The sequence below is a fragment of the Theropithecus gelada genome, chromosome 13 (assembly GCF_003255815.1).
Source record: "Theropithecus gelada isolate Dixy chromosome 13, Tgel_1.0, whole genome shotgun sequence".
Lineage (NCBI taxonomy): Eukaryota > Metazoa > Chordata > Mammalia > Primates > Cercopithecidae > Theropithecus > Theropithecus gelada.
Genome location: NC_037681.1, coordinates 14,004,262 through 14,076,350, shown reverse-complemented (window position 1 = coordinate 14,076,350; position 72,089 = coordinate 14,004,262). Strand labels below are relative to the sequence as shown.

Genomic DNA, 72,089 nt, shown 5'->3' with positions numbered 1-72,089 from the left:
AGTCTACTGGTCAGGCTCACCACTCATTTCACACCAGCAAAACAGACTCAGGGCTCCCGCAGGTCCAGAGCAGTCCAACATATAAGCAGGTGACTCGAACTCTCAATTTAGTACCAAGCTGTTACAGAAGCCAGGCATCCTTCGTGAATCACTCTGGGTTTTCCACTTGCTGGTTGTTATCTTAGGAATAAAATATTCCTGGGGTCTATTTCTAATTTAATGCCAAGATGCAAATTGTGCCTCACCTGTTTCACCTGAGGTGTTATTTATGCCCAAATAACACCTCCTAGATGAGGACTTATTGTGCCTGTTTCCTCCTTTGAAAATTAAGGATAATAATAGTAATCAGCTGCACACAAAACAATTGTTGGGGGCGGGGGTGGGAAAGGCTCAGTGATTGTAACAGCTCACAGAAAAACCAAGATCAGGGAGAAGTGCTGTAGAAATGCTAAATGCAGTAGGAAGAATTATGACATCTCTTTAAATTCATCACTAGAGGCCAGGATAATACAAATGCTTGGCAAATGGTAACTTCATTCAACAAATATATATTGGCTGCATGTCACGTTGGAATCCAAAGGTAGAAGGGGTTTTAGATAACAATAATCATGACTCGATTTTTAAAATTGACATTTTTTACAGTAGTTTTAGGTTCACAGCAATATTGAGTAGAAAGTATAGAAATTTCTCATGTGCTCCCTGTCCACACACAGGCACAGCCTCCTGTGTTACCATCATCCTCCACCACAATGGTGCACTTGTTAATATTTATGAGCCTTCATAACACATCATAACCACCCAAGGTCCATAGTTTACTTAGGGTTTACTCTTGGTGCTGTACAGTCTCGGTGTTGGGTTTAGACAAATGTATCCACCATTATAGTACAAATAGAATTGTTTCACTGCCCTAAAAATCCTCTGTGTTTCATCTCTTTATCTCACCCAACCCCTGAAAACCACAGATCTTTTACTGTTTTCATGGCTTTGTGCCTTTCAGAATTTTCTATAGTTGGAATCGTACAGTATGTAGTCCATTCAGATTGGGTAATTTCACTTGGCAGTATGCATCGAAGGTTCCTCCATTCCTTGTCATGGCCTGATAGCTCACGTCTTTTTAGCACTGAATAATATTCCATCGTTTGGATGTACCACAGTTCTATTTGCCTAGTGAAGGATATCTTGGCTGTTTCTAAGTTTTTGGCAATTATAAGTAAAGCTGCAATAGACATCCATATGCAGATTTTTGTGGGGACACAAATTTTTAACTTCTTTGGGTAAATACAAAGAGCATAATTGCTGGATCATATGATAAGAATATGTTTAGGTTTATAGGAAACCTCCAAATGGCCTTCCAAAGTAGCTGCACAATTTTGCATTCCCACCAGTAATAAATGAGAATGCCTGTTGTTCCACATCCTCACCAGCATTTAATGCTGTTTGTTTTTTGGATATTGACCATTCTAATAGGTAGATAATGGTATCTCATTTTGCTGAAGCGTTTTAAGTGCCAGATGCTGGACTAAGCACTTCAAGCAGTGATCTCATTGAATCCTTACAAGAATGCTATGAGGTGAGTGCTATGCTTTTGTCTTCCCAGTTTCCAGATTAGTAAAGGGAGGTTTAAAGAGGCTGCATAACTTGCCCAAGGTTCCATGAACAGCAGGCACAAAGCCAAGTGTTCAGAGGTGTTCTCAGTGCTGGTTTGCTTGTCCACTCCCTGCTTTTACAAAGGAGGGCCTTGATTCTAGACCGGTTAAAGGACTCACTCAGAGTGCCACACAGAGCACGACACAGGAAGAGAACTTAGTCTCTGTCGGCCGTGCTGCCCACAGACAACTTCTCAGCCTTCAGTCATGGCAGGGTTGGCCAAAGCGTTCAGTCCTTGGCCTTATACTAGGAATCCCGATGGCTCTTCCAAGCTTCTCCAATCCATTGCTTATTTCTGAATGCATTTAATGCTCTGATGAGAGACAGGACCTCTCTTGAGTGCAACACATAAAACTTAGCATCGCCTCACGACGGGTTGAAATATGTTGCCCGCTCTGTGCCTGAACACCAGCTGCAGATGAGAGCTCTGTGTTATTACGGTACCTCCCTCCAACCTTAATTGTTTTCTTAGGTAGTTTCCATTCCCAGTTCTCTGATACCCTGTGGTGTTTCTAATTTTTTCATATGTCATAGATAATTCTTAGAACATTAGTTCCAACCCAATTCTATTTGAAAAACAAATGTTAGACATAAGAAGGTGAAGTTTGTGGGGTTTTTTTTTTGTTTTTCCAATTTAGGGGGCTGTAATCCCTAAAAAGTCAAGAATTATAAAGTTGTTCATTAAGATAAATAAGAAAAACGTTATTTGTTTTTAACGTAAACTAGAGAGAAGAAAAGCACGAACAGCAAAGCATTGACTAGATTCTACTGATGTCCTGAAGAATGATTTGCTGTTGTTAATAGGGTGGAGATTCTGTTAAAAATTAAAGATGGAAACTCTTGAAACTGATGGCAGAATTGAGGGTGTAGGAGGCCAGTGTGGGCCTTGTAGGATCTTAGTGTGTGTCGATGCTGTGGGGGGCTCAGAGGGTTTGGGGGCTGTTGTGGTGTCACCTTGATGGTGCTAAGGCTCCTGTGTGAAATGTGGTTAATAAAACAATGGTGGATATCAGAGCAGAAGAGCAAAAGGAGCTGCTGCAGGATCACTTGGTTCATTTCACATTGACCACGTAGAGCAGAATGGGGCTGATGGGCCCTGAGTGCCTCAAGTGGCTTTGGGTCAGGCTGCACTCTCTTGCTTTCCCCAGACCCAACCAACCACGCAGGCTGGTTTTGTTCTCTCTCTGCTCTGGGCAGGAGACTTCCAGAGAAGTTACCTGTTGAGGGAGGCAGAAGTGGCTTCTGAGAGTTCCTCACCTTTAGGGCTAGCTACATCATTCATGGGGCTTAGGGCAAAATGTAAACATAGGGCCCCTTGTTGAAAAATTACTGAGAATTTTAAGATGGTGGCAGCAAAGCACTAAACAAAGTGCAGAGCCCTTGTAAGCGCCAGGTCCTGTGTGACTGCCCGAGTCAACCCTACCCCAGAAGCTGGCCCTGCCCCGGCATCAGTGGATGACTGCTTACAAATTCATGAAGTCTTACTCCCTTTTACTTGATAAACCTAATTCTCTAATGCTGCACGGAAGTAGGTTTTGCAAGTCTTTGATTTCAAAACAGGAAACTGTGAAGCTCCATTATTACTTTTGAGGGATAGCTGTAGTGTTAACTTAAAGTCTAACTTAGTTGATTCTAGAAGTTGTGATTTTGGTTTTCCTAGCTTCACTGCTTGGTGCAGTAGACTACTGAGATGGCTACATATTGTTCCTCCTCTTGAGGGCTTCTATTCTCACAATGTGTGAAGCACATAACTAAATGAGTGTAATGCAATGTGGTGTGTATAGAATGCATGCATAAAATGGTAGTGGTGTGAAGAGAGGGAAGGGCTGAAAATTCAGCTGTAGGTGGTCAGGGAAGGCTCTTCAGAGGGCTCCAGGATGGAAGGACCTAGGCACTGCCTGCATCTGTCCTCTCTGCCTCTTGGTAATTCACAGTGTGCATTGGCTATTTTCCTAATGGGGTGCCCCTTTCCTTTGTCAGTAGTAACAACCTGAAGAATCAAAATCCTGAAAACACTTGGGGCAAATGTTGAAGTGGACAACAGGGGCTGGACGACCATTTGAAAAGTAGAAATCAGTTCAGACGTGTGTTCTGGGGCTCTGTGGGGAATTGGTGGAAAGACCTGTGGTGAAATTAATGTAGAAAGTTTGAGTCCATAAAGTTTCACAGATGCTTAGGCGGAGAGACCATGCGACCTCAAGCAAGCCATTGGCAGAGGAAGGGTGGCAAGAGAATGAATCTGAGATACACTGACGCTGTGAAAAATAAAGGAATGAGAGAGAAGTCAAGGACGGTTCAAGAACTGCCATCTTTGCCAAGGTTGTACAGAATCCTGTATTTCATCTGAGTGAATAGCATGCATTCATGATTAGTAATACGCCATATAGCATCAAATCACTAGTAGTAATTGTGCTTGTGTGTTTATGTTTCTGATAAAGAAGTTCTCAATTGATTTTTATCTGTTTGTCTTGCTGCCTCCTGCATGAGCACTAGGTGACCAGGATTCTTCTTTTTGCCTTTGTAATTATCTTTGTTTCACATGGCATAAACAGTGGGTGCTAAATACATGCCATTTTTTCTGACAGAGACATCAAAGCTGTCTAAGTGGCCACTTGGATTTCCTCTGTTGATTGAAATGCTTGGAAAAGAAGGAGATAGAATAATTTGCACATCTGGATTAGCACTGATTTCCTATTGCTTTTGGTGGCTTCACATCTTACCTATTGTGAAGGTCTAAACCATTTATTTTTAACTGACAAATAATAATTATATATATTCATGGGGTACATTGTGATGTTTTGCTATATATATGTATACACAAAATAATTCCTCTATTTATAGTGGAATTATTGAATCAAGATGCTAAAAGAGTAGATTTTAAACATCTGGACTTTAGATCCCAGCACCTATCCTAAATTTTCAAAATTGGTCTTTTTTATTTGTTTGGAGCATAAAAACAAGAGTGTAGGTATTACATATGACCAACATGATGGATGATACGACTTTTTAGGTAAAAATTGAAACACCACAAAACTCAAATGCAACGTAGCTCTAGTTCCTAGCCACACTGTGAAACTAGTCCTCTGTGAGAAGAGTGCACAAATACGTGTTTGTTATCCACCTGATGAATTGCCAAGGTGGTGCTTTCACTCTCATCGTACGACTTCTGAAGTCAGAAGCCCAGCAATCCTACAAGGGAAGCGCAGAAGGTTGGAGGATCCCTGTTTGATTTTCTGGCAGCCAATACAGGAGAATGAATCATAAGGTTATAATCGGCAAAAGACATAGTCACAGGGATGCTGCAAACTTTGGGAAAGAGTGTAGAATTGTTTTGAGAAAAAGCAGCAACAAAGCATGGGATTTGCATCTGTTCTTAGTGAGAAGCAGCTCTGAGTGCCTCACGGGGAGAAGGAACCAACATCCCCCAACTCCTAAAAATAGAGACTGCAACTTTTACTTCTGCCACTGGAGGGCGCATTTCGTCTATAAAGAAAGCTTTCCATTGAAAACCCAGGAACTTCCCAAAAGACTTTTGAGCACATCTCAAAGGATGGAGGCCTTGGGGAGGGGTGAGGCAGTGGGAGGTGGAGGGGCAAAAGGGAACATGAGATAGAGAGTGATTGACGTGCTTAACTCTGGGGAAAGGTGTGTGCCTAAGTGCGAAATTGCCATATATTGTGGAGGCTGCATTTTCCTTATTGTAACCTGGGTAGCTGCAGCACATATTCCAGGAAAAAAGTAGACTACCTCTTCCCATATAACTCTTCTACAGAGGAATCTAGACTTAGTGAATGCACCATTGTTCTCCAAAGGGCCCCTCCACTTAAAAGGGGGCAGGAACCAATGTAAACACCCGCGTTGGTGGGTCAGGTAAGGGATCCTGAGGCATAGCGGGTGGAGGGAGCGTGAGTTAGCATCAGGCTCATATAGAGGCTACAATAAAGAGCCAACGAAGTAAAACAAAAATGAGGAAGGCCGATTAAAAAAGAACATTTGACAGACAATGTATAACTCCAGCTCTTTTCACAGAAAGCAAAATATTCCCAGAAAGCAGAGAATTCCCTGAGATAGGGGGAGTTAGAACTCGAATAAGAGTTCTGATTTTAGGCATTCTCTGTTGGTAATCCTTCAGTTTTTATAACGTTTTCTAGATCTGCCACTGCATGAACTACATAACTGACAAATCTTCAATTCACATTATATTTAAGTGGTTTCCCCCATCACTTCTCACAGTTAAAAATACATTACATAAATTACTATCCTGCCTAGTGAAATATGCAACGACTCTGTTGTCTGCCGTTTATTTCTAAAACATTTTGGCACTTTCCGCGGAAGTCGTCTTCTTCTCAGTGATGCCAGGGGACCTGTTTTTTCAATGTTACTTTGTTACTAAGTGCAGGATCACAGAGATCCATGGGGAAACAAATAGTGGCAACAAGAGTGGCCTGGGGTGGAGGAACTAACAGCTGCAGGCGGGGGCGGATGGGGAGCTGGAGTGGAAACAGGGCAACTGAGGTGACGTCTGTGTCCCCTGCACGTGACAGCCCCACGGAGCTCTTCTGATCCGGGGCCAGGCTGGGACTCCGGCCCAGCTCCGAGGGGCACCAGGGTCTGGGTATTCATCGCGTGGCAGATCTCCAGTCTCCATGTGATACACCAACCGTGCAGAAGCGTCCCCTGCAGAAGCACAGGGGACAGCCAATGATCTATGGTCCTGCAGACCCTCAGCATGGCCCTGTGAGTCTCCTGCAGAGGACCCGGACCTGAGCAGTTCTTTCTTCCCAGCAGGTGTCACTGTGGAGTCATTCAAACAGCGAGAAGAAAAGAACTGTGCTTTAGCAAGCTGAAACCCAGTAAAGGATCTTGAACCAAAATTGCACACAGGCCCCGCAGCAATGATACACAGCAGCTTTAAAAACTCCCTCCGCCGCTGAGTCCAACGCTGTGAGCGTGCGGTGTCTGTTATCTTTGAACTAAGTTCACCAGATCTTCCAGGTTTTAAAATGGGAGCTAAAGCAGAACAATTATCCATATGGACGTTAAAAAGATAGCTATTGCCATAGCTATATCCATTTTTGTCCTGTTTTCTGACTGTTTGGACAGGTAGTTTTCTTTGTTTTTTAATTGTGGTAGGTGACTTGATGACATGGAAAGAATGCAGAATCTAAAAATCCGGATTCAGATTCTCGCTTTGACATCCCTATGTATATGTTACTTTGGACAATTTACATAATTTAGAGCTCTGAGACTCCGTTCCATGACAGGGTAATTGCGAAGGTTAAATGAAATGTATTCAGGCAAGTATCTAGTATGGTTAGTTACAGCTGAATCCAGATGCATCACCGAAATCCTGTTTAGATTTCATTATCGTTCTATTATTTTAATTTCATTTTGAATAAGTTCTGTTCTTATAGTATTACCCATATATAAAGTATAACCTCTAGGAGGATAATTCACTTGTCTCCTTTGGGCTAAGTCTTGTACTCCCTTCTCCCACTCCCCCTCCCCGCAATGACTACTCGCAGTGTCCTGCTAGAACTCAAATGCAGAATTATTATCTGTATGCTCCCACCTCCCTCTCTGCATTATTTATTCCAGTTGATGGTGCTGTCCCCTTTTCCCGAACCTTGAATTGCTGGGATCACCTCAATTTCTCCTTCATCACTGTCTTCCCTATCTAAACAGATCCTTGAACTCGCAGTGCTGTTTCCAGTGTTGCCCTGCCTCCTGTGTCTGTCTACTGCCCTCACATAGCTCCTTGTCAGGATTACTAGTTCAGTTTCCTACCTCATTGGCTTCTGGGGAACTTTCCCCAGATCCCAATTCCAGGGCTCCACCTAGATCCACAGGGTCAGAATTGTAGAGGGGCCCAGGATGGCATGGCACTACCATATGCTTGGGATTTTGTTGGGAACCCCTGTCACATACTTCTCTGACCTCAAGTTAGATTGACCTTCCAAACCAGAGGGCATGTCACTCTCAGAAAGCTCCTCTCGAAGCCACCTTTTAATTTTGTTCCTTCCTTGCTGCACATCTTTGCAATTTCCCACTTCCTGGAGGATGGACTTAACTTCAGAGTAAGATGAGGTCACTCCATTCTCGGTGCCGTGAAGGAAGGGACGCTGTGCACCTTGCTCATCATAGAGCCAAGTGCCTGGCCCGTCATAGACCCGACAGTAGCTCCCTTTAGGTGGTTGCCTGGATCACAGCCATTGCCCCTTCCAGGGATGGTCCTGACATCCATGGAGGGGCCCCTGGCACCGCCCCTTGGCCATAGCTGTTGACACAGAGGCCAGGCTTTTGATACAATGTATACAAACAGATACTCTTTACAGAAAATGGAGAGACCCTGAGATCAGATGTCATGGACACGTAGTCACATGAACACGAATGGCAGGTCCTGTGCTAAGGTCTCCTGTTGCCATGGCTCCCCAATGTGTGGCAGGGTTTGTGTGTCCTGAGTCTTGGCTGCTCAGGTCCACCCTGTCAGGAGATACCATGACACCTCCACTAAGTTGTCTGTTTTTCTCCCTTTTTATCCAAGTCACTTAGAGTCAGTCCCTCTTACCAGCAAATGACAGCGCATAATCTGACACACTGTTGGGGATTTCGTCTGCTCTTGATACAGTTCCAATCTACCTAATTCATGTTATCCTCCATAATTCTCGGTCATAATTTCTTCTCTAAAACCAGGTGACTCTCCTAATAAATTTCACTCTTTTCTAGATGGAATTTCTTCTCTCTGTTACCCAAGCTTCTTAAAGTCCTTATTGTCCCAGCCTCTGCGTGAAACTTCTTCAGCCGTCAATGATATCTCACCCCTTCAAGCCCTTATGCCACGGCTGGGATGGACCAGTCACTGGACCTGCATTCCAGTGGGTTTATATTGCTCTTTACCTCTACGCTTGTAGATAACTCATTTTCCCATTTAGTTGCAAGTCACTTGGAAGCACAGACCAAGATTGACATTTGTTTTTTCATGTTTTTCTCGTAAATGCTTAATGCCTAAATGTGTCCGTACTACTCCTCTTTCTAAATCCTTACTGTTTAAAAGTCTCTCTCCTACTATACCCATGCCTTATAAATATTGATTGAATGAATGGATGAAATGCATACTTGCTTATATTTCTAATTAAAGGCAATTTGGGATTCTAGTATTTGTTTTTGCAAAAATGTTTCCAATTACCCATTCCCTTGTCAGTTCCCATGTAGCATGGAAATGCAACATTCCGTTTGTAGAATGTCCGCTTTGTAATTACCCCTGTCAGGGTGATTAATGGATAGCAGTTTATGACCAGGAACCTCCATGGTGACCTGGTGGTCAGCAGAGGCCACCTTGTCTCAGATATTTCTGCCCCTGCATAAGGTTTTAAAAAAAAATTTTGGCTTTGGGAAAGAACTAAGGTTGCAATATGGGCACATTTGCCCGCAGATTCCCAGAGCCTGTTGATAGCTAATTGCATCCAGGCGGGAGGACTGATTTGCTCGGCAGTCCCTCCTGACTGGGAGGTGGGATGGTCACTCCAGGCTGGAGCAGGGCCAGTGCCTTGGGCTAAATGTGTTTTCTTCCTCTTGGCTGGCTGTCTTCTGCCTGGGCCTGTTTTGCCCTCTGCTGACATCTCAGACTGAGGATCTCTTTGCTGGCCTTGCAGGGCCAAAGGTTTCTGGAGGGTCAGGAGGCAATAGGAAGTAGGGGTTCCCCACCTCTTCTGCACTGGCTCCCTGCCCAGTCACTGAGGTTAAAGGGATGTCTACCCTAACCATTCCATTCTTCACGTTGCTGTTGTGAGTGTCCTTGTTTCTCTTTTTCTGAGACTCCTGGGTTACGCCTGGCTATAACTGCTCTGCTCACCTGGTGGAAAACAGTGTTTCCTTCTTGAGGAGAAAATCAGCAATGGCTGGAGCCACAGGTGCAAAGAAAGTCCATGTACGGGGAGCAAGGAAATGAGGCTTTGAATGTGCTCTTGAAAGACTGCCCCTGGGAAGGCCAGAGGGCTGCCTTCCATTATTGTTTCTGTTCTCCCCTTCCAGGCAACAGGCCGGGTCATCGGGAGCTACCAGCATACTAGCATTAGTGCAGAAGTATTAGTGTACCAGGGCACATGAGCCGGATGAGGCCTGGGCAGTGTTGCACATATTTAATGGATTTTCTCACTTAACCCTCACAGCAACAGCATGAGGCAGCTACTTCTATTAATCCCACTGTAAAGAGGCAGAAACTGAGGTACAGAGAAGTTAAATAACTTGTCGAAAGCCACATCACTCCTATTCTCATATAAGAGTAATGAGCACTCCTGTAAATGCTCTTGCTTATCAACTGCTCATTGCAGCTATATTTCAGGATATATATACACAGGTAAACTATATGCTTAGCAGGAGGTTAAGTAAGAGCCTTCTGCTTGATCACTCAGCAACCATTTTGGACCACCTATTAACATGTAGACCTGTTCTACAGGCTAAAAGAAATGCCAGAAAAGCAGGTGCTTGCATTAGAGGTTAGAAGAAAAGATCCTTTCTCTGCGTATCTCTCTTTATCTCTCTAGGTGTGGATGTTTTGTGGGTGTCCCTGCAGCTGTAGACGGAGCTGGGATGTATGCAGCGTTCTGGGGGTTTTGTAAGCAGCACAGCCTAGTGATTAGAACAGTCTGCAGAGAGCCCATGTATGTTTCTAAATGGCTCCATTGGCCAGGCGCGGTGGCTCAGGACTGTAATCCCGGCACTTTGGGAGGCTGAGATGGGCAGATCACCTGAGGTCAGGAGTTCAAGACCAGCCTGGCCAACCTGGTGAAACCCCATTTCTACTAAAAATACAAAAATTAGCCGGACGTGTTAGCACATGCCTGTAATCGCAGCTACTCGGGAGGCGGAGGCAGGAGAATCATTTGAACCTGGGAGGCGGAGGTTGCAGTGAGCCAGGATCATGCCACTGCACTCCAGCCTGGGCAACAGAGCAAGACTCCATCTCAAAATAAATAAATAAATAAATAAATAAATAAATAAATAAATAAATAAATAAATAAAAACTCCATTGCTCACTAGCACCAGACATTGGATATCCATTTAATTTTCCTCTATCCCAGTTTTTTCACCTGGACAGTGGGTATTATTACAGTTCCTAACTCTTCGGGGCTACTGTAAGGATTAGAAAAAATGATACATGTTCACTCCACTGTTTACAATAGTGCTGGGCACGTTGTAAGCGATCAGTAAATTGCAGTGATGATTGCCCTTACCTTTTTGCATCTCTCCATGTGTCTACAATTGCCTGCCCATTTGGAGAAAGGCACTTCCTCCTGGAAGCCTCCTATGACACCTGACCCCCTCCCAGTACCTTCCCATGGGGCAGGTTGGCTGTCCCTCCTGTCGCTTTCTGTAAAGCTGTGTATGTTCTCTATAGAGTGCACGCTCCTGTCACATATATCTAGTCAGGACCTCCTATGTGCCAAGCACATGGGGCATAGCAGTGGAAATGACAGGCACCCCGGCCCTACTGGAACTCACCATCCAATGAGAGTGGTGGTTAGTTATTCAACAACTACTTTTGTTCAACAATACATATTGAAAACCCAGGAATTGTAAGGAGATTTTTGGGGCACTTCACCTTCTTAGAAGTAGGGTTACCGAGCAGCTAACAGTGAAGCTGAGACCCGAAGAATAAGCAGGAGCCGGCCAACTGCATTGAGGGCGTGGTTTCTAGGGAGAGGGACTAGAAGATGCTGAAGTCCTGAATGAGAAAGGCATGGGCAGGGAGGAAGTCATAATCTTGCCTGTGTTTCTTCCCCCTGGGCAGAGACTGGTCCCATCTGGGGTGTAAGTGTGAAGGCAGGCAGTAGGGTGAGAGCTGGGTGGGCCCTGCCTGTTGGCTGGGCTTTGCTGCTCTCACAGGCTTACTTTTCTCTGGGCACTTTGAGGGAATGGAGTCACCTGGATCCTCACAACCTTGGTATGATTCATGCCTATTTTAAAATGGGGAAAACTGAGAGAAAAATTACTCTGGTAACCAAGTTAGTAATGTAATGAGAGGCCAGTGCAAGTCTCTCTGCATGAGTGTATGATCAGAGATGAGGACTTCCCTGAAATCCGTGAAGCAAAACCAGCTCTCCTCTTTTGGGTAAGAGAAATGGTAATTAGGGGAAAATTGAAAAGTATCCGATGATTTTTCAGCACCTTTTAATCACCTGAAGTGATCTTCTCGATTCAGAAACAAAATGCATGATTAACAAGGAGGTTTACCACTGCCCTGAACATATTTGGTATGTTTATTTACGTTCCACCCCATCCACCCCCAAGCAAAAAAAAAAAAAAAAAAAGAAAAAAAAGAACATCAAAAACTAATACAAATCTTTGGAGAAAATGTCGCGAAGTTTTTGTAAATGAATGTTTACATTATGGTCAGAGTTGTCACCCTTGAAATTCAAGCCGAAAAATCAAAGCAGATTGGTGCCCAATTTTATGAGAATGTTCTGATTTTCTTCATTTCCTGGGCCTATAAAACAATGTTTTATTGTGTGAGTGCTACTCTTTTGGAATTTAGATACAGAATATCAACTTGACTTTCATAATGCAGATACTATGTTGTATCACTATCAACAGTAATGATGTTATCCTTCAAGTACTAGAGAAATATATTTACATGTGTCCAAGGACTGACCTTTAAAAAAAGAGAAGTAGACATCTCATGTACTGGTTTTCTGTCTTTCCCTGTCATAGAAATGAATGAAGAGGGAAATATATAAATTAGAGAGTATAAAGTGTTTCACTGAGAAAAGCCTTTAAATCAGAGGAGAGAAAATGGATTTCTAATATTGCTAGACTTATGAAGTCGAATTGTGAATGCTTTGGTTAATAAAGTTGTTACTACTTCGAAAGACAACTTTTTTGATAGGATTTGATGCTCAGTTATTTACAGCAACACACATGACATGGATAACAACTAATATATGTGTGTCTCTGTGTGTGAAGAGAAAGGTGATATTCTCATGAAACTTTGCTACAAGATAGATTTTTTAAAAACATTATTTTTATATATTAGGTTAGTGCAAAAGGAATTGCAGGTTTTGCTATTGAAAGTAACGACAAAAACTGCAATTACTTTTGCACCAACCTATGTAGTATTTTACTTAACTTAGAGTCATCAATAATTTCCCCTGCAACTTAGCAAAGAAACTTTATTGTAGATATTTTCAATTACTGTATTTAAGCCTAAAGAACAAGAAAAGAACACCCCCCCTCCCCACAATGTGCTCATCCTCCAGATTCAACAGGTTATCAACATTCTTCCAGTCTCCTTTCGTTTATTCCCGGCCCCACTGTTTTCTGGGACACTTTAAAGCAAATCCCTGATACTACATTATTTCACCAATGGATACTCTCTCTCTCATAGGTAAAGCCCTTCCCCCATTGTAAAAGTTAATCTTGATACCATTATTGGCAAAATTAACAATAATTTCTTAATGTCATCTGATTACTCAGGCCTTATCCAATTGTCCAACCGTGGCTCGAAGGTAACTTTTAATCATGGTTTGTTTGAATCAAGACCCATAAAAGATCCATACATTGAGTGCATTTCACTGATCTCTTCGGTAGTCTCAAAATAAATAGTGACCCTCTCCTGCCTGTTTTTCTACTTACTACCTCCTTTTCATTCTTTTTTCTTTCCCGACATCAGTTTGCTCAAATCAGCAGGTTATGTCCTGAAGATTGGTACATTCTGAATTTGGCTGGTGGGATCCTCCAGAGTCATTTAGAGTGCAGACTTAGGATTCCTCTGAGACTTCATTAGATTCTTATCATCAGCAGGAAAACTTCCTTGGAAGTTTTTCTTTTTTTTATTTTAATAAACCTCTCCCAGGAAAGACCAGCTGGTGGCAGTGTTAGGCACAATATTTCCTTGGGTGAGTCTCCTCAATGCCAGGGACCTTGCCCCTCCCCTGGGTTCTCTGTTTTCCCGGTGCCTGCCGGCCACACCAGCGCCTGCGCATGCGGAAGGACCAGCTTCCAGCCCGGTCTGCCTGCCGGGGACCTGGAGTGGCCATGACTGACGGCTTTGCCTGCCTTGCTGCAGAAATCACCGGCTCTGCTTCGGATTCATTGGTTCAAAAGTATAAGACTGTTTTTTGAGGATGAAAAACTGAGGGTTTTCCATTTGAGCTAAAATAAGCAGTAAGATTTGCGGAATGTTCCAGACAGCAGCCAATTCGATAGAAATTGATGGCAGCCCGAGTTGTTATTTCAGCCACGACCCCCTTTCCTGCTTCCCCACAAAAGATAACCACCGACTCTGTTACTTTGACCTTCAATCTCAGACAGTTTCAGTGCTCACTTTTTCATCCAAATGTCAGGCAACTCTTAGAACAGTCATCTGCATCTTTCCAACACTGCTTCCTTGGAGATAGAACAGTGACCGGCATAGCACGGGGACAATGTTTGCTTGGAAGTGTAGTCTACATTAAGGCTGTGGCACCAAATTACTAAATCATACTTAACCTCAGTTTATTCATTTGTAGAATGCCAACAACAATCGCTAAGTAATAAGGACTAAAGGAGTGAATTGCTGTACCTGTCATATAGGCGTCATTCAATTAGTATTAACATAAAAGCAAGGAAACTCAATTTAATTAGATTGGGTCTTCAGAGCTGGAATTCGGCGAATTTCTTGCCATTTTAAAATTTGAGTCATCACACTGAATGAGAGGCCTGGCCTTGGAATGATGGAGTAGGGCCACGTATGTACTTTTGCAAAATTAATGAGGATAAATTAATGCACTAGTAGGTGACTAGTGCACACTGAAACTCTAAGCTGGGTATCTGAAATTTTTTAGTTAAAATTAAGTAAGAGCTATTTTACCTGGAATATTTCCTTCCTTGTAATTTAAAATTAAACCTTCAACCAAAACAAGTAACTTTAATTTAAATAAATTTCAAACTCTCCTCTTGCGATTCAATTTCTCTCTGTGTCTTTCTGCCTGTATAGTCGTTGTGCATTAGAGCAGCTTTGCTGATGAGGTCAGTTTGCTAAAACGATTTATTTTCTTAACAATTTTGAGTATATTATTTAAACCATTTAAACGGCTTTTAGGGAAATTACTGACAAGCATATTTAAATTCAGAGCCAGGTCACTGTAAAGAAGAAAAAGAGGAAGAAGATAAACACCCTCATTCAACATTCCAGAAGCCATAATTGTGGTCATGAATAATCATGTATTCCTCTAATAAATTATTAGACTGTAAGCCAATATATTTTGTACAAAATCATCTTAAACATTTCCAGAAGTAAAAATTTAAAAAAAAATCAATCATATGGTTCTTTCTGTCACATTTTGGGTATGAACTAATTTATTTGATGATATATCAATGATGAGAAGAAAACAGGAATATTTAAGAAATTAATGATATAGTGCCATGAGTCCTTTGCCAACCACTTAAAAATAAGAAGCCAAAATATTAATGGGATAAAATATGTTTATATACATTCAGAATTTTAATGAGATTCTCTTGATATGTTGTGAGTTAAATGCCAAATTCATCTGCAATTAAGCAGATCATACAGGTATTGAGAATGTGGGTAACATGTATGAAGGCAAATTTAAAACACACATTCCCCAGCTGAACAGGTAAAATCATTAGAGATTATTTAGTGTGTGTCCAGAGAAACACAAAGTTAAGAAATTTTATGGTTGGCTGAGAAATGCTATGGTGATTTTCCCATAGACACCCCCGCTACCCATTTAGGCTCTTGTTAGATGATTCTCATTTCTGCACTGTAATTTCCAGCTTATCCTAAATATAGACTCTGGATTTGAGCCATCCTAATTAAACTGTGAAGTTCTTTTGTAGTGAGCGCTGATGCTTTGGAAATCAATTTCCAAGCTTACACAAGCAGTGTGTGTCACCTTTTTGGTTTTCTTCCCCTTTATGAATTTATCTGGAAATGGTCAAATACTATTTTAGTGGCACGTTTGTTCTATTTTTTTTTTTTTTTTTGGTCCAGGCTGTTAAAAAATAATAATAATTATAAACTTCCCTTCTGTTTTATAGAGATTAATTCATTCTTTCAAAAGTTTCCCACCTTAAAGTACCTATCCCCTTTCCAAACAAAGTCTTTATAGTATAAATAAAGAAAGTGAGATTAAATGGTTTTGCCTAAGGCTATCTGGAGAAACAAGTATGGGATTCTTTTTTTGTTACACAAAATTCATGTTTTTTCTTGACACACAGCTGTTAGAGATAATGGGATTTTCACTAAGGGAATAGAAAGTGAGAATCAAACACAAACATTTCAGTACAAGCCACCCTACAGGATAAGGCTAAAAGCTGGTGTGCGGAATCTTGGGTGTTGACTCAGGAGTACCTGTGTCTTGACAGTGCTCCTCCAGAGCTGGCCCGGCCCCCTGAGACTGCACCAAGTTGCTGCATGGAGTCTGAGAGCTCACCTTCTGTGTCAGTGTGCACACCTTTCCTATCTTGCCATCTGCCCTTGGAGAGCGGCAGGCTGCAGTCGTTGAGCTGGGATTATTGGAGAGGAAGTTTTCTCCGACTGCAACTTTGAGCAGGACTAAGACAATAAAAATTCCATAGGAAGGTTACAAACATTTGTTAACAAAACCCAGATGTCTATATCCTTTGAAGGTTCAGTTTGAGAGTAATTTTACAAGGACTCTGGTTTGTCTTTTGGCTTCAACTTCCAGAATGTGATTTTGCTAGAAGTCTTCATGACAGTTGGGAGGTGGCAGTAGTGGTGGCTTTCCTTTTAGGTTGTCTTGGAAAGGCAGAAACACCTGAAATAGTCAGTATGTTTATCCCAGGGCTTATGAGGTCAAGGAGCAAAAATTAAGCACCCTACAAGCTACAGTTGGACTCAAAGTGGTTTGCAACCCTGGCTACATATTAGAATACTCCTCTGAGGCTTCTGAAATAGATGTTAAGTACCTGGGTCTCACACGCAGACCAACTATATCAGTTTCTTTGGGTTGGACCAAATGTATGAGTATGTTTTTAAAATTCCCCAGGTGATTTTAACTGGCAGTCTGTGTTGTAGATCAGAGTACTAGTTCCAGACATTGATGTTCACAGCCATGGGGAGTTCTATAGATCTCCGGGTATGTCACGAAAGCCTAAACATTCCTTTTAATATGCTTTATTTGAGACAAAGTAGTTATTACTTTAGATAGCAATTTTGGAGCATAGATCAAACAGGAAGGAGGCAATGAGAGGAAAACAAATGAAGTACTCAACAGAATGATGCTTCCATTCTAAAAAGACAGGGATAATGGTTTAGAGGGTTAAGTTTCCTCCATGTGGGTCTAAGTTATGAAAAAATATATCAAAGAAAGTTTGGTTTAAAAAGATAGAAGTTATGACAAATGTGCTATGCAACATTCTTTTTTCAGTTGATCTCATACTAAGACAAAAATGTTACATTTTGCTACTAGATATATGCTATTATAATACTGTCAAGTTAGCATAATGGATTTTGCCTACAAAATGGTCCAGTCTTGAGCTAAGATTTAGCAGATTGATACACCTTAAGAAGAAGGAACGTTTTCCGGTTCTCATTGTCAGTGTAAAGCAGTAGTTCTCAAACGTACAACAGAATCATCTGGAACTTGTTAAAACACAGATTTATGGGGCTCACACCAAGAGTCTCTGATTTAGTAGTTCTGGGTAGGACCCAAGAATTGCATTTTAAACAATTTGTGAATGATGCGGATACTACTGGTCTGGTGGTCACACTTTGAGAAGCACCGGTTGAAAGCATTAGAATAGTCATTCATAGGTTCATTTTACATAGTGTATGTCTTGGCTCAGGTTCTCTAGAAACAGAACCTGAGGCAAAAGTTTATATGTGAATGCTTTATTGGAGTATGCAAGCCCTGGGAAGCTAGTGTGAGGGAAAAGGAACATGAAGCCCAGAAGGAGGGCAAACAGATTTGAGGGTATGTTATGGTGCTGTGGAGCTGACATGGAGAGAGAAAGAAAAAAGAATTTACCTACCACCTCTCTCAGATGTTCCCTCCACTTCTGGATTGTGTCTCCTTCCTCTCCAGTTAGCCACTGGAGAAGACAAGCTCCATAGAAATAATCTTGCCAGAGGGCAGTTGTCATGTGCATGGGCTCCTAGGTCTACACACTTGGCAGCAAGATTCTACAAAGCACCAGCCTCTGGGAGGGTAGCTTTTTCTAGAAAGGAAAACAAGAGCCCCCCACCCAGAGTAGCATATAAATTGACCCTGGTAAATGATCAGTGCTTCTCAAATTATTTGCTGTGAAAAACATGGTTTTAAAATTGCCACTGGTTCGTAGATCCCTGTCCCACTGTGTCCTCTTGTGCCTAACAGCATGCAGTGCCACATGTGACATGACTCAGTACATTGGCTCGGCAACACCCAGATCAGCCTAAATCTTGTTCAACACCCAGATCAGCCTAAATCTTGTCCACTGCTCACATACACAGATGTCATGGCAACATCAAGTTGCTGTGAAGATTTGCAAATACTGACTCTCAACTGTTTTTCTGCCCCTTTCTTTTCATGAACTGATAACAATTAGCAAACCAGGTTGTCTGCAGACCACTCTTTGGAGAGTGCAAGTGTATTACTTCGTTTTCACACTGCTAATAAAGACATACCTGAGACTGGGCAATTTCCAAAAGAGGTTTCATGGACTTACAGTTCCATGTGACTAGAGAAGCCTCACGATCATGGTGGAAGGCAAGGAGGAGCAAGTCATGTTTTACATGGAGGGCAACAGGGAAAGAGAGAGGGCTTGTGCAGGGCAACTCCCCATTATAAAACCATCAGATTGGCTGGGCACAATGGCTCACACCTGTAATCCCACAATTTGATAGGCCGAGGTGGGTGGATCACCTGAGGTCAGGAGTTCAAGACCAGCCTGGTCAACATGGTGAAACCCCATCTCTACTAAAAATACAAAAATTAGCCAGGCATGGTGGCAAGTGCCTGTAAACCCAGCTACTTGGGTAGCTGAGGCAGGAGAATCTCTTGAACCCAGGAGGCACAGGTTGCAGTAAGCCAAGATCTCACCATTGCACTCCAGCCTGGGTGACAAGAGTGAGACTCTGTTTCAAACAGCAAACAAAAAATCAGACCTCATGACACTTATTCACTATCACGAGAACAGCATGGGAGAGACCTGCCTACATAATTCAATTACTTCCCATTGGGTCCTTCCCACAACACATGGGAAGATGAGGTTTGGGTGAGGACACAGCCTGACCCATCATTCCACCCCTGACCCCTCCCAAATCTTATGTCCTTACATTTCAAAACCAATCATGCCATCCCAACAGTCTCCCAAAGTCTTAACAACTCATTTCAGCATTAACTCAGAAGTCCACAGTCCAAAGTCTCATCAGAGACAAGGCAAGTTGCTTCTGCCTATGAACCTGTAAAATCAAAAGCAAGTTAGTTACTTTCTTGAGACAATGGGAGTACAGGCATTGGGTAAATACACCTCTTCCAAATGGGAGAAATTGGCCAAAACAGAGGGGCTACAGGCCCCATGCAAGTCCAGAATCCAGCAGGGCAGTCAAATCTTGTTCCAAAACAGTCTCCTTTGACTCCATGTCTCACATCCAGGTCATGCTGATGCAAGAGGTGGCGTCCTATGATCTTGAACAGTTCTGCTTCTGTGGCTTTTTAGGGTACAGCCCCCCTCCCGGCTGCTTTCGTGGACTGGCATTGAATTGAATGTCTGCAGCTTTTCCAGGCACACAGTGAAAACTGTCAGTGGATCTACCGTTCTGGGGTCTAATGTGCTTCTCACAGCTCCACTACATGTATCCCCAGTAGGGACTCTGTGTGGGGGATCCAACCCCACATTCCCTTCTGCATTGCCCTAGCAGAGTTTCTCCATGAGAGCCCCACCCCTGCAGAAAAATTCTGCCTGGACATCCAGGTGTTTCTATACATCCTCTGAAATCTAGGCAGAGGTTCCCAAACCTCAATTCTTGACTCCTGTGCACTGGCAGATTCAACACCATGTGGAAGCTGCCAAGGCCTGAGGCTTGCACCCTCTGAAGCCATGGCCTGAGCTCTATGTTGGCCCCTTTCAGCCTTGGTTGTAACAGCTGGGATGCAGGGCACCAAGTCCCTAGGCTGCACACAGCATGGGGACCCTGGCCCGGCCCATGAAACCACTTTTTCCTTTTAGGTCTCCTAGTCTGTGATGGGAGGGGCTGCCACAAAGGTCTCTGACATGTCCTGGAGACATTTTCCCCCTTTCTTGGCGATTCACATTCAGCTCCTCGTTACTTACGCAAATTTCTTCAGCCAACTTGAATTTCTCCTCAAAATATGGGATTTTCTTTTCTATAATATTGCCCGGCTGCAAATTTTCTGAACTTTTATGCTCTGCTTTTCTTATAAAACTGAATACCCAAGTCATCTCTTGAATGTTTTGTTGCTTAGAAATTTCTTCCGCCAGATACACTAAATCATCTGTCTTAAGTTCAATGTTCCACAAATCTCTAGGGCAGGGACAAAATGTCACCAGTCTCTTTGCCGCAGTTCCCAACAAGTTCCTCATTTCCATCCATAACCAGAGGCACCTTTGCTCCAGTTCCCAACAAATTCCTCATTTCCATCTGAGACCACCTAAGACTTTATTGTCTGTATGACTGTCAGCATTTTGGGCAAAGACATTCAAACAAGTGTCTAAGAAGTAAAGTGATGAATAAAAGAGATATCATATAGTAAACACATGGCATCTCCTCATTGCCCACAAATGTTAGTTCCTGTCCCCTTGCCTCTGTGTGATCTGAATGAGCCTCCTATTAATGTTTTAGTAATAAGATAATTATCTGTACAGTGGTTTGGGATTAAAGGGAGGACAGAGGTCCAAGTAGTTGGCATTGGCGTTTGGCCCTTTTTCTGCAAAGGACAAATGATGATTCATAAAAGAGAGTCTGAAATAGGGAGAGAATGAGCACTGCTTTGGACAAGCTCTAGGGACTGTAACAATGTGGACTGGCATTCAAGAGCTGTTGAAAGAAGAAATGCTCTGGTGAGCCACTTTAGCTTTGACTTGGGACCCTTAAAAGCTACAGATGAAGAGAGATATCTTTGTGAGGATTGTACCCCAATCACTGAAATTGGACTGAATCCCAGAGTATGAGAGTATCCAGGTACCTGTAAAAGCAAATATCAAACATCTATGAAGGCATGTGCTTACTATTTTTTTTGTTTTTGTTTTTGAGGCAGAATCTTTCTCGGTGGCCCAAGCTGGAGTACAGTGGCACAATCATGGCTCACTGCAGCCTCAACTTCCCAGGCTCACATGATCTTTCCTCCTCAGCCCCCTGATTAGTTCACAATACAGGCACGCACCACCATACCCAGCTAATTTTTTTCATTTTTTTTGTAGAGACAGATTCTCACTCTGTTTTTCAGGCTGGTCACAAAATCCTGGACTCAAGCAATTCTCCCATCTCAGCTTCCCAAGGTGCTGGGATTACAGGAGTGAGCCACCATGCCTAGCTAGACTGACTGACTTACCAGTAAGTCTCAATGAGATAAACATTATTTTATTGTAAACAGTAAAAATATGATAAGTTTAGCATTTTACTGTAAACAGTAAAAATATGGTAGATTTATCTGATTGAGACTTGGTGGTATAAGACATCCTGGACATAAAGCAACAGAAAAAAAAATGAGTCTATCCAAGGGTTCTGGATATTGGAGTTGTCAGTGACAGATGTATATTCTAAAGCTTAAAAATATAATAAATGAAATTTAAAACTCAGTGGATGGTTTTAAGAATAGAGTAGACATAGCTAAAGAGGGAAGGAATAAATTAGTTGATAACTCACAAAAAATCATGCAGATTGAAGCAGAGAAAGACAAAAAGTTAGAAAGGGGGATAAAATATATATAATTTATATTGTGAAGTTTTAATACATGTTTAATTGGAATCCCATAAGAAAGGGAGGACAAAATAGGACAGAAACAAAAGCTAAAGGGATAGTGGCTGATAGTTTTTTACAGATTCAAATGCCGTCCAATGACTGCAGAATATGTGGTTTTATTGTTAGTTTAAGTGTGCACAGCAATTTTCCACCTCAACCTCCATTATGTGACCATTTACATAAATTTCTATATTTAGACCATTAAGCAACATTATCAGTTGGCTTGGGTTAGGTTAGGTATATTGGTTATCTACTGTTTTGTAACTATCCCCAAATATTCTGCCTAACAATACAAATAGTTGTTATCTCTTTCTTTTTTTGGCGAGTCAACAGTCAGGAAATATATCTTAGCTAGGTGCCTCTAGCTCGAGGTCTTTCACAGCATATATGTGTATATACACATATACACACATATACACACAAATATACACATATATACACACATATACACATGTATATACATATATAAAAATATATATCTCTCTCCATGATGCAATTAAGCTAGAAAACAATAACAAATTGATAATATAAAGTCGCCATATGTTTAGATATTTAGGAAAATAAAAATTCTGGATAACCCATATAGCAAAGAAAAATAATTAAAAACTTAAAAAATGAAATTACTATTTATACCAAAACTCGTGAAATACAACTAAAGTCACACTTAGACATTTATAGCAACGTACATATATAATACACAAAATATTTATAAATAAATTGAATTTTACTTACCACCAAAATCATTAGAAAATTTAAATAGATGCCATTTATAATGATATAATACCCAAAAGTACATCATACAAAAGATGCCTAAAACCTCCACCCAGAAATCTATAAAAGACCTAAATGAATGAAGGGATATATCAAGTTTATAAAGGAGAAGACCCAATTTGAGAAATATGCAAATTGCTTCCCAACTGATTTACATTTTCAGTGCAATTTTAATCAAAATTCAACTTTGATTTTTCTGGAACTTTGTTTTATTTTACCATTGCTGTGAAATGCAAAAGTCTAAGAATGGCTAAGACAGTATTGAGGAAAGAATAGCAATGTAGTAGAACTTACTAGGCATCAGACTTAAGAAATAAATAAGACAAGGTCTCATCATCTCAAAGATAGGCAACTATGCAATTGAAATAGAATAGAGTGATGATTTTAAATTTAAGAAATTCTGTTCTTCAAAGTCATTCAGTAAGGGATTAAAATAAATGTCACAGAGTTGGAGCATATATTTGTAATACAGGTATACCCCAAAAATTCATATCAAACATTTATGAGGAACTCTTGTATATCAGTAGGAGAAAGATAAGCAATCTAATTTTTTTTAAAAAAGTAGGAGACATGTAAAAGTGCCCCTCAAAAGTGGCCGATAAGTGTATTAAAACTTACTTAACTTTGTTCATGAGCAAGGCATCCAACATGCACATACACAAACGACAACATCTGCTATGCACGTAACCTCCAGAATGACCAAAATTTAAAAAGACCAATGATGTGTTCAAGGAAAATAAGAAATATTAACTTTTATGCACTTCTAATGATGGTAAATCTTGGTAGAATCACTTTGGAAAATGGTTTGGAATTAGCTGCTAAAGTTGAAGATAATCCAAATTTACGATCCAGAAATTTCACACCTAGAAATGTCACTAAGGTATATCTATACATCATCTATAGCTATCATTCGCCTCTCCCTCTCCCTATGTAATATATATACACATATATGAAAATTATCTATCTATCTATCTATGAGAATGTTTTTTACAGCATTATTATGTCAAGCAGGGAAAAAACCCAAATTGCCATTATCAATAGTATGGATGAATAAATTGGATATATTTATACGGTGGCATAATATATAGCACTGACAATAAATTCACAACTAGAAACAAAAACACAGATGAGTCTCACAAACAAGTTGAGCAGAAAAAGTTTCAAAACAGGTGTACCTAAGCTACAGTGTCTGGAATATGCCTGTTCATGTGGCAGAAGGACAAAGAAGTGATTTCCATGGACATCAGGACAGTACCCACCTTTGATGAGACCAGAGAGGGGCTTCTGAGTGGATACTGTGCTCTACTTTTTGGTGAGGTTTGTAGTATATTTATTTACATGCATTAAACTGAACATTTTTATTTTTCTACACTCCAAAGCAGGGAGGCAGCTTCATATTGCTTCATCTAAACCTGTTATTTCGCACATTAAGAAAACAGGGAAACCAGTGAGAAGAGAAGCTGGTAGAGTCATGAACATTAAAAACTGGTTGTAATCTTGGAGTCACATTCCACTTTGATTGTATCTTGGGCCCTTGAGTTTTTCTATGGCTGTTTTTACTGTATCACCAACCCCAACCAAGATCACCATCACCAATGGTAGTATTTTCCAAATAGCCTGTTAGTGTGCAAGATAAATCAATGGATTTTTCCAACATTTAAACCAAATTCTCTCTAGTATTTCATCACCAATTTAAAACATCATTGGGATATTTTAAGTGGATATTTGTACTTAGCCATCTAGTAATAGTATGTGACTAGAAACTAGTGTCTTCAAATTCTAGATGGATAATTTTATATCCCATTTTTAGATGTGAAGGGCTGCATATATTGTTTTTTTTTTTTTTTTTTTGAGACAGAGTTTTGCTTTGTCACCAAGTCTGCAGTGCAGTGACATAATCTTGGCTCACTACAACCTCCACCTCCCAGGTTCAGGCAATTCTCCTGCCTCAGCCTCCCGAGTAGCTGGGACTACAGGCACATACCACCACGCCCAGTTAATTTCTGTATTTTTAGTAGAGACGGGGTTTCGTCATATTGGCCAGGCTCATTTCTGACTCCTGACCTCAGGTGATCCCTCTGCCCCTGCCTCTGAAAGTGCTGGGATTACAGGCGTGAGCCATTGTGCCTGGTGTAAGGTCCACATAAATTCTTATGAGTGAGAATTATTACTCTGTACAATAAGGAAATGTGAGCTTTGGAGAGGTGAATAAATAATTTGCCCCCACTGAGTAACTCTTTTACATTGAATGGTCTTTATGTTTGTTTAAAAAAAAAAAAAAAAAAGATTCCACTAGATCATCACTCAAGAAACACTGTGCTCTTGGTACATAGAAAGCCTGATGCTCGATGCTACGAAAAAGAGGAAAAGAAAATTATTCCTATTCTTTTGAGGAGTTTGTAATCTAGTCAAGGAAACAATTACAGATGCAGCTAAATTACACTGTAAAACTGAATACTTTTAATGCCCTATTTGAAAATGGTCTGTGTTCAGCCATATAGATGGAGAAGCTTAGCAAGTGCCCATGGAGAAGGTGGTTGGTCATCTCAAAGTTGAAAAGCGAGGAGAGAAATACTGTAACACGGCTTTTAATGGTCTCTAAGCTCTCAGTGCTAGACTTTTTAAATTCCACAACTTTGTAAGGGGACCTTTTTTTTTTTTTTTAAATGATAGCCCGCACAGGACACCTTTATTTACATAGTGCAAATAATGAAGTTAGTCTGCAGGGATGAGTTACTGCCACTAATGTCATGAAATTGGTTTAATCCAATATTTCAAGTAACTATCTGCAAACCTCTGATAGGTGCTGCCATGCTCTAACACCTCTGTTTTTGTGATGACACTCTAATAGACTAAAATGATATCACATTAATGTGATAGGAGATGACAGGGTTGAGAATGTAATACTCTGGTCCCTCAATCTATGTGATAAAAAAGTGAGTGCTGAGAGAACTTCCAAGAGGTAGACATGCAACCTCCCCAGGTTCCTACATCTAGAGGGAAGATGTAGGCAGTCTAGAGTGGGGATGCCTTCAACTAGTCATCCTGAAATTCCAGGCCGGGCGCGGTGGCTCAAGCCTGTAATCCTAGCACTTTGGGAGGCCGAGACGGGTGGATCACGAGGTCAGGAGATCGAGACCATCCTGGCTAATACGGTGAAACCCCGTCTCTACTAAAAAATACAAAAAATTAGCCGGGCGCGGTGGCCGGCGCCTGTAGTCCCAGCTACTCGGGAGGCTGAGGCAGGAGAATAGCGTAAACCCGGGAGGCGGAGCTTGCAGTGAGCTGAGATCCGGCCACTGCACTCCAGTCTGGGCGACAGAGCGAGACTCCGTCTCAAAAAAAAAAAAAAAGAAATTCCACTGCAGGGAGAGATGTCCTCTCACTGGTCCAGCTGCTGAGCTACTGTGGTACGAAAGGGCTAGGCCCACAGGGGAACTGCAGGAATGCCGAGGGAAGGGTCCACCCAAGGGTATTCCTTCGCAAGGAAATTCAAAGGGGATAATTTGTGCCCGAACGACGGAAAGAGGTCTGAACTGGGAGTCCACATCCTGAACACTAGTAATTATTTCTCCATAATCTCTGATGACTTTACTTTTCTGGATCTCTGCTTTCTCATCTATAAAATAAGGGGTTGGACTAGAATAAATCAGTCATTGTAATTTCAAATTTGTAAGAAGCCAGGCAGGTGAGGAAAGCGTGTAAAGCAGGCCTAGTATCAATGAGAGGAGGTGCTTGAGCCTGAGGCGAAGTAGAGCCGTGAAACCCCAGTTAAAAGAGTTAAAATTGGGCTGGGCATGGTGGCTCACGCTTGTAATCCCAGCACTTTGGGAGGCCCAGGTGGGTGGATCACAAGGTCAAGAGTGCAAGACCAGCCTGGCAAGATGATGAAACCCTGTCTCTACTAAAAATACAAAAATTAGCCAGGCGTGGTGGCGGGTGCCTGTAATCCCAGCTACTTGGGAGGTTGAGGCAGGAGAATCACTTGAACCCAGGAGGCGGAGGTTGCGGTGAGCTGAGATTGCGCCATTGCACTCCAGCCTCGGTGACAAGAGTGAAACTCTGTCTAAAAAAAAAAAAATTTTTAATTTGTTTTTAATACTATGCTGGGTTTTAGTAAATGGACATATAGTTTGTAAATGACTACTTTAAATCAACTGTGAAGTTTCTTTTCATTTGACAATGTAAATTCAAATGTTCCACAAAGCATGTGATAATTAGTGACATCTCCGCTTGAGTTACATAAGTACGGTATATTAATTAGGATTACATTCTGCTACAAGTAAAAGAAGTCCCTCAAAGGGTAGTGAGTTAAATAAAATAGAAAATTATTTCTCACTCTTATAAGAGTTCAGAGATAGGCAGTTCAGGGCACGTCAGTCGTTCCACTCCACAATGCTCTTGGGGGCCCAGACACTTTCGGGCCATTCCAAAGGTGTGACTCTTGTCCTCATAGTCTTTGTTCCAGGCTTTGAGATGGAGGAAGGGATGAAGAAGCAAGAACAAAGGACTGTATCTTAAAGAAGACCAGAAACTATCTCACAAGTCTTCCTTTTCCATCTCATTGATGATGAACTTAGTGACCTAACTTCAGAGGAGGCTGGGAAACACGGCCTTCACACTAAACACTCATGTACTGAATACTCACTGTTATGCCCTGAATTGTGTTCTCCCCGACACAATTCATATATTGAAGCCCTAACACCCAGTGTGATAGCAATTTGGAGGTAAGGCCTTTGGGCAAGTAACTGATGTTGAATGGGGTCATAAGATTGGAGTCGTTATGCAATATAATTGATGCTTTTAAAGGAAGAGAGGGCTGGGCACAGTGGCTCACACTGTAGTCCCACTTAGGAGGCTGAGGTGGGAGAATTGCTTGAGCCCAGGAGTTTGAGGTTACAATGAGCAATGATTGTACAACTGCATTCCAAAGTGAGACCCTGTCTCTTAAAACAACAACAACAACAGCAGCAGCAGCAACAACAACAGAAACAGCAGCAGCAACAGTAACAACAACAAACTAAATTTAAAAAGGAAAGACCAGAAAGGCTTTGTGGGGACAGAGTGAGAATGTATCTACAAGCCAGGAAGGGAGCCTTCAGTAGAAACCAAATTTGCTGACACCTTGATCATGACGTGTGGTCTTGAGAACTGTGAGAAAATAAATGCCTGTTGTGTAAACCATTCAAACGGTGGTATTTTTTTTTTATGGTATCCCAAGCTGCCATAAAATACATGCAGCTAACAATGCTATTAAGTTGGAAGAAGAAAAGCAGATATGACAGGACAATGGGCAGTCATAGCCATTGCTGGCTTTAGGTTGCCATTGGTGATGGACCGCAGAATTACCCAAAAAAGATTTTGCTAGATTCTGGAAAAACATTGTGATGATAAATATCTGAAATGTATTTCTCTATAGCTTTTTAATTTTCTCTCTCAGTTGAGTAGAGGTCACTAAGAGAAAACCCTGTGAATCATGAATAGATTCTGATTCATCTTCACTCTTAAAAATCTATAAACATTCACACATGTGAGTGATCTATTAAGTATTTTTATAGCAGGTGTGAAATCTACATTTGTGTGGTAGGTAGCCACTAAGATGGTCCCAGTGACCTCTGGCCTTGTGCACTGGTGTGATTCCTTCTCCTTGTGTGTCCTCTGGGTTTAATGTTGTTGGAAGGACTTGGTGATGTATTATCAATGGATACAGCAACAGTCGTGGGAAGGCACTTCTGAAATGAGGTTATCAATGACAGTGGCTTCTCTCTTGGGTTCTCTCTGTCTCTCTCATTCTCTTTCCGACTTTTCGCTTGCTCTGGGGAAGGCAGCTGCCATGTCCCATATCGTGAGAAGGCCACCTGGGGAGGTCCATGTGCATTGTCTCGGGCGCAGATCTTGGGAGTCTTTCCAGTAGCCAAATGAGTGAGCTCAGAAGCAGATCCTCTCCTAGGCAAGCCTTGAGGTGACTGCAGCCCTGACCAAAACCATGAATGCAGTCTCATGAGGGTCTCCAAGCTAAGCCACTCCTGGAGTTCTGGTTTACAGAAAACATATGGTAATAAATACTCATGTTTGCAGCCACTAAGTTTTGTGTTAACGTGTTATGCGGCAATAGATAACATAAAATCTATTTTAAAGTTTGTGTTCAACACAAAAAGTTGTATCAATGAAGCCCAGTGTGGGCTAGGAGGTTTCATTCATTTCCTACTTATTGTTAATCATTATTATGTTTGCTTTGATCACATTATTTTGTTATGCAAAAGTACTAAAGAGGTAGGATATGGCTTTTGCTCTCAAGAACCTTATAATTTAAATGCAGAAACTAAACCAAAAATAATAGTATTTGTTTTTATAATCTTAAGAGTTTATGGCTGGGCGCAGTGGCTCATGCCTGTAATCTCAACACTTTGGGAGGCCGAGGCGGGCAGATCACGAGGTCAGGAGATCGAGACCATCCTGGCTAACACAGTGAAACCCCGTCTCTACTAAAAATACAAAAAAATTAGCCAGGTATGGTGGCGGGCACCTGTAGTCCCAGTTACTTCGGAGACTGAGGCAGGAGAATGGCGTGAACCCAGGAGGCGTGAACTTACAGTAAGCCAAGATCGCGCCACTGCACTCCAGCCTGGGCGACAGAGTGAGACTCCGTCTCAGAAAAAAAAAAAAAATGAGTTTACATTGGATTATGATAAATCACCCATCATTTCTTAAAGAAACTTGAAGTTGCCTCTTTTGCAAGTAACAGAAGGCCTGGGGATAGGCAGCTTAGGCCTGGTGGCTCAGTGATGCCACTGGGAACCCAAGTGATCCTTAGCTCCCCACTCTTCTATCCATAGCCCACAGATTTCTTTCTCTCAGTTGTTAGTACCTTGTCTAACTCTGCACATTTGTCTGAGATCCAGACAGGAAGAAGGGGAAAAGGTGGGCCAAAGGCACATGGTAGCCGCAATGGGCTTTCTGTCACGCTTGTCAGATACAGACTTACAGAGGTGAAATAATACTTGGTACAAATGCCAATAGAATACTCAGAGATGTAGGGGATTTAAGAGTTATATTAAAAATGGTACTTATTGTAAAATATCGTGTGTTTGCTTCAAGATAAGCTCTAGTTTTTGTCATTAATGATGCTACAAAGGCAAACAAATACATTGTGTCTATTCAAACATAGTTTTTCTTTTCAGTTGAGTAAGTTCGAATGACAGTATTATTGAAAGAGAGAAGAGGCTCAAAATTAACTATAAGAGATGTTAATAAATGTATGATCTACAGAAACACTAAAAAATTCTGGTCTGAGAAACCTTCTACCTTTGAAAAATGTATGCAAATTCACCCAAACTGGAAGTCAGTTTGTACAATTTTTGGTGGAAAAGAAGGGATGTAGAGTAAGGCTGACAATTTTATTTTAACATATTTCTCTTCTCCTGACCTGCTGCATGTCTCAGAAGAAAAAAAAAAGGAAAGATGCTTGAGGGAAAGTGGTCAATTCTGATGCAAAAAAGCATAACTTATGAAAGGGTCATTCTGGAAGTCTGCCCATCACTTGAGTTTCCTTACATGCAGTTTACCCATTTCCACAATGAAAAAGTGATGTTTATTTATGTTAGCTCATTTGGATTTATTTCCTTTTGGTAGTGACTATTTTCTTTTAAAAATTATCATCAAAATGTTTAATTTGGGGGTATTTAGAGTGTTTAGGTTGTTTTACATATTCACTTCAGCTGATATTCTAATTGACCTTTTCAAGAGTCATAAACTTACATTCTCCTTCTGTATTTCCAAATGATAGTATCAGGTGGAGGGAGGACAGAAGAGAAACAACTATTTGAGCCTCTCCGAGAAAAGCGAAACAGTTGGGTCTCTGTCTCCCTAATGTCATGTGTATTCTAAACCCAATGGAGGGAAAACTTTGAATGCATCCTCTAGCTAACGTTGGACATTTCCCACTGTGGAATAAGTAGACATTTTACAAACCTGAATTGGAATAGATTCAGCGGCCAATTTTACAAAAATCACTGTACTGAGATCACATCTATGTGGTATTGAAAACATTGAAATCAAGTGGATTTTCTCAATAAAAAAATTTGAAATTGATCTTTTTTTGTGTGTGTGTATTTTTAGTAGAGATGGGATTTCACCATGGTAGCCAGGATGGTCTCAATCTCCTGACCTCGTGATCCGCCCGCCTTGGCCTCCCAAAGTGCTGGGATTACAGGCATGAGCCACTGCGCCCGGCCCTGAAATTGATCATATGATATCTTGTAGACAACCTGGTTATTGAATACAATTTTCCTTTCCATCTTAAAACAAATTGCCAGCCAATTATCTTGGTATCTTTGGACTCAGCATCAATCTGAGTATCGTAGCCAATTTTATTTCAGTGTCTTCAGTAACATCCACATTTCAGCACAGAGAAGGCTTTGGAGCTATTCCTAGTGAGCCTCGTGCATTAATAAAACCAGGGTGTAGTCCTGGACCATGATGGGAGAATTGAGAATGGTGTAAGTATGAATACACCATCCAAATAATCAGGACACATTTCTTCACTTCCATGAACTTTGATCCCTTGTTTAGTAAAATCATGGCGGTTTGTTATGAGTCAGCAAGACACAGGTGAGTGTGACTTACGATACTGATGACAGCAACAGTAAAGATGGGTGACATTTACTGAACGCTTATCATGTGCCAAGCACAGACCTACACCAAATCAGGACCCTCCATCTCTTCCCCTCATTGTTTCTTTTGGAGAAAGGCACCTGCAGGAGGAAAGGCAGATTGGAGAACTGTCAAGACATGGCCAGGGACACTGAGGCACAGGCATCTTCTCCTCCTGGCAGCTAAATGTCCAGATATTTCCTCCTCACCCTACGCCCATTTTATTTTTTTAATAAGAAAGTTTGGGCCAAATTCCTTTCACATACAAACAAGCTGGGATATATACACAAATCTTTTTTGTTTTCTTTTTTTTGAGACGAGGTCTTGCTCTTGTTGCCCAGGCTGGAGTGCAATGGTGCGATCTCGGCTCACTGCAACTTCCACCTCCCGGGTTCAAGTAATTCTCCTGCCTCAGCCTCCCAAGCAGCTGGGATTACAGGCACCCACCACCACGCCTGGCTAATTTTTGTATTTTTAGTAGAGTCAAGGTTTCACCATGTTGGCCAGGCTGGTCTCGAACTCCTGACCTCAGGCGATCCACCAGCGTTGGCCTCCCGAAGTGCTGGGATTACAGGCTTGAGCCACCGCACCCAGCCACACACATCGTATTTAATGCCTATAAAAACTCATGAGACCAGTATAATTACAATTCCCATTGTAAAGATGAGAAAACTGAGGTTTAGAGAAGCTTACTAAGTTGCCTAAAATTACCTAGTTTCTGGCTGGACAGAGATTCAGAAAGACTTTGGCTTCCCAAAGCCCAAGCTTAGCCATTCCTCCTCATTTCCCCTTGTTGATGATCATTTCTGAGAGGCTGCACCACAGTGGAGGGAGTGGGGTCTCATGATCCACATGGAACCTGCCACACACAGTGTGGGTCAGGGCTGGCAAGTGATGGCGTTGAGGCCAAGAGTGGTTTTGAGGGCCATGAACTTAGTGTAGTTCCAGGTTAATTGGAAATTGGAACAGTTTTCTCTGCAGGAATTTTCTTTGGGGTTTGAAAAGAAATGAAGCAAGGGTCCAAGTCCTGGGATCCATGTGGAGAAGAGGTCCAGAAAGAAGAGGTGGTGGCAACTTTGAAGTTGGCACCTTTCAGCTGTTGGTACATATTATGCCTTTTTCATCCCTTGTCTTCTCCAGGAGCCAAGATTTGTCAAAGCTCCCAACCACTCTTCTTCCTTCCCCTGTCTCTTCTGACACCATCAGTCCACACAATTATCCACCATTAATAACACCTAATTTCTGTCCCTCTCAAGGGCCATGGAGGTTCCTAACCCTGCACAGCTCATGAGAGCTTGAGTTTAGTTCTATCTCAGCATAACTGTGAGACTAGCCAAGTCCTGACACGTCTGCAGAACTTAACCTCTAAAAAGACAGCAAATTAGGTCATTGGTTAGACTGTTTTTTTGACCTAAAATTCTACAGTTCTTCCAACGTAAAAAAAATAATAAAATAAAATAAAAGTAAATTACATTAAGTGGAGACTTGACACGTCATTTCTGGAAGGTTGCTGACCTCTAGTGTTGGCACAGACCTAGAAGGAAAATTCAAACCTCTGCGTTACTTCTATCAAAGTTTCCTGTATCCTTTCTTTCCTTTTTTCTTATGGAGGAGAAGAAAATATAAAGTACTTGAAATTGAAGTTCTATTAACTAAAGCTTCATTTACAGAATAAATATTTCTGCTGACATTTGACTGATTATATCAATTTTGAAGTTCAAATTTTAATAAGGTATTACCAAGCCCAAGAATAAACAAGCTAATCAGGCACAGTTTTCTAGTCCCTTCTTTGTATTAAATGATAAGTGAACTTAAAGCTATGCTTTGTCTTATTAATATCTGCTAAATATGGATGAATTACTGAATATATATTTATTCTTAAACTCATTTGGAGGCAAATATTTACAAAGCTTTTCTCTTATAATCTGATTTTAATATCTCAACTGAAACTGATTTATAACACGTGACTTCAAATGTGGTATTAGTTAAAGGGGCCAAGAATTAATGAGCTGATTCTATCAAGGGTTTCTTGAAACTGATTTTGAAAGGGGGAAAATATTTCTATATTTTTAATCAAATTTTAATTGTAGGAATTTTCATGGCAAATATCAGTCTCACATAAACAAATCTTTAATAACTTTGCATGTGCATATATTTAGTTTTGTCATATTGTTAACTGAGTTAGAAACTCACTTGAATATTCTGTGCCATCAAGCGAACATCACTTCTAGCTTACAGGTGGATTTCTTCATTTCTTCTGGAATTAGTTACTAAGGAAGTTGGTAAAATATGTTTCCTGGAAATCTTTAAAACTTTCTGTGTATGAGACACAAGGTGGGGTGTGTTGGTGAAGGCTGACTGTCCATTTCTGCTATCAGTTAAAGAACATCATTCCACCCATTTTGTACTTGCATAGGCAGCCTCCTGTTAGAGTCACTGGAGAGTACACAAACATCTTCCTGTAACTGGGTTACAGTTATATTGTAGAAATGGCTAAACAATTTAACTGTAATGTAGCAAGATACGTGGTAATTAGTAAGCTTTATTCACTCAAAAAGTGCTCACTCTCTGACCGCAAACAAATCCCAGGCACACTTAGAATAAGTAGCCGCCTCCCAGAACTTTGTGTGAATTGCTTGTGAAGTGCGTCTCATGTAACATAAAAGTAAACAAATGTAAACATATACTTAAAAAAAGATATAAGGATTATTTAAAGACCAGCACACCAATTTTGGAAGAGAAGTATTTTCGGTACTAGGCTCATTTTCTGATAAAACCCACTCCTTCACTATATTAGTCTGGGTTCTCCAGAGAGACAAAATCCATAAGATAGGATGTATTCCCTCTTTCTCAGGGGACTTCAGTGCTTTTTCTTATTCAGCTGACTGGATGAGGCTCAGCCATATTATGGAGGGTGAACTGCTTTACTCAGAGTCTACTGATTTGAATGTTAACCTAAATAAAGACCACACACACACAAACCAACTTCAGAGCCACATCTAGACTGGCGTTTTACCAAATAGCTGGGCACCAGGTTGCCACTTAAAATTATCTATCACATGCTCTTACACAATTATACACGGGCTTGATTTAATATCTTACGTAAAAATATTTTGTCTTTCTCATGTAATTATTTACTTGGTCCAATTCGAGAAAAGGTTAAATGTTTAAATCAAGTTTGTCCAACCCACGACATGGGGCCGCATGTGGCCCAGGACAGCTTTGAATGCGGCCCAACACAAATTCATAAACTTCCTTAAAACACTATGAGTTGTTTTTACATTTTTTTGTTCATCAGCTATTGTTAGTGTATTTTATGTGTGGTTCCAAACAATTATTCTTCTTCCAGTGCGGCCCAGGGAAGCCAAGAGATTAGACACCCTTGGTTTAAATGATTTTGTTACGTGAAGAAAACCTTCTGCGGTGTTCTTTGTGACTCTGGTCTCATCACTTCCCTTTGTCACAGCTTCATTGTGGTCTGTGAGTCCTCTCAGCCTTGTCTGGTTCCTTCCCTCCTCATTCCCCTCCTAGGCTTTTTTCCCTAAGAAATCTCTTGCGTGTCTTGTACCATCTTGGTGTCTGCTTTCAGAGAACTGAGACGATGCAGTGTTGGAGATTCATGTTTTGTAGCCGGGGGAGGAACCCGGGGTGGATCAGAGTGGTCATGTGATAGGGCCCTACAGATTTCTGGTTTCTAGGCATTCCTAGGGACCAACTCAGACGCCCAAATGCTTAGACTTCCTAATCTGATAAACTAGCACTATGATTGACGGAACTTCTTGAAGTCATGGGTTTATGTATTTTTTTAAATGCTTAAAAATTTTTTTGAGGGGAGTTAATTAAGCTATAAGCATCTTTTATACATTTAAATACAAATAATGAATAAGTACTATGTGTAAAGTATGGTGCAGTTTTAGGAAAGATGAGTAAGTTGTGGTCTCTGCCTTCATTTAGATGAGAACATAGGAAAAACAAACCAGAATGGAGTGGCTGATATAAGAAAATGAAACATGAAACTAGGTGGTCTGAAAGAAAAAGTGGGACTAATCACAGGCTGCTTCCAAAAGAAGAAAGTAAAGAAGGACATGTCATTTGAACTGGATTTCTTAGGATGAGATATGGCAGGAGAGGACAGTGAGACCAGCGTCTGGTGGAGAGAAAAGAGTGCATGCCCCGCAGAGCAGGAAGTTCCAAAGACTGATCAGAGAGGAGGGTGTTTTAAATGAAGTGAGGAAGAGGGAGTAATGCTGGAGAGGGAGACCGCAGCCAGTGGTAGAGTGACCTGCTGCCAGGGGAAGAAGTTGGGAATTGATTCTAGGAGAAGAATTTCAAGCAAAAATATGCCTGCATATTTTACATATTGATTACCAATCTATAACTTCTAACTGTGGTTCAGGTGTCAATCCCATTCACCCTGTGAATGACAGGGACCTTGTAGCATGTTTACTCACACCCCATCAAATACCCTGTATAGAGCATGATACTAATGACATGGCAAGTTTTAGCTCATGTGACTTGATTTATATCCAATTGAACTTCATTATCTGTGAAATAAACAATAAGACAGGGAAAGAATAGCTACATTACATATTTGGAGTAATACAAATATAGCTGATTAAAAAATTCCTTTGAAAGATAACATTTAAAAAAGTAGGGAAAGGAATAGGAAGATAGATAGTAAATAGAAAAAAAAAATCATCCATGGCAAATTGACCTCTAAAATAAATATTTGACAAATTCCTGAAAACAAACATTTGGCAAAATGTGCCCAAGAAGAATGTTCTCTCTTTAAAATAAATGTAAGTTTAAGAAACATCCACTTTGGTCCAAATGATTGTGTTTCATGATGCATTAGCAATCCCTAGTGGGCTCATACATGTGCCGGCCAGGGTAGACATTGTCGGACTGAAGTGAAAACTGAGAAGAGCAAATACAATGTAATTAATGACAGTCTGTTTTATAAAAATAATAATTCCATAATGACAAAATGTTATACAATGGCAAACACAAGGCATATTAATTCTATGCAAGTTTTATTAATGTTCTTGAAGAAATTATTTATTAGTTTAATTTTTTTTAATTTTGAAAATATTCCAACTCACAGAAAAGTTGAAAGGATAATACAATGAACATCTTTATGTCCCCCAGCTAGATTCAGATTCACCAACTCTTAGCCTGTGGTCATATCTATTCTCTTTCTCACGCTCTATCTCCTCTTTTGTCAAACTGTTCATAAGTAGTTCACAGATACCATGACAAATCACCCCACTGTTACCAGAATTAGCCTGTATAACCACTTCACCATGTCTACACTCAGGAAAGTCGCTGATGTAAAAATGAGATCTAACACACAATCCACACTCAGATTTCTCAGTTGTTCTCAAATATCTTTTTTGAAACCACTTATCGAGGTCTAATTGACATACAAAATGCCTGCATATTTAACATAAACAACTTGGTGAGTTTGGAGACAAGCAGACATCTGTGAAACGATTACTGCTATCTGTACCAAAACGTATCTGTCCTTTCCACAAGATCCTTACTGGCCTTTTTGTTTATTATTATTGATAGGATTTGGTGATAAGAACACAACATCAGATCTACATTCCTAGTAAACTTTTTTTTTTTCTGTAAGTACTATGCTGTAAAGTAGATCTCTAGGACCTATTCATCTTGAATTACTAAAACTTTGTACCCTTTGACCAAAACCACCCCATCCCCTTCTCCCCACTAAGCCCTGGCAACCACCCTCCTACTGTCTGCTACTATGAGTTGGACTACTTTAAATTCCTCACCTAAGCGGGATCCTGTGGTATTTGTCCTTTTGTAAGTGACTTGTTTTGCTTAGCATAGTGTCCTCCAGGTTCATCTGTGTTGCTGCAAGTGGCAGGATTTCCTCCTTTTTTAAGTCTGATCAAGTGCCTTTATAACTTTTTTATTTGAGTTGCTTTTTGATTCAGGAGCTAATTGAGACTCATTCATTACATTTGACTGCTGAATTTTTGTGCTCTTTCCCAATCTCAAACATACCCCTAAACCCACTCCGTGCTCTTCAAGATATGGAAGGCTTTGATATGTCCTGCAGGATGTGCCACATTCTGAATGTGACACATTCCTCCTTATTAGATGCAGGACAAACCTTTCTGAGGAAAGCACTACTGCTGTTCTTTTGGGAGGTGCTCTCGTCTCCCCATTGGGAGGCACGTGATGCCAGGTTGACTCCTGATTGGCAGGATGCTCACCCAGTTTGACTTCTTTCTTGTCCAGAGGGTGATTGACAGATCTCTCCATTGTAAAGATGCATTACCTCCTTTCTAATTAATAGCTAATCTGAGGAGTGTTATCAATGTACATGCTAATTCTTAGTTCTTAAAGCTCTGAGTCAGTTTTGGGGAGTTGGGTGTTGGTGGAAGTTCTTGTTGTAAAAGTTCAACATGACTTTACTGATTATAAAAGTGTGCTTTTCCACATGCAGGGAAAAATACTCAAGTTAGGGCTGGAAGGGACCCAAGTGATAATCTGGTTCAATTTCATTTTTTTATTTACAGAAAAGGAACTCAAGTCATCTCAGTGAAATAGTAAGAACCATACTCCAGATCCCTTGATTCCAGTCCAATTTTCGTTCTATCGTTTTTGAGGTGCATTTACTTAGTCCTTCAAGAACCAGAGCAAAATCCTAGACAATCAAAAGACGGCACAAGGACACCGTGGACAAGGATAGAGTATGCTATTCTTGGGGATGTGTATCTGAGATAATAACAGCAGAAGGTGACGGTTCTATAATAAATAAATAAGATATCATGTGAGCCACAGATTTGGGTCACATATGTAATTTAAAATTTTCAAGTAACCATTTTCAAAAATGAAAAGAAAGAGCTGGAACTAACTGCAATAATATACATTATTTAACCTGTATCCCAAATATGATCATTTCAACATGTAATCGATATTTTAAAAATTATATATGAGGCTGGGAGTGGTGACTCCTGCCTGTAATCTCAGCTCTTTGGGAGGCTGAGATGGGCAGATTATTTGAGGTCAGGGGTTTGAGACCAGCCTGGCCAACATAGCAAAACCCCGTCTCTACTAAAAATACAAAAAAAGTAGCCTGGCGTGGTGGTGTGTGCCTGTAATCCCAGCTGCTTGGGAGGCTGAGGCATGAGACTCACTTGAACCCAGGACACAGAGACTACAGTGAGCTGAGATTATGCCGCTGGACTCCAGCCTGTGTGACCCAGCAAGACTCTCTCTCTCTCTCTCTCTCTCTATATATATATATATATATGTGTGTGTGTGTGTGTGTATATATATAATATTTTATATTCCTTTTTATGAGTCAGTATGTACCCTCTACTTTTTAGCACATCTCAATTCGGACTAGCCACCTTTCAAGGGAGCAAAATAACCTCATTCGACCAGTGACAATCTTGTTGAATGATGCTGCTCTAGAAGAATGAGGAAATGTCAAATAGAGGTACCTACTAAAGGGGCAAGGAAAGCAACTACCTGACACCCACAATACGACCTAATAGATATTGGGAGTTAGTGGTAATATTTGGAATGATAATTTTATTTTCTCTACCTAGGTCTTCAGGACTTTGGGTTCCCTGAAGGTATTCAAGTATTAACTAATAACTTTCAATATTTCAAAAGTCTATTTAATAATGTTATACATTAATTTAAAAAATACACTGTCAGGCTAACGTCAATGGCAGTCATATCATAAGTCATTACATAAGTCAAACTAACACTTAGGATTTAAGATAGGGTATGTGGACCGTGTGGTCACCTAGGGTGAGAAGGGGTTGAATGTGCTACGATCACTACTTTGAATTTCTTATAATTTTGTCTTTGAATTTATGTTTTGTAAATAAAATCAAGTGGTACTCAAGTGTGTGCTGGTGACTGCATCTTGCTGCCTCCAGCCTCCTGCTCCCCAGAACGAATTCTAGGCTGCTGACTTCTCACTTCACCCACAGGTCTGGAAACGGCATGGGGAGGGGCCAGAGCAGGTGCATGCACCTCACACAGAGTTGTCCACACTTACCTGGCAATTACCACTGTGTCAGCAATACCATATTAAATAACAATTTTTCAATACCATGATAGCTCAAAAGAAAGGTAGAAGAAAAAAAAAGCTTTTTTATTCCTGCTGTTTCAAACAAGGCTTCCCATTGTCATTTTGCACTAGGACCTAGAAAGTAGACAGCTGACCTTGTGCTCAGTGTTGGAGAAGCTGCTTTCATTCTGATTCCTGTTGCTATTAACCGTTTTGTAGCAATTTCAATTGCTGCCCTTTTAAAAAACAAAAATCAGGGAAATAATTATTTCCTCATAAAGGCAGTTTGGTAGACAAACTTTTTGAAAGAATGTGAGACATGGATAATCATTAAATTGGAATTTTATGTAGAAAATATTGGAAATACCTGATCTGGACACAGAATGTGTTCGAAAACAACAAAGTCAGGCAACTCAACAAAAAGCCAACTCATTGCATGACTGTTAGGGGAAGAAGGCTAACCTTTGAGGGTTTGTTTTACATGAAATAACCAGTTAACTTACTGAATTTTTCACTATTGTGGACTTTCGGTGGGATTTTGTAAATATAGTGTAATTAAATAAAAAGTTTCATTTAATAATATTTGGCACTTTGCATGTGCAGGGATTTAGTAGGCGAAGCTATGGGCCAGGTTGTAAAATTGTGATCAGTAAGAAGAAAAATAAAACCAGAATAATGAGATGCTATTAATAAATATGCACTAGTGACTCAAGAGGGCTAGAGCCACATTTCAAAGTCTTTGGAAGAAAAGTGACAAGACTCTGATGCCAACAATTTCAGGAATACCGACCAGGGTGGTGTTGTGGACGTTGTGCAGTGTCTCAGCAGTCCTAGCAGTGTGCTAGCACAGCTGGAGCAAGCGTAGCTCTGTTCCTGCCTCTGTGTGGGCTCACCTTAGGAGGGGGGTTTCTTTCTTGCTATCCCTGAGGTTTCTTTTCACTTTTAAGTTTCTATAATCCACAAGGAGTTTAAACAGAAATGTACCGAGAATTTAGATCATTTTCCCAGTACATAAGGACCTGTCTCTCTCCTGCTAACATTAACCCTGCTTGAGACTTAGAGAAAGAGGCATCGCACTTAGAAAGTCTGCTATGGGTGTGATGTCTACCCAGTGTTTCATGAAAGGATATCCTGGGCTGGTTAGCTTTTTGTTTTTCTTTCTTTCTTCCTTCTTCCTTCTTTCTTCTTTCCTATTTTCTCCTTCTTCCTTCTTCCTTCTCCTTCCTTCCTTCCTTTCTTCCTTCCTTCTTTTCTTTTCGTTTCTTCTCTTCTCCTTTTCTTTTCTTTTCCTTCTTCTACCTTTCTTCCTCCCTCCCTCCTTCCCTTCCCTTTCCCTCCCTCCCTCCCGCTCTCCCTTCCTCCCTCCCTCCCTCCCTCTCTTCATCCCTCCCTTCCTTCCTTCCTTCTTTCTTTTTTTTTTTTGATGGAGTTTCACTCTGTCACTCAGGCTGGAGTGCAGTACCGTGGCATGATCTCGGCTCACTGCAACCTCCGCCTCCCGGTTTCAAGCGATTCTCCTGCCTCAGCCTCTTGAGTGACTGGGATTACAGGCACCCACCACTACGCCTGGCTAATTTTTGTATTTTTAGTAGAGACAGTGTTTCACCATGTTGATCAGGCTGGTCTCAAACTTCTGCCGACAGTGATCTGCCCGCCTTGGCCTCCCAAAGTGCTGGGAATGCCTATCAATTTGTCAGAACTGTTTTAGACTTATGATTAATATCACCATTCAGGGCATTAAGTCCAAGCTCTCAGAAACCTAAGACCGTGGATTGCCAGTTGCTTCCTTAGCCTTCATGCCTGCTTTGCTTGAAGCAGTGTATATTATTTTGTTCTTTGGTGGCATCTATTTTCACATCATAATCCATATTACATACACTCCTTGGGAATGAATATGAGTAGTTAAATTAAACTGCTCATGAAAACAGGGAAATAATTATTTCCTAATAAAGGCAGAAGAATGCCAGTAACCTCGAGATAGCTTGCAGACACTTTTCTATCAGTCATAACCTTCATCTTCCCTGGTTTCTAGCCGTCGTCTTAAACACCTGTATCTATTTGAAATTCTTCAAAAAGCAAATTTAGAAATTAGAGACCACTTCTTATTTAGGCCATTGAAAAAGATCAGGTGATAACTGGCTGATCTTGGGGACTTGACTGAGACCTTTCTAGTCGTGGGCAGAGAATGCCCGGCCGTCAGGTATTAGCAAGTTCCATTACCACACGTAGAGTGTGGTGGATCACGTCTTCCAGGATTTCTGATAGACACAATCCATTTTTAATGCCTTGTGTCAGGCATCCCTGCTGCCCTCTAACCATTCTTAATAATAAGACAAAAGTGATATTTTAGGGTAACAGTTAATAAATAATGTGACTTATCCAATCACACCTTTCACTAAAATATTATTATCTTTTGGCAGATTCATTACTGTTGAGACATCAGGATCTGATGAAACATTCTCTAATTCTACCACTACTACATTTTCCAGAGTTGTCTTTCTTTTAATTTAATTCTCCCACTCTGAAAGCATACTGTCCATTGCAATTACTGAATGAGCATTTAATCTCCCATAACTAAGGCATTTTCATCTTTTCTTATGGAAAGACGATTAAAAGGTCCTAATATTGCTATGATATGGAAACATTTCATCCCACCCGAGTGAATCAAAATTTCCTTTGTTCTTATTACTGCAAGTTAAGACAAACCAAGTGTCTAGGCACTTCACTGCAATAGTTAAGCTACCTTATCACAAGGTGTGATAAATGTTTCAAAACATAGTCTATTGATTGAATAGAAAGGTTTTCAGATCTTTCTTGGGCAGAGGTGAGCCTAGAGGTAGAGAATCGCAAGATAAGCTTTTATAGTCATTATGGTAGCTTGGTTTACAGTCTATTATGTTTGTCCCAAAGCAATAAATCTTTCCACTTTTAAAACGCTGTGTGGCTAACAGAGATATCGAATCACTTTGAAACCAAAAGGATTGATTTTGTTATTTTATAGCATCTCTACATTGATCATTACATTATTTTTAAATTAAAATCTTAGTACTACACTAGAATAAAATAAAAGTTGGTAAAGTTTTAAACTTTTTCAATATCAATACATTTTCCTGATTTTTACCTTCACATAACTGTTCCATTTGCCTGGAGCACAGATAGTCACATTAAAATCATTGCACATCCTGAGTGTTTATAATGTGCATACACCTTAGTCTGTTATCAACTCTAGTAAAAACACATAAATATAATCCGCAATGTGATGTTTATCTAAGAAGATAATTTCTCCATGTCTCTTTTGCCTGGCCTCCAACCACGGGCCTTGGTGGATGTATTTTAGTTGTACTGGTCACTGGTTTATTAGGAAGGACCTCACACTGCATTATGCATTTTCTTAACACCCTGGTCTTGATTGAGAAGTGTCATATCCTTTCTCTTCAACCTCTGTTTCTCAGCCACATCCATTCATAACCTAATTCTCCCCTTCAGAATTGTGGTGATATAAACCAGGGTCACAGATGAGCGGTTTTGCAGCTGGAAAACAAGGCAATTCCACTTTGTATTTTATTATGTATTTATTCCTCGAGGATCATTTCCTATTTATTGAAATTTGGAAAAACAACAATTCCTTCCAGACTGATAATGATCTGGTAATCAATGTGAAATATATTTGTAAAACAAATGCAGATTTACAGGTTTCTCCTGTGAAAACATTCAGATGGCTGAAACAGCCATTTTAATAGTTATGCTGTATTTGAACTTTTTAAAAGATACCCTTTCAGGAGATAACATGTTTCCTGTGATTCTGCCACATGTGCTACTTGTTATAATTTATGATGAAGGCTCTTTTATACTTATATAAAAGGTTTATTAAGTAAATGTTTGTGTTAATAGTGTAAACTGACATAAGAAACTGTTCATGAATATTTCACTAATTTTTAACAATGATGACAGAATCAGAAATTCACAGAAAGAATATCTAAGAACTTTGAGCCATACATAAATTCATAAGAATATAGATTTACTTTGCTTGCATATTGTTTTTTTATTTTTTTTTATTTTTTTTTTTAGCCAGGAGCTGCTGTGATTATTTGGGCTGAGGTGTTGATAGCCCAAGGTGTAGTTCTTGATTACATAGGTAATATACATTAAGCTGAATAGAAAGCTGATAGTAGTGTAGGCTGAATGCAGTTAATTAGCTGCTTATTCAAATACCCTGTTCATTATTTCTTCCTCTAAGAATGAGACTGTTGTGTGTATGTGTGTGTCTGTGTGTAGGGCAAAAGTAGGAATGTAATGACATTGGTACCATTTTTTTGAGGAGACCTTGGGAAGAGAAGAGAAAAAAATCTTTATTTAAAAAGATGTAAAGACTTCAACATTCCAAGGGGACCACAGAGATTGAATTTATTTATTCTATAACATTTCTTTGTTGATTATTTTCTAGTTAAAAATTTTCTAGTTAGTTCTACACTAGTGTAAAAAGGAAAAGCATCATAATTTCAACCTGTCATTACAAAGCTCTGGTGGTTTAGAGGAGTTTGCTTATGTGAAAATGGGGTACAGTTAGTTACCTGAGGTTTGTAATTTGGTCTTTGAGATGTGGTTTCTTGTTTCATGAAATTAAGAAAACTACAGAAAATGACAAGGTAATGAATATCTGATACAGCGCATAAAAAAGTCCTTTGAGTGAATATGACTGTAGGGAGGGAAATACAAATCTCATTTTGTTTGCTGAGTCAATCCTCACAAAAACATATTTCAGTTGCAAAATTTTGCAATAAGTAAGAGAAAGAAATTCAGCAAAGGTTTAAAAGTTTTCTGACTTCCAGTGTATAAAATGAGAATGGTAATGACATATCTGCTTCGTAAAATTACTGTAAAGATTTAAAAAGATGACATACATAAAGTTCTTAGCAGAGTGTTTGACATATACCAATAATTTGAAACATACAGCTTTTTAAGAAAAACAGGGTAAAAAATAAAAATTTTAAGAAAAACAACATTTGGTCACATGTCATCTCCTTCAAACTGGGCTGTTGGTTTTCCCCATAGAGATACGTAGCTATTAAAAAAACAAAAACAAAGAAACCAAAAAAAACAAAACCCAGCCCCAAAACATTTTCGGAATAAATGACCTGTTAAAAGTACAGCAAACCCATGCCCTGACCTTGAAACAGAGTTTATGAATTCTGAAAGGGTGAGCAAAAACATAATAATTAACTATATACCTGCCCATCCAAATAGTTGTAGCAGAAGTCCTGGTCCATCTATTTTTATAACAACTTTGCAGGTTTCAACAGGATTTGCTGCATTTAGCAAGTCATCCAACAGCCTTCAGGGAGAGGGTGATCGTGTGTAAGGCCGAAGTCAGCCACAGACAGTATTTCTCCTTCTTACGCTCTGGAATTTGGAGTCATTTTAGGGAAAGGAAGTTCAATTGAGCTAAACGGTTTGCTTCCCTCTGAATTAGAGGTCATAAAGGCCGATGGTGTAAGAACACTTCCTCCAACCCACATTTTTGGCTCAGGGCTCTGTTGGAAGCATTTTGTGATTAAAGCCATGCCAATACCAAAGCATATAAAGACTGGACCCAACACTATTTTTGTTTGGCTGAATTGCTGTGTATTTCTGTGAACGTCTAAGATGTAGAAATAATGAAATACTGTAATTCTGCTTGTGCGGACATTGTGAAATGAGGAAACAATGAAAAGAAATTTCCCCAAACTCCACCCTGTTTAAAAAGCAACTCTCATTATTCCCTTTGTGTTTACCACATTACAATGCACCTTAAACTCCTCATGGAACTACAGAGCCAGACTTTCCCGCCAGCTGCCCCATCACAGCTTGTTGACTTTTATTGGACTAATTTAAGACAATGTTTCATAAATCTACATTGGGAAACCCACTGCAAGAAGTAAGAGAATGAGTCTATGGATATAGGGCTATTGGGAATGGATTTGATTTTGAGAACAAGTTTTCTTCCATTGTCTTGTTCAAAAGAAGACACTGGAGATTTTCCTGATCATGACTTCAGAAGACTTACTGATGCTGCTTTGAGACAGGGTCCTCACATTTTTTCTTTTTAATTTATAAACAAAATATGTGTCTTTTCTATGTATCCAGTCTTTTGTCTTTAATATTAAGTGACTTAGGAACAGAATCTAACAGTCTTCAGTCAGAATAGGGATATACTAATTTTCAACTATATAGTTGATAAATCTGTATTTTTACTGAAGAATTATTTCTCTTATGAGATACAAATAAGTGGTAGAAAACTGATTTTGGAATAAAGGATATTAACATATAAACCATAAAGGGTCATTTTGACTTCAGAAGACTCTCTCTCTCTTCTCACACACACACACATACACACACACGGACACACAAGATAATGATATCTTCCTAGCAAGTTTAGTTAACATTGGACAATGATAATTAATTTGTAGTTTAGAATAACCTCTCTTATTTACATAGCTTTTAAATATCAGAAACCTGAATTAGAAAACACTAAATGCTGAGATAAAAATACAAAATCCTTTCTGAATAGAGGACAAGAATTTTTAATTTTATTTAGTGCCCTGACTTGACTAATTTGTCTTCACATTTTTATAATATTAAAACTGCATGTGTGGGGCTTTGTGGCTAGAAATTTCTCAGTGTGGCGGAAGTAGATTGTTGGAGTTGCCCCCATTTGCCGAGTTGAGTCTGGGGTCCAGTTGGCCACCCCGGCTGTCCTGAGGGAGGGCGTTTGGTGTCTTGGCTCTGAACCCTCCTCCCAGGTGCACCTGTTCTGCCGGATCCTGTTGTCCTCACCAGCAGCCCCACCTTCGACTGGGTGATTGCTAGGAGCCAGAAAGAATTTGAGTGACTGGGCTCCTCTGTCGTCCCTCCCTGACTTTCCCTGGCTTCTCTAGTCTCTTGCTCCCTTAGAAAAGGAGAGAAGCCAAAACGCAATTAAAGTGGCTTTTTCTGAGTCATTGGCCCATAAGGGGTCTTTATAGGGAGGTTGAAATTCAATCCACTTTTAAGAAAAAGAGTTTTCTTCTCTATACACACACGATCTGGCCAGCTGTAGGTGTTCCTGGGGAGAACAAGCACTCAAAATACTCAGAAAATCATCTATAAAGGATTGAGCAATAACTGCCAGGATTCAGGAGATTTCCTGGGGATTAATGAGTAGCTGGGAGGAATTGGTGGCCTTCAACTGTACTCTGGGCAGTTAACCTCAGCCAGTCAGTCCTTCCTAAGAAACGCCTGCACTGAGGCGGTGATTGCTATTATAGGATATAAACCTAGAAGAACACTTTTAGTGTGATTTTATTTCAATGTGCCCTTAGCTTCTGAAAGACTGCAGCATCGTGTGGAGCATTTGGTGGCTAATAACACAGCACTCGTTACCCTGCGATGCACTTCTCATCACATTAACCAAGCTGATTGGAATAATGTTGAAGAGAAAAATTAATATTTTATTGTTGTAAAAAGTCTTGTAGAAAACCTTTTAAAATACTAAATACACAGCCAAGATTGTATTGAGATTAGAACAAACCAGGAATGATTTTTATCACAAGTACAATTATAACATTTATCTCAAGAGTGAGGATTTTTTTCTCATGGTGATAAGATCGCTTCAAAAACCTAAAAAAAAAAAATTATTTGGTCCCTTTCTGGCTAATCCTTATACTGGCCAAATAGTTTAATAGTTAAAAGCTTCATAACCCAACTTTACTTGTGTTTTAATTAGATGAGGAAAATCCAGGAAAAAAGTCATCTTTGATTTAACATGCAAACACTTCTCTACTTCTTATTGTGATTCTCATTCACTTCATCTTTAGAGCAGTGATCCCAGCAGATTAAAAACCGGCTTTGTCACTTATGTGATTTGTGTCTTAAATGAAGCAAGTTTGAGGTGAATGGTTGACACCAATGCCAATCAAATGCTCCAGAGCAGGGGTCCACAATCCCCAGGCCACAGATGGGTATTGATTGGTGGCCTATTAAGAACTGGGCCACACAGTGGGAGGTGAATGGCTGGTGAGCCAGTGAAGCTTCATTTGTATTTACAGCCACTCCCCATTGCTCACATTACCCCCTGAGTTCTGCCTCCTGTCAGATCAGTGGTGGCATCAGAGTCTCACGGAGGCATAAACACTGTTATGAACTGTGCATGTGAAGGATCTAGGTTGTGGGCTCCTTATGAGAATCTAACACCTGATGCTCTGTCACTGTCTCCTGCCACCTGCAGATGGGACCATCTAGTTGGAGGAAAACGAGCTCAGGACTCCCTTTGATTCTACATTATCGTGAGTTGTATCATTATTTCATTATATATTACAATGTAATTAAAATAGAAATAGATAGTGCACAATAAATGTTATGTTCTTGAATCCTCCCCAAATCATCTCCCACTCTTTTGTCTGTGGAAACATATTGTCTTCCACAAAACCAGTCCCTGGTGCCAAAAAGGTTGGGAACCGCTGTTCCAGAGGACCCAGGCTGCTCGTGCTTGAACGTCTACATGTCAGAGCTTACCTTTCAGGATGACTAGTGAGCCACCCTACCCACACAGCAGGTCCTGAAGCATCAGCAGAAACACTGTCTTTACTCCTCACCTATTGCTTTGCTTTGAAAGTCTCCGAAGTCAGTATTCAGGCTGATAAATAAGTAGATCAGAGGCATATTCTTTAGTTCTGTTTCCTAATGAACATAATTTGGAAATAACTGGTTCTGGAAAACCTAAGAATGAAAAACAAAGCATACAGAGTCAGCACAGAGATGTATATTTCCATATCTCCCTTCCCCCCCTGGTGAGCCTTAGCTACCAGGAACCATCTGGTAGGATGGAGGAGACAGGCTGGAAGGGCAGGAACTGGGTTGCAGCTTGTAGGGGCTGGTTAGGCTAATCTCTGAGGTCAGAGCGGATAAAAGTGGGTAGTCCTACAAACATGGGTCTGCAAGTGGACACAGAGCTGGCATCCTGCACCTTGCTTGGATATTCTCTGGGTCTGTTCTGTGGATGGCCTCAGTGTCTGAATGGGGTAGGAATTGAATGTCAAGGACAAGACAGTGCATTGCTCTGCCTCTCAGGAAGGCGGCTCCTCCAGCCTCACAGCAAAAAGAGATGCAATGGAGCTGTCCTTGAGAAAAGGCACTGTCTCGTTTTCTACTTCCATTACGTGAAATGCATGTGTTAAATGGCAATGGAACAGAGCTAGCAACAGACATAAATTTTGAAATGCATAAAGTTGAACCTAGAACTCCAAACTCATTTATTCAGTAGACAAATATGTAAATAGGAAGACATTCAGAAAACAAATCATGCTACTAAAAAATTTGGAATGGCTTGAATTAAGATCAGTAGGAATCCAGGCTCAAGTTTTAAACAGGGCATGCTACACGCTCTTGTGCACTGTGTAAGTCTACACTAGTTCAGCGATGGTTCCTGGTAGCTGAGGCTCACCGGAAGTGACAATTCCAGGAACAGGAAGAAAGGGGAGGTAAGTTGTCATGGTTAAGCACAGGGCCCCGGAAGCCAATTCTTTCTCACACCCATCAGCCACCTGCTGGGATATGAGCCAGCAGGTCACTAACCTCTTTGAGTTGTGATCCCCTGGATGCCTCTAGTCCTCAGTGCCTCTTCTTCAGTGTAGCTGCAGAAGTACAGTCAGGCATTGCATCAGGACAGGTTGGTCAAGGAACCGCACGTTCAATGGTGGTCATGTGAAATTATCTTGGAGCTGAAAATTTCCTATTGCCTAGTGACTTCATAGCCATTGGGATGTCACAGTATAATGCATTGCTCACATGATTGTGGTGATGCTGGTGTAGGTACCTACTGCACTGCCCTTGTATAAAAGTATAGCACATGCAATTATGTACTGTACTGAACACTTGATAATGATGGGAAACAACTAGGTTACTGGTTTATTTATTAGATTATACTTTTATTTGTTATTTTGGAGTCTTAATAACTTATTAAAGAGATAAAAAAGAAAAAGTTAACTGTAAAACAGCCTTCAGGAGGATTCCAGAAGGAGACACGCTATCATGGAGACAACAGCTCCATGCGTGATATTGCCCCAGTGAAACAAGATGTGGAGGTGGAAGACAGTGATATTGACAATCCCGAGATCCTGACCCTGTGTAGGCCTAGGCACATTGTATGTGGATCTTAATTTTTAACAAAAAAGTGTAAAAGGTAAAAAACAAATAGAAACTAGTTTATAGAATAATGATATTCTATATCATTATTTATAGAATAATGATATTCTATATCTACAGTGTGTTTGCATTTTAAGCTAAATGTTATTACAAGAGTCGAAAAGTGAAAAATTAAAAAATTTATAAAGTAAAGAGTTATAGTAAGTTAAGGTTAATTTATTATGAAAGAAAGAAATTTTAAAATAAATTTAGTGTAGCCTAGGTATCCAGTGTTTCTAAAGTCTACAGCAGTGTACAGTAATGTCCTAGGGCTTCGCATTTAGTCCTCACTCACTGACTCACCCAGAGCAACTTTCAGACCGTCAAGCTCCATGAATGGTAAGTGCCCTATACAGGAGGATCATTTGAAAAAAATCTTTTATACCATATTTTTGCTATTTTTTCTATGTTTAGATACATATTGCTTACTATTGTGTTACAGTTGCCTACAGTATTCGGTACAGAAGCATGCTGTGCAGGTTTGTAGCCCAGGAGCAATAGGCCAGACCATAGAGCCTCAGTGTGTAGCGGGCTGTACCATCTAGGTCTGTGTAAGCACACTCTATGATGTTTGCACAGCAATAAAATTGCCCCACAATGTATTTTGCAGCATGTATTCCTGTGGTTAAGTGACATGTGACAGTGTTTAAATACTTGGGAGAAAAGCACGAGTTTTAGTTTCCCCATCGTTTTTGTTAGGAGAACCTGGACCTTGCTGTTGTCTTCTGTAAAATGGGGACAAAAATACCTTGCAAGGCTGCTGTGAAGTTTAAAGGTTAATGATGGAACCCAGCAGCTAAAATAGACCGATGCAGTCCTCACTCACTACAACATACAACAATGCTGGTATGATTAATATTCTTGATTTACACATGTAGATATCCAGGTACAGAGATATCGCTGTGAGTCTCTTAGCACACTGTAAGCATCCAATAAATATTAGCTTTAGGGATTTGGGTTTAGAAAACATTCTTTTATTGGAATCGCTCAAAGAAAAGTGTTTGACGGGGGTGCTATAACAAAGTGCCACCAACTGGGTGGTGTAGACAACAGAAATTTATTTTTTCATAATTTTGGAGGCCAGGAGTCCAAGATCATGGTGTCAGCAGGGTTGGTTTCTTGATCCTTGTAGATGCCGCCTTCTCCCTGTGTCTTTCCATAGTCTTTCCTCTGTGTGGGTCTGTGTCCTAATCTCCTCCTTACAATGACACCAATCACACTGGAGTGGGGCTCATTCTATCATCGCATTTTAACTTCATTACCTCTTTAAAGTCGCTACCTACAAATACAGTCAGATTCTGGGTTGCTGAGAGTTAGGACTTCAATGTTTGATTTTTGGGGGACATAATTCAGCCCATCACAAGGGGTAAATAAAAATAATCAGCTTAGTCCAGTCTAGGTGATCTCGGCAATAGAGCTGTCTCCAGCTATGCTGTTAGGTTCAGTGCTTTGGCACATAGTTAAGAATGCTAGAGATGGGGGCGGAGGCTGAGAAACTGCCTCTTGGGTGTTATGTTCGGTACCTGGGTGATGGGATCATCCATACCCCAATTCTCAGCATCACGCAATACATGCAGGTAACAAATCTGCACCTGTACTCCCTGAATTTAAAGTAAAAGTTGAAAAAAAAAAAAGAATGCCTATGACTCTGATGTCCCGAAGTGACATAAACAAACCACTGCCTAAAGTACCCTTTCCCCAGTCAGGGAAATTTATCCCTTGAAACTCTTAAAAAAACAAAAAAACAGCAGTAACAATGACAGGAAAAGCTTCCATTGCCACAGGTCTTTCGTTTACGTAACAAAGAAGTGCATATTATCAGGCAATTTTGACTTCAGTGGTTAAACCCTGAAGGACTATTTCTTTGATCACTGTGGATTCACCCAAGACTAAACTTCACTGGCATCCAGGTAGGGAGGAGTTGGCTGGAGAAGGGCTGCCCTGTTTTGGTATTTGGTGCACAGTCCTGGGACGGTCCTGGTGCTGGGACGATCCTGGCTTTGTAGATTCCTGGTGCCTAGAGGACACAACGCAAGGAGAGAAAAGGACAGTTTGGGACAACAGGTGGGTGGGCAGTCTTGAAGATGGGTAGCCACAGATGCCCGTGAGAGTGAAGAAGGACAGGTGGCTTCATTCCGTAGTTCATGATTCCCTCATGGAAGTTCTTGTTCAGGTTTGTCTGTTGCTGCTTTGAAATTCATTGTTTATTTGTATTCTTGTTCTTTTGACATTATTCTTTTTAATTTCAAGGCCACTGCTTTTGTATGTAAATTAATTCATTTTAAAAACTTTTACTCTTTCAGGACATTGCACATTAACAGAGAGGCTAGAAGAGAATAATTAGTACAAATTAGCCATTCATGCAACAGGCCGTGTTCAAAGAGGATTCAAGTTCAAGGGAGCTCAGAGTTCCATTTTCCACTGAAAAGCTTTAAACAGACTGAATATTAGTGGACATTTTTGAATAATTTTAAAACATAATTTTACACCTGATCTTAGCCAGAAGGCTGAGAAGTGATAATAAAAGTTTCAGTATTCTGAAGAGATATTCCTCAGTTGTTATCACTTAGCACAGTAACTAACATCGATGTTGGACATGCTGTTTTTATAACAACATTCCTTTTTTAAATATTATTCTTTAATTTTACAAGACTTCATAGGACACAGGCAATACAAATCTGCTGTGTTATTCCTTTTTGTCTCTCCTTGTAATTTACAACCTGAAAATGTTGACTGTACAACAAACTGAAGGTTTTAAAAATCCCAAACTAGGCTGTGCTACTCCTTTTTTGTGGTTCTTTAGTAAGAGTCTGCCTGGAAGCTCTTTGTGATGGTAAAAGGGCTGGGATTTTGAAGGTAGAGAGTCAAATTCTTGCATTCTCCCATTTAAGATCTTTGTTGATGTAGGCAAGATTCCTCATTTACCTCAGGGATAGTGTCCTCACAGGGAAATTGACAAATAACCAGGAGAACATCTGGAAAGTACATGGCAGGCAATCAGAGACGCTTTTGCTGTTGCCTAGGAATGGATACACCCTGGCTAAGAGTAAAGCGTATCTCTTCTCCACACCTTCCATTGTCTACTTTCTCTTTGAAACATCTTAGGGATAATTATTAGGAATAAATACTGAGAAAAATAGCAACAGCAATAAAAGCAGCTGCAATAATAGTAGTAAAAGCTAATATTGATGTACGATGCACGAGGCACTGGGCTGTGCTTTACGTGAGATTACTTCTTTACTTGTCACTACCATTTCATAAGGGAGCTACTGTAGCCCATGCTACTGCTAAGAACCCCAAATGGGTTAAGAAACTTGATCAGGATCACACCTCCATGGTAATAAGCGGCAGTGAGGATTTGTTTCACCAGACATCTCAGATCAATACTAATGAAGCTCTTTGGATACATAAAGGGATACATTATGGTTCATTTCCATTTCAAATGGAAACAAATAACAAAGAAAATAAAAAAGTTAAATTTTCTAGCCAACGAGTTGATAATTTTTAAGTAAGGAATCAATTACAAGATTGGACATAAGATTGTCTATAAAGCTGTTGTCAACTTCTTGCAGCCAAACTCTGTGAGATCCATTCTTCTCGGTGGTCACATAGCATTGTTTATTTAAAAAGTTGTATAATTTCTGCTCCCAGTCTGAAGGAAAAGTAATACAGCATTTCTATGGTGAAAGCAAAGAAGAAAGCAGACAGGAATGTTCCAGGCTTTTATAATTCTTCAAATTGTAATAGAATAGATACTATATAAATAATTATAACTCAAATGTCAGAAATTTTAAATATTTTATGCATGTGTGATTATAGAGACACATTCTCCAAACTAAATTCTTTAAAAACATTATTTCATTAGATACATATTTAATATTTTTTGGTTTGTGATGTGTTTTAATAGCTTAGTATTATTGAATATGTGTTCTTAGGACCCGCTCAGTTAGATAGGATTAAACATAACAGTCCTACTATCTGAATAGTGGATTCTGACCTTAGAGATAATTATCCCTAAAAAGGGGGTTCCATAAATTTTAAAAGGAGGCTGCATATATTTAAATGGAAGTAAATGGATGTAACAGAGAATCTTTATCTTTATGGTAATAATCTTAAAATAATGCAAAAAGGATCTTTGAAATATTGTTGATGAACACGTTCTATTAGAGATGGGTGCATTCTTTCTTTGCATCATTCCCAACTCAGGAAGAAGCCCCAGTGCATTGTGGAAAGTCTGAATTATAGTGTCTGAATTTTGAATAATATTTGGCTGAACGTAAACATGACAACATTTTACTAATAGAGTATCTGAAGGGCCTGGTTTGCCGTGACTTGTAGAAATTGAACTTCTTTATCCGATTCCTCACAGAGCCCAGGGGACAGGCTGAGGCTCAATGGTAGCATCAACTAGCAATGTCAAATTGTGCAGGTGTATCCCAGAAATTCCTTTTCTGTAGGCCATATTACAAAGTTTGATCAACTCAGTGTTTCATATCTTCAGTGAGATATATATTCTGAGAATCGAGCTCTCTAGTCATCATCAGATTTACAGCTGACCTCAGGGCTCAAGTACTGCATCAGTCAGCTTAGGCTAAGTTATGTGGTAGCAACAAACATGCTCCAAGTCTTTGTGGCTTATAAAAATCTAGGTTAGTTTTTGGGTCGCGCTACTCATCTGGTACAAGTCAGCTACGTTTCTTGTACCCAGGATAAAGCAGCAGCTCCTGTCTGGAATATTGCCTATTTCATGGCAGAAAATAATGAGACCGTGACAGAGCCTCAAATGAAATTTTAAAGCTTTTGCTCCACGGTGTCACATGCCACTTACTCTGACATTTTCTTGGCCAAAGGAAGTCATATGGCCATGACTGATGTCATTGAATCAAAAATGGATAATCCTTTTGTAGGGAGAGGCATTCTAATTCATATGGCTAAACCTGATGTCAATGGTTTGAAGATATCTTACCTTCCCACCAGAAAAGGTGGTGTTTATTTCAACTAATAACACAACCTACCAGTTTCCTAAGAAGAAATTAGTAATCTAGCTTTGTCCAGAGCATATCCAGTATCTTTTTTTTTTTTTTTTGAGACGGAGTCTCACTCTGTCGCCCAGGCTGGAGTGCAGTGGTGCGATGTCGGCTCACTGCAAGCTCCGCCTCCCGGGTTTACACCATTCTCCTGCCTCAGCCTCCCGAGTAGCTGGGACTACAGGCGCCCACCACCTCGCCCGGCTAGTTTTTTGTATTTTTTTAGTAGAGACGGGGTTTCACCGTGTTAGCCAGGATGGTCTCGATCTCCTGACCTCGTGATCCGCCCGTCTTGGCCTCCCAAAGTGCTGGGATTACAGGCTTGAGCCACCGCGCCCAGCCCATATCCAGTATCTTAACCTAACACATAAATAAGCTAGGGAGACAAATAATTCTCCTCCAGTGTCTGTACGATTAGCAAATAGCCCTTCAGGCAATAGACAAGACATTTGATTCTGGCGAAAGCAGAGGTCAACGATTTCTTTGGTGGTGGGATGCCTCAAATGAAAAAAATCTCCAGTTTGGCAGCTGAATGTTCTTAGTCAGTAATTAGTTCTTTGTGCAAAAAGAACTAATTACTGACTAGATATCTATTAAGCATTAGCTCCTGTGGGAGAACCTGGGAGCAACTGTTACGCACCCACATATTTTGTGGACTTGAAGTGAAGTGTGCAGAACTCAGCAGAGCATATTGTCAGGAAGCAGTGCTGTAGAATGTGCTGGACGCATATGCCAGAAGGGACTCCGCCCCGCAGGAGGCAACAGAGCAACACCAGCTTGTCTCTGTGGAGGGGCTAATATGCTATAATACTTCCCAGGGATTACTTACTGGAAATGTCCAGAGGCTCACCTTGGCCATTGCAAGTGTAGTAGAGAGTTGTTTTTGCATGTCTTCATAATGTTATTTTGGGTTCAATATGGCCAATCTATTTAAGGTGAGGATTTGATAACCCAGTCCAATCTAATTGGAATATTTTTCTCTAGCTCAGTCAAGGGTCCAAACAATGAAATTTCAGCCCTGCCACCTACTCTCTCTCTCACCATGTGAATACAGCCTCTCAGACAGTGAGTGTCTCTGGCCCAACATAGATGACAGTTTGGTTCCCCGTGCATTTTCCTGGTCAGTATTCTTCAGGACTCAGCAGAAACCTTCCCTCTGGGACACTTTCTTTATTAACCTTTTCACTGCCTTGCCAGGGCCCCACACAGTTTAGTCATCACTATCTGTCAGTCCAAGGACAGTAAGTCTTCACTTAACATCATCCATAGATTTTTGGAAACTGACTTTAAGCAAAACTCTGTATTTATAAGGATATCAATTTTTAGGCTAATTGAACCTAAACAAGAGTTAGGTTCCTATGGCATGGTTTTGGTCATAAAAACATCACCAAACTTCTAAATAAAGACCAAAACACTTATAATATTAAACACTAAAATAAATGTGAACTGTACATACATTTAAAAAATGATAAAAATGAGATAATGATTTACTTTCCCAGTTTGGGGTGGGAGGTATAAATGAGATAATAAATTTGTGTTGCTTTAAACTGGTAAATTGGTGGTGACCTATTACAGCAAGAATAGAAAAATGAATACAGATGTCTGGCTTCTCTTCTGAGAATGCAGGAGGTGATTGTCTCCATACTATATTCACCTTTGGGGTCTCTGCCAAGACTACCAGAAAAGTCCCATTTAATATTGTGTTGCATATTTTCTTTTCTAAGCCAATGCCAAGCCACCTGCTGCTTCTCCAGGGTCTACAGAGGCCAGCAGGTCCATCAAGAAGAGCAACACCTGGGGAAATTCTGGGCGACAATCAGGAAAGGAGCAGTAGATTAATATTTTATATATTGCTCTTAAAAGAAAGCTAAATGTTTACCTGAATACACAGTTTCCCTCTATTTTATTGAGCTATATATAGAGAATGGAAATAAAAGCTTACATTCATGTTTCTAAAACCCATGATTTTAAATCCAGCCTGCTCAGCTTCATACACATTGTCAGCCGCCTACATTTGTCTTCTGTTTGTATTTCCCCGTTTCTCAACAATGAAGTACAGAGGGGTAGGAGGCAGCATGGAGGGTTAAATTCATTATCATTAATTTGTTGCTAATGTAGAAAGAAGTGATCGAATAACAATTTCATGTACTGTTTTGAGGGTAGGGCTAGACACTCTGCCACAATATTGATGTCTCAGGGGTGGAAGGATGAAGTGGGATTCGGGAACACATAGCAGGTGTATTAATGTGAGCTGTAAAATGAGCTTTCTGAATCTGTATTTTGAGGGCTACAGAGTCTGTGCACTAACTGCTAATCTCCCACTTGGAACAATCACTACAGTGGAGGAATAAAGCCAACACCGAAGCCATTAAACCTTACACAGTTTCTTATGTGTTGACTCTTGGACTTCAAGGGTGTATGGCACTTCTCAGCTGAATCAGTCAGGGTGGGCTAGGGTGCTTGTATTAGCCAGGGTTTTCTAGAGAGACAGAACAACAACAACAACAACAAAAAATACACACATACACACACACACATATTATTTATACACATATGTGTATATATATACACATACACACATATTTATACACATATGTGTATGTGTATAAATACATGTATAAATATATATATTTACACATCTATATATATATTTACACATATATAAATATATATATTTACACATATAAATAAATATATATATTTACACATAAATAAATATATATATATTTAAACATATGTATAAATATGTGTGCGTGTGTGTGTATATATGTAACAAATTATCAGCTGCCTACATTTCTCTTGTGACCAATAAACTATGAGTTTATTAGGTATTAACTTACATGATCACGAGGTCCCGCAATAGGCTTTCTGCAAGCTGAGGAGCAAGGAGAGCCAGTCCAAGTTCCAAAACATTGGACCTTGGAGTCCAATGTTCAAGGGCAGGAAGCATCCAGCCTGGGAGAAAGATGTAGGCTGAGAGGCCAGTCTCTCATGTTCACGTTTGTCTGCCTGCTTTATATTCGCTGGCAACTGATTAGATGGTGCCCACCAGATTAAGGGTGGATCTACTTTCCCCAGCCCACTGACTCAAATGTTAATTTTTTTGGCAACACCCTCACAGACACACCCAGGATCAATACTTTGTATCCTTCAATCCAATCAAGTTGACACTCGGTATTAACCATCACAAGTCCACCACTTGTCAAGTTGAACCCATACACATCTCCTGAGATCATACATAATCTTCAAATAAAGACACTAATAAGGTCATATTTATGCCTAACATAATACAACTATCCTTCATACAACCAGAAACGCACCAATCCATAACCCAAATATGACTACATAAAGTTAACAATACTTAAATGCTGATATGAAGTCAATAAATCCTATGTCATATGAGAAAAGAAAAAGAAAATAAAATGAAGACATTTTCTTAGTACAAGTATATACATGCACAAACCTGTTTTAAACAAAAGAAGGAGGAAATACTCATGACAATTACAGTCCCCGTTTCTGCAGCTGGTCACGTGGTTATAGTTGGTGTTGATGACTACCTTCTTCTACTACCCATTCTATGTTCCCTTTGCCTTCAGCAAGCACCTCAGCAGGTTGTGGTTTTTTTCCCTGGTGGAGTGACCCAAATCTTCACTCCTGAAGGGTCTGGGCCATTTGTAGTCCTGCCTGAACTGGGCTGTTGTAGTTTCCCATTGACCTTAGTCACAGGACATGTCATCCCAGCCAACATGGTAACTCCCTTCATAGCCTGTTGACTTAAAGGTAGGAGGAGCCCAAAGTGTCCAGGTGGCAATCTTAACTTCCAGTGTAATGGGATTGTTGTTGTGTCTCCTGGTGGCAGTGTTCCTCCCTCTGGAGCTAAGACCTCTAGGCCAGCAGAACGTAATGTTGCAGGAACAGGAAGCAAACATTTTGCTAGTGCATCACTAGGGGTGATGGCGAGTGGTGCCACTTCCACGTCCACCCCTTGATTCCTGGACCCATGAATCCTGGCTATGGGAGAAAGAGTACCATATATTGTACACTGATTTAGAGCATATGCGGCTTTCTGGAGAACTTTGCCCCAGACCTGCAAAGTACTGTCACCTAGCTGCTGTTGTAATTGTGACTTCAAAAGGCCATTCCAGCATTCTATCAATCCAGCTGCTTCAGGATGATGGGGAACATGGTAAGGCCAGTGAATTCCATGATCATGAGCCTACTGCTGCACTTCTTTAGCCATAAAGAGAGTGCCTTGGTCAGAGGCAATGCTGTGTGGAATACCATGACGGGGGATAGGGCATTCTGTGAGTCCACAGATGGTAGTCTTGGCAGAAGCATTGCTTTCAGGATAGACAAATCCATATCTGGAGTAAGTGTCTACTGCAGTGAGGACAAAACTCTTCCCTTTCCATGATGGAAGAGGTCCAATATAATCAACCTGCCGCCAGGTACCTGGCTGATCACCCTGAGGAATGGTGCCATATTGAGAGCTCAGTGTTGATCTCTGCTCCTGGCACACAGCAGTGGCCATGGACAGGTCAGCTTTAGTGAATGGAAGTCCATGTTGCACAGCCCGTGTGTAATCTCCATCCCTGCCACCATGACCACTTTATTCATGGCCCACTGGGCAATGACAGGAGTGACAGGGGAAAGAGGCTGAGTGATGTTCACAGAACAAATCATCCTATCCACTTGATTTTTAAAATCCTCTTCTGCTGAGGTCACCCGTTGACAAGCACTCACATGGGACACTAATATCTTCACAGTTTTTGATGACTCAGAGAGGTCCATCCACATACCTCTTCCACAAAGTTCTTTGTCACCAATTTTCCAATCATGCTTCTTCCAAGTCCCTGACCATCCAGCCATACCATTGGCTACAGCCCATGAATCCATATGTAACGGCACATCTGGCCATTTCTCCTTCCATGTAAGGTGCACAACCAGGTGCATTGCTGAAGTTCTGCCCACTGAGGAGGTTTCCCTTCGCCTGTCCTTCAGGGATGTTCTAGAAAGGGGCTGTAGGGCTGCAGCTGACAACTTTCAGGTGGTGCCTGCCTATCGTGTAGAACCATCTGTGAACAGGCCCTAGTCTTCCCTGCCTCTGTCAGATGATGACAGGGAACTCCCCATGAGGCCATCGGTGCAGGCTGGGGGAGAGAAGGCAAGTGGCAGGAGTGGAGACCATGGGCACTTGAGCCACTTCCTCATGTAACTTACTTTTGCCTTCAGGACCTGCTCAAGCCCGATCACATATATGCCACTTCCATTGGATGATGCAATGCTGCTGTGCATGACCCACTTTATGGCTAGATGGGTCAGAAAACACCCCGTTCATGATAGGCAGTTCGGGCCACATTGGTGACTTGATGATCCATAGTCAAATGTTCAGTCTTCACCAAAGCCCAGTAATAGACTGAGAGCTATCTCTCAAAAGGAGAATAGTTGTTTGCTGAAGATGGCAGGGCCTTGCTCCAAAGTCCTAGAGGCCTGTGCTGTGATTCACCTATTGGAGCCTGCCAGAGGCTCCAAAAAGCATTCCTATTTGCCACTGACACCTCAAGCACCTTTGGATCTGCTGGGTCATATGGCCCAAGTGGCAGAGCAGCTGCATAGCAGCCTGGACCTGTTGCAGAGCCGCCTTCTGTTATGCATCCTACTCAAAACTGACAGCCTTTCGGTCACTTGATAAATGGGCCAGAGTAACACATCCAAGTGAGGAATGTGTTGCCTCCAAAATCCAAACAGGTGTTTGCCTCTTTCTTGGTCATAGAATGGACCAAATGAAGCAACTTATCCTCACCTTATCTTGACAGGAATATCTTGACAGGCCTTGCACCACTGAACCCCCAGAAATTCTACTGAGGTAGAAGTTCCCTGAATTTTAGTCAGGTTTATTTACCATCCTCTGGCATGAAAATGTCCCACAAATAAGTCCACAGTGTTTGCTACTTCTTGCTCACTGGATCCAATCAGCATGTCATCAGTGTAATGGAATAGTGTGATATCTTGTAGAAGTGAAAAGTCATCAAGATCTCTCCAAATAAGATTTTGACACAAAGCTGGACAGTTGATACACCCCTGAGGTAGGACAGCAAAGGTATATTGCTGGCTTCGCCAGCTGAAGGCAAATTGCTTCTGGTGAGCCTTATGGACAAGAATGGAGAAAAAGGAATTTGCCAAGTCAATGGCTGCATACCGGGTACTAGTAGATGTATTAATTTGCTCAAGCAATGAAAACACATCTGGTACAGCAGCTGTAACTGCAGTCACCACTTGGTTAAGCTTATGATAATCCTCTGTAATTCTTCAAGATCCATCTGTCTTCTGCACAGGCCAAATGGGAGAGTTGAATGGAGATGTGGTGGGAATCACCACACTGCATATTTCAAGTCCGTGATGGTAGCGCTAATCTCCACAGTCCCTACAGGGATGCTATATTGTTTTTGATTTGTTTTGGTTTACTATTTTGTAGGTAGAGGCAGCTCTAATGGCTTCCATTTTGCCTTTCCCACCATAATAGCCCTCACCCTACCAGTCACGGAGCCAATGTGGGGGTCCTGCTAGCTGCTAATTATGTCTATGCAAATTATGCATCGCATTCTAGCACTGGGGAAATGATCACAGGATGAGTCCAGGGACCTACTGGACCCACTGTAAGTTGGACCTGAGCTAAAACTCTATTACCTGACCTCTATAAGCCCCTACTTTAATAACTGGAGGACTACAATGACGTTTTCGGTCCCTTGGAATCAATGTCACCTCAGAGCCAGTGTCCAGTAGTCTCCAAAATATCTGATCATTTCCCTTTCCCCAATGCACAGTTACCCTGATAAATGTCTGGAGATCTCCTCAGGGAAGGATAGGAGAAAGATTAACTGCACAAATTGTTGGTAATATAGTGGGGTCCTTCTTTAATGAGACCCAGCCTCCTGTTCATTCAAGGGGTTCTGGGTCTGTAAACTGGCTCAAGTCTGGAAATTGATTGAGGGGCTATGATTCTCTCTTTTCGTAATTCGACCTAGAAGTTTTCTGCTTGTATAAATTAAGTAGGAATGCAGTAGGGTTCCTATCAATTTCTCTTCTGGGAACACCATTATTAACCAGTCAATACCAGAGCTCTGCACAAGTCAGACTATTCTGATTGCTGCTTTGCCTCTGCTGTCCATTACAGTAGTTATGCCCACCTTGCCTTTCATAGTTTATTGCCACCACTTGGCCCCTGCCACCTCAGCATCTAATTATCCCCACTGTATTTAAATTTTGTAGTTGAGTGACTGCAGTTCACACCATTAGATGTGACATACAGAGAAGAACAATTACATGGCTCTTCAAAGATGCAGGTGCTGTCCTCACAAATCTATTTTGCAAGTCATTGGTCAACAGCATATCTTCTGGACCCTTCCAGCTGGGATGAGGAAGTCTAAAGTGACTAATTCATCCTACCATCCCAGTCTCCCTAAGCCTTTTGATCCCCTCCTCTACATCAAACCGAGGGAGATCAGGCGTTTCCAGCTCACTCACAGTGGGCCATCTTTTAATCCACATTTCGGCTAACCAAGCAAATAAACTATTAGAACCTTTTTTAACTCCCCAAGCTGTAGCGTTAAAAACAGTGTCCTACTTAGTAAGCCCAAATCAATAAATTCAGCCTGATCCAACTCTGTGTTCCTTCCACCATTATGCCATGCCCTTAATATCCATTCCCATGCCTGTTCTCCAGATTTCTGTTTATACAAATTTGAGAACTCAAACAGTTCTTTTTGAGTGTAGTCCATGTCCTCATGGGTCACACTCTCAACCTCACCTCTAGGGGCCCTCTGGGACTTTAGTCTAGTTAGAGGTCTGGAAGCAAACAGTGGTGTTGGGGGTGGCTCCTGATGAGAATCAACATTATCTTGCCTGACAACTGTCAGGAAAGGCCATCACTATTGCCTCAGGCAGCACAGAGTTTGTCTCCTCAGACAAAGGTGGAAAGGCTGATGGCAGCATGGGTCAGGGAGGGGATGTTGTCACTACTGCGGATGGGGAAGCTGTTCCTTTTGGGGAAAAAGGTCCATCAGAGTTTATAAACTCAGTGTCCCCAGCTTCATCAGGGTCCTCCCACACATCCCCATTCCAAGTTGCAGGATCCCATATTCTTTTCCAATCAATGCCCTCACTTTAACAGTAGACACCTGGGGAGGCTGTGCATGCATCTTTCCTTGTAGGTCAGCCACTCGCATGATAAGAGTTTGTGTCTGTTTTTGCACAATTTCAGCTCTTTCTCTACAGGACATAATACTCTCACTCAGGGTAGTCTTAGCATATTTGAGGCTCAGTATCTGCTTCTGAAGCCGGGAGACAGAGTCCCTGAGTTCATCATTGCATTTAACACTTTGTCCACTGAACTTTGGAGCAATCAACCAGCTTCATTATGTTCCTTGGTTCTCCACATATGGCCAAAGATATTATCTAAAGTGTCACTGAACTCCTTGACTCTCACAAGCAGTAATCAGGGTGTCAAATGCGTTTATTTTGCATAGCTCTCTAAACACTTCATACCAAGGACTATCAGTGTTCTCCATATTATTAGAAGTAGAGTCCTTAGCATTTTAAGGTCTAATAGTGTTAAGCAGCAAACTCCAGAAACCCCAAAACCAATGAAAGAACTCCATCCTTAATATTCCATTCCTCTAGAATGGAATTATATAATGGAATATTCCTCTAGAATATTCGAATTACTCCTTGTTCTGTATTAGTCAGGGTTCTCTAGAGAAACAGAACTAATAAGATATACATATATATGATATAAGATATATGTATATATAGGAGTTTATTAACTCCCCTTTACATATAAAGGGGCGTTTATTAAGTATTAACTTACATGATCACAAGGTCCCACAATAGACTGTCTGCAAGCTGAGGAGCAAGGAGAGCCAGTCCAAGTCCCAAAACTGAAGAACGTCTGATGTTTGAGGGCAGGATGCATCCAGGATGGGAGAAAGATATAGGCTGGGAGGCCAGGCCAGTCTCTCATTTTCACGTTTTTCTGCCTGCTTTATATTTACTGGCAGCTGATTAAATTGTGCCCACCAGATTAACAGTGGATCTACCTTCCCCAGCCCACTGACTCAAATGTTAATCTTTTTTTGGCAACACTCTCACAGACACACCCAGGATCAATACTTTGTATCCTTCAATCCAATCAAGTTGACACTGAATATTAACCATCACAATGTGCAATGGTAATAAATATCCCTCACATTTCTTGTGACTTAATCCAACAAAAGATGATATTTCGCTTACATAGCATGTCCATTGTGAGTCAGCTAGGGGCTGAGCTTTTTGGAGTCAGTTGGACCCAGGTGACTCCTCTATATTTCCTCCCAGGATTATTGCAGCATAGGGATGGGAATGTGCTGAGTCATACCACAGTCATGGTTTACTTCACAGTAAGCAGGGAAGTGAAATCCTATGATATGCCTGGAAGGCAAAGAGCTGGACATTATTTTGTTAATATAATAGCTCTTCCTCAACTTTTCTTTTTTTTTTTACTAATATGATGAATTTTATTTTGTAACTGTAAAGAGAGTACAAAATATATGAATTTTAATGGAAATGAGGTCAAAATGTGAAGTTTATTTTTGTCCCATTTTATGATAAAATATTTATGTGATTAAAAAATTAAGTATTCTCCTACTTTGAACCCTCACTAAAAATAGTAAGTATGATTGTATGTGAGCATACCCTGTTCCCATCCTCTGAATATTTTTACTTCCTGGTAGACCCTCATAACTACATTTTGGAAATAACTCCTAGGTTAAATAAAATAACTCTTCTTACAAAGCAACTTTATTATGTTAAAATACATATCAAAGCATCAAACCTTTAACAAATTAGTTTTTTAAGTCTATTAGCAATTAAAGGAATGGGATATGTAGAAGACCGTGGGTTGTATCCACACTCCTAATGTGTCTCAAACACAGAAGTATCATGTGCTTTCTTAACCTGTTCAGTTACCACATCTTCTGCATGCCCTTGGGAGGAACTCCACAGGTTACCAGGTCTCAATGGTCTTCTGCCTAGGTCTCAGTTGTAACTGGCATTTCACCTTAGTGTACTCTGCACTTTCCTCAATGTATTAGTCTGTTTTCACATTGCTATAAAAAATACCTGAGACTAAGTAATTTATCAAGGAAAGTGGTTTAACTGACTCACAGTTCCATATGTCTGGGTAGGCCTCAGGAAACTTACAATTATGGTGGAAGGCAAAGGAGAAGCCAGCACCTTCTTCACAAGGCAGCAGGAGGGAAAGGGAGGAAGGAGGAACTGCCAAATACTCTTAAAAACATGAGATCTCATGAGAACTCCGTGTTATGAAAACAGCATGGGGGAAACACCCCTAACCTGATCCAGTCACCTCCCACCAGATTCCTTCCTTGATGCATGGGGATTACAGTTTGATATGAGATTTGGGTGGGGACACAGGACCAAACCATATCATTCTGCTTCTGGCCCCTTTCAAATCTCATGTCCATTTTACATTTCAAAACCAATCTTGCCTTCTCAACAATCTCCCAAAGGTCTTAACTAATTGCAACATTAACTCAAAGTTTCACAGTCCAAAGTATTATTTGAGACAAGGGAACTTCCTTCCTCCTATAAGCCTGTAAAATCAAAAGCAAGTTAGCTGCTTTCAAGATTCAATGGGGATGCAGGCATTGGGTAAATGCTCCCATTCCAAATGGAGGAAGTTGGATGAAACAAAGGGGCTATAGGTCCCATACAAGTCCAAAATCCAGTGGAACAGTCATTAAATCTTAAAGCTCTGAAATGATTCCCTTTGATACCATGTCTCACATGTAGGTCACACTGATACAAGAGATGGGCTTCCAAGGCCTTGGGCAGCTCTTCCCCGTGGCTCTGAAGGGTTCAGCCCCCATAGCTGTTTTCACTGGCTGGTATTGAGTGTCTGTGGCATTTCCAGGCACACAGTGCCAGCTGTTGGTGGTTCTGTCATTCTGGAGTTTGGAGGATGGTGACCCTCTTCTCACAGCTCCACTAGGCAGTAACCCAGTGGGGATTCTGTGTGAGAGCTACAACCCCACATTTCCTTTCTGCACTGCCCTAGCAGAGGTTCTCTATGGGGGCTCCACCCCTGCAGCAGACTTCTGCCTGGACATCTAGGTGTTTCCATGCAACCTCTGAAACCTAGGTGGAGCTTCCCAAAGCTCAACTCTTGTCTTCTGTGGAACCACAGGCCCAATACCATATGGAAACTGTCAAGATTTGGGGCTTGCACCCTCTGAAGCCATGGCCCAAGCTGTACCTTTGCCTCTTTTAGCCATGGCTGGAGCTGGAGAGGCTGGAATGCATGGCACCAAGTCCTGAGGCTCCACAAAGCAGTGGGGCCCTGGGCCTGGCCCACAGAATCATTTTTCCCTTCTAGGATTCTGGGCCTATGATGAGAGGGGCTGCTGTGAAGACCTCTGACATGCTCTGGGGACATTTTCTGCATTGTCTTGGTGATTAATGTTTGATTCCTCATTACTTATGTAAATTTCTTCAGCCAGCATGAATTTCTCTTCAGAAAATGGGTTTTTCTTTTCTATCACATCGTTAGGCTGCAAATTTTCCAAAATTTTATGTTTTGCTTCCCTTTTAAACGTAAGTTCAAATTTTAGATAATCTCTTTCAAGTTCAAAGTTCCACAGATCTCTAGGGCAGGGGAAAATGCTGCCAGCCTCTTTGCTAAAACATAGCAAGAGTGAACTTTGCTCCAGTTCCCAAAAAGTTCCTCAACTCCATCTGAGATCATCTCAGCCTGGACTTCATTGTCCATATTACTATCAGCATTTTGGTCAAAACCATTCAATAAGTCTCTAGGAAAATCCAAACTTTCCTACATATTTATGTCTTCTTCTGAGCCCTCCAAACTTTTCCAGTCACTGTCCATTACCCACTTCCAAAGTAGCTTCCACATTTTCAGGTTCTCTTTATAGTAGCACCCCACTCTACTGGTACCAATTTACTGTATTAGTCCATTTCACTGCTATAAAGAATATCAGAGACTGGGTAATTTATAAAGGAAAGAGGTTTAATTGACTCACAGTTCCACTTGACTGGGGAGGCCTCAGAAAACTTACAATCATGGTGGAAGGCAAAGGGGAAGCAAACACCTTCTTCACAAGGTTGCAGGAGGGAGTGAGAGGAAGGAAGAACTGCCGAACACTTATAAAAATATCAGATCTCATGAGAACTCCCTACCATGAAAACAGCATGGGGGAACCCACCCCTATGATCCAGCCACCTCCAGCCAGGTCCCTTCCTTGACCCATGGGATTGCAACTCAAGATGAGATTTGGGTGGGGACACGGAGCCAAATCACACCATTCACATATCCTTCCACAGTATCTATCCAATATCCCATTTATATAATCTGTATCCTAAACCAGTCTATGCACTCTATCTAATATGCTATCAAATTCTCATTTGGCAGTGAATTATCCCTTAAAAAGCATGATTTTCTTAGTTTTGAAGTAGGACCATTATTTTTGGCAAGAACTGTATAAGAAGCTGGTTGCTGGCAAGTATGATTTGTTGAGCTCCCTTGGAAACCCAGAGCCTACCTGCCAATGTGCCTTACACACCACCAAGCCCCTTACATCCCCTTCAACCCTGCTCTCCTTTATAAGCCATTCTCTTTAACCAAGCATGAGGTTTCCAGGGGGGCTACAATAAAAGGCAAGTCTCACCTGCTTTGTAATGGACTCAACCACAATCATTTGTGAGATAAGAATGGTGTCAGATTACTCCTCTTCTTCTTTTGTGGTTGTTGTGTTCATCACTAGAGTGTGAGCTCCCTGAATACAGGCACTTTTTTCAGTTTCACTCCCTGTGGTATCTGACATGTTAGAAGGATGCCTGGCACAAAGGAGATATTCAGCAGATTTGTGGAATGAAGATCATATTCATACATAGGAACAACCTTAGAAAGTGGGACCCAGAGCACACAATTTAATGGTTAATATTATAGATTTTAGGGAAAACTAGTCCTAGGTTTGAATACAAATCATTTCTCTTAGTATTTATGTGTCCTTAGACTTTTATTTAACCCCTAAACTAGTTTATTTTTATAAAAGACATATAATAGGAAAAATTCTCACTATTGGGAAAATCATAAGAGATAATGTTTATAAAACAACCGATGTGGTACCTCACAGCAAGTGCTGAATAACCTGTAGGTATTATCATTATTATTAATACCAAGTTGGGGAGAAGGAAGGCATCACACTTTAAGTCTGAGCATGGGAGGTGCTGGGGCAAACCATAATTAATGCGGAAGCACTGTATTAGAGCAGAAGGAAGCAAGATAGACCCGAAAATTTCCCCACCATGTCCCCAAAGTGGCTCTCTGAATTATGATTTTAGAAAGAACTAAGGCACGTGACCTCCATATGTATATTTAAAAACATATAGGTAGATATATTTATAAAATGAATATTTATTTTTATACCAACATATATGTAGATGTATGCAAAAAGTAAATTAAAACCATTTGCATTTGAAAACATTTGAAGAATTTCAAAAAGGCTTTGAGGTTCTGTGGGTGGGCCAAGAGTTGTGGGGGTAGGTGTGAGGGGGGAGAATCCCAGAATATCACAAAACCAGAGATGGGGGTCCATGCTCTAAACACCTGACACACTTCAAAATTTCAATAATATCCAATTATCTTCATTTGCACCAAATGAAGGAAATGAAGTTGAGTATAATACCTCTGGATACATTAAATGTTTTGTTTGTTGGTTTGTTCTGAGACAGAGTTTTGTTCTTGTTGCCCAGGCTGGAGTACAATGGCACGATCTCAGCTCACTGCAACCTCCATCTCCCAGGTTCAAGTGATTCTCCTGTCTCAGCCTGCAAGTAGCTGGGATTACAGGTGGCTGCCACCACGTGCCAGCTAATTTTTGTATTTTTAGTAGAGACAGAGTTTCACCACGTTGGCCAGGCTGCTCTTCAACTTCTGACCTCAGGTTATCCTCCCGCCTGGGCCTCCCACAGTATCGGGATTACAGGTGTGAGCCACTATGCCTGGACTTATTGGCCTCATGGCCAGGTAATTGACCTGAAACAGATAACTTACTGCCTAGATGCAAAGCAGAAAAATGCATGCAGTGTTGGTGGCAATGGTAGAGATCTGTGAAGGATTTGGCTATTTCAGACATATGGCATAATCTGTGGGGAAAGAGAGATGATTGTCTGTATTCTGAGACCTCAAAGATGTAAGCCATCGGACCACTCTTGTTTTCCAAACATAAGACACATCGGCCTTAAGGAAGCAGCCCCAGTGACGTGATGTCATCTTGCCTTAATCAGTGTACAATGTAGAAAGAACTTAAGATGGGCAGCATTCCAGTCCCATGATGCCGGCACTGATGGCACACAGAGCCCTGGATGTTAATTTAGCCTCTAGTATTTCAGTTTCTCTCAGACAAATGGAAATAATGCCTTTGCTACTTCCATTAGACAATTTTGGGCAAGATTAAGATAATGGGTATAGGAATACACGAACCAAAATAATTTGAAAGTGTTAGTCAATTTTTTGCTTTCTTCCTCTCACTAGTGGTGGCTTTCTTGTTCTTCCTTCTTGCCCCCTTTCTCCCCTCTCTCCCTTCTCCCTCCTGCTTGCTTCGTTGGGCCCCTGAGCCTTTGGGAAGGAAAAGTTGGTGAATGCTGTGATAAAAATAAATGAGTTCCCAGTGGGTTGGCCTTACTTTTTCCACTCTCGTAATGGACAGAAGGGAAGATATCCCAGAGATCATCTAGTCAGTTGTTATTTAGTTGAAGATACTGTTTCTAATCCTAAATAAATCTTACCTAGAATCTGGTATACATAAAATTTTTAAACATAAGTTCTCTATTTTAAATGGTAATACAAGGATGGAAAGTGAGTTTACAACATTTCTGTGTAGGACTTCCCCCAAACCACCAAATTTTACAGAAAACAGTGCAAAACAAAAGTTTCTTCTCCAGTCTTCTAATTTTTATAGGAGAACCTAGAGGACCTGAGGGGTAAAATACCTTGAAGCTAAAGAAAGAATGCCTTGTGAGCAGGCCCATTTGATGACCATGGAAATTCATTACCTGATGCCCGGGTAAAGCGAAGAGAAGGGTTGGAACACATTATGATGTACGAAATACCATAAGGTTGTGAAACCTTCGTTCATGGTTTGCTTTGCCTAAAGCAAGTCATCCTCTCCCTGGGCCTTGGTTCTTCATGTGCAGAATGAAAGGGTTGATGAAATGAGCTCCAAGATCCTATAATTCAGGAGTTCCAGCATTCTTCCTGATGAAGAAGGGGCTCCATAGAAGCAAAATACAGTATCGAAAAAGACTCTTCAGATTCCTACAGCAGGTATACTCACAATATTTTCTGAGTGGCTAGCATGTGCCAGCCATGATTTTTAGGTATTTGACACAACTCCGTGAACAAAGTAGAAAAAAATGCATTGGTAACATGGAGGTAACCATCTACCCAAAGGCAGGTTTTTGTGGGATTTTTATACCAATTTATACCACTGAGGTACTTTTGGCAGGTCTGCCACACTTACCCACTGACGGTGGCCATCTCTAGGAAATAATGCCGATGTTTTATGAAGTGTGTACTTGTGCTGGGGGATTTACATATTTTACTTTATTCTTTACGACAACCCTATAAAGTGGGTGTTATTATTCTGTTTTTATAGATAAGGACACTGAAGGTCAGGGCATTTGCACAAGCTGCCTAAGCCTATTTTTAAAAAGTGTGAAGAAGGGTTCAGCACAATGGCTCATGCCTGTAATCCCAGCACTTCAGGAGGCCGAGGTGGGAGGATCACAAGGTCAGGAGTTCAAGACCAGCCTGGCCAACATAGTGAAACCCCGTCTCTACTAAAAATACAAAAAATTAGCTGGGCGTGGTGGCGGGCACCTGTAATTCTAGCTACTCGGGAGGCTGAGGCAGGCGAATGGTTTGAACCCGAAAGGCGGAGGTTGCAGTGAGCTGAGATCACGCCATTGCACTCCAGCCTGGGCAACAGAGCGAGACTCCGTCTCAAAAAAAAAAAACAAAACAAACAAAACAAAACAAAAAAGTGTGAAGAAGTTAGAATTTTCTCCAAATCCCCTGACAACTCCTTTGTGTTCTCATTCTTCTCCCTCAGCAACAGATGCCCTCAGCCAATGGAAAAACCAGAGATACACTTCCATGGAACAAAAAGGGACCATTATAAAGAGTTGCATTTAAAGAAACTCTGGTCGTTCATTTAAGTGAATTCAACATATACTATTATATGTAGTCTAGAAAATACACTGTGATACATATACCCCTTTGCTTTTTGAGCTGGGATGGAAAAATAAGATTTCTGGGGGTAAAGAAGCCTAAAACCATAGCATCACTTGGTCTTCTCCATGCAACAACCTCCACTGCTACATAATATTGAGTTGATCATTAGTGACTGTAATGCCTGCATAATATTTGGTGTCCAAGTTATGGTTTCATTCTGGTTGCCTGACTTCCTTGCCTTATTGTCTCTGAGTTGAACACGCCAGTTTAGTTTTGTACTTCTCTGCTTATTGATCAGACCCTGTCATCTCCAAGATGGTCCTTTACATGCAATTGAACCCTCCACCTTCCAGACCCTCCTACCCACCTCTCCACAACCTCTGGGCACCCTTTCACCTGGGCTGTCAGAATAATGAAGGCTTGATTTCAATACTTTCCCTCATTTCTCTGTTCACTGCTCTGCGGGTTAATGCAGATTCCAAACTTCAACAAGCAGCTGTTAAACATGTCATTAACACTGCTTCGGCTGCAAATGAGACTCTGCTACTGGGATTACTCCGTGAGCTATAGTTTTGTGATGAGCTTTGTCAATCACAGCTGACCTGCTGTGTACCGAATGGAACTCAGATTATCTTCTTTCTTCCTCTGACTCTTGTCATTTTTTTTCACAAAGAATTACTATTCTACTCCCTGAAAGATTGATTACTTGCACAAATAAGAGAGTCTGAGACATTAATACAAAATTCACAGGCTTTTCTTTATCTCAAACCTGCAACTCCCTCTACATTTCCTCCTGGTAATTATATTAGAATTGTGTACACTAGGAATTGCCATCTGATTATTATGAAACTAGTTTTGTCATGACAAAAATGAGCTTAAGTCTTGTTTTTTTGGAAAATGATCAGTACAGTGCACTGGATGAGAGAGAAGGAGATTAAATCCAACTTGCTTTCATCCATGAATGCTTTCATCTCTTTTTCAAACACAGGAAATGATTACCACTGCTATAAGCTGCAGTTCATATGAGTGAAAAGGATAAGGAAATATTGAAAATTCTGTAACCAACAGTAGGACATAATATAGGTCTCTGGCACCCACTGTGCGACATGTACTTTATTTTTCTATACTGCCAATGTCAAGAGTTTCAGATTTGAAAGGGAGTCTTACCTTGAGGTATAACATTATGGACTGAGGAATAAACAAACTGACTTTTTAAAAGAAACGTTTAGACAAATTTCTAATAGACAATTAAACAGAAGATAGTACTTATAACCTCTAGTAACTATTAGCTGTAGTGAAACATTGGGTCATGTTTATAATTTACAAGAGAGAGAAGCTAGAGCCGTCATTCCACCGTAGTGTTTTTTTTAATGTATCATCAAGTATACAGAAGGTTCTTCAAGAGCAGTGATCACAGCCTATTCGCCTTTAGATCCCTGATATCTAATATGTTGTTAGCTAGGTAATGGATAATGAAGTGAGTGAGTGAATGAATGAGTATTCTGT

The 72,089-nt window shown here is 40.7% G+C and overlaps 1 long non-coding RNA gene across 1 annotated transcript; it reads right to left on the bottom strand.

Moving 5' to 3' along the window:
- Positions 1-33,112: 33,112 nt before the first annotated feature.
- On the bottom strand, positions 33,113-48,731 carry LOC112605254. The gene is made up of 4 exons (XR_003115383.1): positions 48,642-48,731; positions 47,583-47,786; positions 44,282-44,453; positions 33,113-33,500 (listed from the first exon to the last, which is right to left on the bottom strand). It is a non-coding gene; the product is annotated as an uncharacterized LOC112605254 (long non-coding RNA).
- Positions 48,732-72,089: the final 23,358 nt, after the last annotated feature.